The 71,680-nt window shown below is 39.3% G+C and overlaps 3 protein-coding genes across 14 annotated transcripts; 2 read left to right on the forward strand and 1 right to left on the reverse strand.

Moving 5' to 3' along the window:
• The first annotated feature begins 5,196 nt into the window (after positions 1-5,196).
• Positions 5,197-14,317, forward strand: LOC137195364 (T-box transcription factor TBX2b-like). The gene is made up of 7 exons (XM_067607640.1): positions 5,197-7,737; positions 8,221-8,488; positions 8,741-8,887; positions 9,265-9,341; positions 9,423-9,586; positions 11,202-11,746; positions 12,947-14,317. Exons 1-7 carry the CDS (start codon positions 7,382-7,384, stop codon positions 13,364-13,366), a joined length of 1,977 nt encoding a protein of 658 aa, XP_067463741.1. The 5' UTR covers positions 5,197-7,381; the 3' UTR covers positions 13,367-14,317.
• A 6,908-nt stretch (positions 14,318-21,225) lies between these two features.
• On the forward strand, positions 21,226-55,210 carry acaca (acetyl-CoA carboxylase alpha). Of its 12 annotated transcripts, XM_067607642.1 has the most exons (56): positions 21,233-21,420; positions 22,026-22,101; positions 22,560-22,818; positions 24,736-24,868; positions 25,512-25,650; positions 25,940-26,049; positions 26,143-26,224; positions 26,330-26,428; positions 26,651-26,757; positions 26,865-26,975; positions 27,071-27,280; positions 27,418-27,588; positions 28,228-28,389; positions 28,557-28,720; positions 28,884-29,034; positions 29,284-29,387; positions 29,503-29,730; positions 29,970-30,120; positions 30,212-30,346; positions 30,913-31,059; positions 31,153-31,341; positions 32,427-32,527; positions 32,802-32,890; positions 33,112-33,236; positions 33,517-33,630; positions 34,296-34,409; positions 34,492-34,581; positions 34,711-34,829; positions 36,108-36,131; positions 36,627-36,776; positions 37,831-37,974; positions 38,081-38,183; positions 38,279-38,386; positions 38,503-38,559; positions 38,822-38,866; positions 40,418-40,459; positions 41,076-41,291; positions 41,539-41,694; positions 41,819-42,043; positions 43,146-43,301; positions 43,418-43,564; positions 43,978-44,247; positions 44,454-44,551; positions 44,740-44,860; positions 45,059-45,169; positions 47,433-47,576; positions 47,698-47,818; positions 49,075-49,171; positions 49,299-49,395; positions 49,506-49,641; positions 49,719-49,896; positions 49,982-50,094; positions 50,747-50,901; positions 51,687-51,857; positions 53,132-53,268; positions 53,436-55,210. In XM_067607642.1, exons 3-56 carry the CDS (start codon positions 22,589-22,591, stop codon positions 53,560-53,562), a joined length of 7,224 nt encoding a protein of 2,407 aa, XP_067463743.1. In that variant the 5' UTR covers positions 21,233-21,420; positions 22,026-22,101; positions 22,560-22,588; the 3' UTR covers positions 53,563-55,210. The 12 variants fall into 12 exon arrangements, with proteins under 12 accessions (XP_067463753.1, XP_067463743.1, XP_067463742.1 ...); XM_067607641.1 differs by lacking the exon at positions 22,026-22,101; XM_067607644.1 differs by lacking the exon at positions 22,026-22,101 and having other exon boundaries at positions 41,819-42,022.
• Positions 55,211-65,291: 10,081 nt separating this feature from the next.
• LOC137194999 (LIM/homeobox protein Lhx1-like) lies at positions 65,292-70,218 on the reverse strand. The gene is made up of 5 exons (XM_067607080.1): positions 69,555-70,218; positions 68,584-68,804; positions 67,966-68,240; positions 67,033-67,189; positions 65,292-66,807 (listed from the first exon to the last, which is right to left on the reverse strand). The coding sequence occupies exons 1-5, from the start codon at positions 69,722-69,724 to the stop codon at positions 66,431-66,433; spliced, it is 1,200 nt and encodes a 399-aa protein (XP_067463181.1). The 5' UTR covers positions 69,725-70,218; the 3' UTR covers positions 65,292-66,430.
• Between the last annotated feature and the right edge of the window lie 1,462 nt (positions 70,219-71,680).

The following is a 71,680-nucleotide window of genomic DNA, read 5'->3' on the forward strand; positions in this document are numbered from 1 at the left end:
GTTCAACAGTTCAGCTAGTCTAGGAGTAGGACTTCTTCACCAACACGTGTCCCCAAAATGACAATGACATTACATCACATTCAGTTGATAACAAACATTGACTCTTTAGTTTAAAAACATTTGTAGATTTATAAAATGATAACCTACTATTCAATTTTCTTTCACGGTTATTAGTCCTTTTAAATTCATCACAAGTCATTTAACCCACTGTTAATATTACAGTTAAAGGTTTAGGTTTTATCCATGTCTGTAGCAGCCAACATAAAAAAGAGACTTGATAAATTAAACCAGCACTAATGATGCGAGTGACACAACTTCACAGCTGCTGTCTCCACTAATTTATTCACTATCATTTCTAAAATTGCAATTGTTCAAATAATGCTAATTGTGGCAGTCATTTTATGTGTTGAGCAGCCTATACATTACTATTTTTGCATGTCAGCAGTTGTTCACTACTTCCATGACATCCCAGTTTATTACTCGGCAACCATAATAACTCTATTACTTAGTAATTTATATATTGTGTTATTGTATGTACAATCACAAAAAATCATGTAAGTCACCCGAAAGGTTTGAAAGAATGCACAATAGTTACTTGTATTAATTAATGTTGCAAACATGCACAGTATAATCAGAGACTGTAACATTGAAGCTTTTCTCTGTATAGTGAGCTCAAGTGCCAAGCAGTTACACTCAGTGTCATGTAATATTGAGTACTGTGGAGCCCTCTTGTCCTCTCACGTCCCATCCACTACTGTCAGATGCCCTTGGGCATGGAGGCGGGCTTATTTGGCTATGAAAGGTCCCTTCTGCTCTCAGAAAAGAAGCACACAGAAAGTGTTGAAAGTGTTATGCATAGTAGACACTTAGGACCCTAATAGTGCCACTAACAGATGTCTTTTACTGTTGTTTACTCAAAAGTGTTGGGTAAGTTGGATAGAGTAGAGATAAGCTGAAAATCAGCTCCACGAAAGCCTTCTGCTGGTTGTCTCTGATGGGATTTCTGACACTTCTGAAACCCAGAAACTCCACAGGAGTGAGAGGCTTAGAAAGCCAAGGAGTAAATGATTTAACAGCAAATCTAATGCAGCAAAGCAGCCAGAGAGCTGCAGCGCCCTACAGGATAAAGGTTTAAAACTCTGTAACTTATAATGTCCTCAGTCAGACATGACCTGGTTTATTTTTAGTCAAAATTATCAACAACTTTTTGTCCCACTGAGTATCCTAAGTTGTGTCTCCTGGCTCTATTTTAAACAGTATGTTCTCATATATAGTACAAAAAGGTTTGAGTTCAAGGTTTTATCATGATAAGATTAACATTCTATGATAATTACAGTACTTTACATCGAGGCAGGCAAATTACATCTGGTCTCACCTCTAGTGACAAGGCTTTCTTAATTATTTTATGTTTTTTTTATTATTTATTTATTTTTAAGTTCAAAACTAAATTAGGATGTACTGTACTACATTTGCAATTTAAATCGCAAGTGTAGTACAGTACATCCCACAAACAGTACATCAAACACAAAAGTGAGAAAGCCATGTCATCTTCAATGCTACTATGTTAAAAACATTTGTGCTTCAAGTTTAGAGCCACACACATAGTCATCAGATGCTGGTCAGACTGTCATCTTTCTAAAGGTGCTGCTAAATGAATTTGTAGGAAAACACATCTTCCTGTAAAGCCAATGAATCTAAACAAACAAATTCTGTAGTGGTGTGACAGTGTCTCAACAAGGACTCAAGTCTATAAAACATTAGGCCTTTAAACAATTTATTTCCTACATAAGAAGTCTGTCTCCCATGCCAATGAGTCAAATATTTAACTTCTTAGTTCCATTAAGCGAACAAAAGAGGCTTTTTGGAAGGCCATTGGAGGTTTGTTGCCAGTGCCACTTTGCACTATGTGTTCACGAGGCTTTAAGATGGTTAGAATTGACTGGCGTCTCTTACTGTGTGTATTAGGCCTTTATTAAATTTGGGGCTATATATTTATAGTCCTTGCAGCAAGAACAATGACTTGGCCCTCTCTTTAAAATTAGCTGTGTCTCTGCCTCTGTGTCATTAGATTAGGTTGGAATCCCAGACGCTCAGAGTCCATGCTTGAAACACTGCTACAAATGGGTTAATGCAACCTAAAATTGATTACTACAACATTAGGTTTATCTCGTAGACAAAACGTCTCTCTCTCAGAGGTCAGTGGCTACACAAACAAGCCATTCACACCAAATAACACATAAATTCAAATGCTGTAAGAGCCATCCAGCTCTCGCCGTCTTCCTCTGTCTCAACTTTAAGGTTCCAAGCAATATTTTCCTTTTACATCAAAATGATGGAATGTCTGATACTGAAAATACAATTGAACTTTTATCTTTCATGTTGACTTTTTCACATAAACAAATTTGAAGCCAATAAACTAATTTGACCTATGATGGTGCTAGATATAAAGTCAAGGGATTGCCAAAGTTGTTCCAATCTATCCTGAGGGGGACATGAAGGTCTGAACAAATTGCATGGCAATCTATCCAGTAGTTGTTGAAACATTTGACTACAAACCAAAAAATCCAACCTCATGGTGATGCTAGAAGAGAAATTGAAAGATTACCAAAGTCAGTAGGATTGATCCTCTGGGGACCATGAATATCTGTACAAAATTCCATGGAAATCCAATCAATGGGACCAAAGTGGTGGACCAACAGACATTAAGAAAATGAAGAGAGAGCAGAGAAATGGCTGCATTTATTTATGTTAGAGAAGCTTCTAACATGAACATAGGTGCTGATCTTGTGTATTGTGTTGTGTGTATTGTGCTGTTAAAATTGAATGAGTGTAAAAACCCAGCTATGAGTTTTCTTCCCTGAAAGCACAAACGTATTCTCTCCTGGGTCCCTCTCCCTTTCTTTCTAGGAACTTCAATATAATGCACCAATAGAGTGTAAGAACAGACAGAAAACTTCTCTGTAATGCAGCAACACACCGCTATTTCTATACATCCTCCTCTTTCATTCTACCATTGGGATAAATAAGTATGGCAAAAGTGAAGCTTGTAATGATTCAGGTTGAGCAAGAGTAATAACCTCCAACCAGTCTGCTTCTGAGTAAATTACTTCAGACATGGCTGATAATAGTATGCTTCAAGCAGGCTGGTGGCCTTTAGTGCAGAAAAAGGTCATGTATGTACACATATGTATGTATATCTAAACATTGCCCTTCAATATGAATATCAGGCTTTTCAAAAAGACAGCTGTGTTGGGCATTGTTGAAGCCTACATGTTAGTAGGGCCATCAATGCCCTCTTAAGTAAAATTACTTCTATTGAAAAATAATGGATCAGTTACAGTGTGAATGGATAGCTTAACACTATCCTGAAGCACCCATTTTTTACGTCTTGCAGAGGACTTGCAGTGCCATTGACTTGAAGTTTGACTTACAGTTCCATCAAATCTCACAGACCGAGTGTACAGGTGCATTATATTACATGACAATAAAAGCCACCACCATAATGTTTTTCCCCCTACTGGCCTGGAGAACAAATGCTGAATAACACAGCCATCACCAAAAAATGGTTAGGGTTAGGGATTAGGGTTAGGATTAGGGTTAGCAGCAGCCATTTAATATTAACTATCAAGACTTTGTTAAGTCTATATTATCTATTATCTTGTCCAATTCCATTCTGTCATCTTTGATTGGGGAATTATGTAAAAGGGCAACAAGTGCTACTAATATGATGTGGATGTAAACACTCAGGCTTAAAAATCAGCACTTTAACTTCACTGGACTTGTGTTATTCCAAATCCAAAGTGGTGTGATATGTTTTTAATGTCTCTTATATTGGCTGCAAGTCTAATTTACAGAATTGCTCGTTTGTAACAACACATGCATGTGTTATAATGTAGTTATAATGTACATGAACATTTTTTATATTGTAATGACAAATAAAAGGTGAATTACAGAAAAGATACTCATAATTGAAGAAATAAAAGTATTTTTTGTGGTAGTCTCAGTACACTAATCTCAGCATCTAGGTCTTACAGTCAGATCCATGTGTTGTGTCTGTTATGTTATCAGTATGATGTCATGATTAAAACAAGACACTACAGACCGGAGACAACAGTTGAGGTGACCAGTCTTAAAACACTTAAGTTTTCTTCCTCATCCTCCCGTTTGTCATTTAAGACTATTCTCCAACCTTCAGATGTGATATGTACTTTCCTGGCTTGCCCTTTGGATGACTTGCCAGGAACCCTCAGTGGCCTAACATTCTTCTGAATTGATCCCAGGTGTGGACTGTGACCAGAGAGGTGAAATTCATGCACCATCACTCAGATTGATTGCCTCCTTCCTGTTCTGGCGCTTCTCTCATGTGAATGGCTGGGCCTCACCAGAGAAAACTGGTGGCGTATCATAGACCATCCCTCACAGTAGCAGTGAGTGAGGAAAAGCAGACCCAGCCACCGCCACTCCCCTCTTCAACCCCAAACTTATTGTGGTGTTGTTATTACAGGCAACCTCATGCACGCCATTTCTGTGAATATTTACAGAGAGGAATGAAAAAATATTACTTCCCTCCTGTCTTCCTTCAATCATGCTTCTCTGAACTTCTCTTATGGCTTTGATTACAAGTTATTACCTTTCACTATCTAGGGAGCTATTCATCATTTGTGGGACCTGTGAGATCACTTCCTATCCAGAGCTTTTCCTGCCTTGTAACTGTCAAGTAGCACTCCATTTCACCCTGAACTGCTCAGCCCATGGTATGGCACAAAGGAAAAGAACAGACCCCTCTATGACTACATTATTAATAAGTGGGTTGTTATATTCTACTTTTTATGCACTATTGTACAAATATATTTTTGGAAATTTAAATAAAAGCAAAACATTTTAGAATTGGTGAATTGGTCCAAGCAAAGTAAGCTATTTGTATTTATATATGCTAATTCAGTCAGTGTATGCACTGACTTTAAAATCCATAGTTTTCCACTTAAAAGTTTATGAATCAGTCAATTGACCTGAAAGTTGTCACAAGAGGAAATATATCATGGTTAAACAAGATATAAAAATTACAAATATTTAAATGATAGTCTTTAATTTGGTGGCTGAATTAACTTTCCTCATCATCTTGTTATGGGATTAACTATTAAGAGACACATGAAGCACCAGGAGTGATTAGCTTTGTTTATTAGTTTGTTTTGCTGATACTGTTACATAATAATAGTGGTTCTCAAAGTGGGGTCCAGGATCCCCAGGGGTCCTTGAGGGGATTCCGGGGGTCCCCAGCAAAAAGGGGGGTGATTTATTTTCACTATTATTACATCCATAAATAAGACAATGACAGAATGTATGAATATTTTGGTCATGGATTTTATACACTTTCTGTAATAAAACATCTAAGAGCAAAACTCTTATCAGATGGGGTCCGTGGTCTAATTTGTGTCAGTTTAGGGGTCCCTGACGTGAAAAAAGTTTGAGAAACACTGGCATAGTATGAGGGGCTAAAGGCATCTGGGGAAGTCGTGAGGCCTTTCATACACAAACAAGTCTTTAGGAAATCTGGTTTTCCGTAGCCTATAAAATGAGAATAGACACAAAGACATTGCCCAAGCCTCTGCTAACGAAAATCATGATGACCATTTGAAAGGAATATGAAAGGAAAATAAGTTTCATTAAGCTTGTTTCATTATAGCCTATATTGCACGCAAGCCATGAGGACATTTCAACTTTTCAAAAATAGATGGCTAAAAAATGAAGAGATAAAAATACTAATTAAATTAAATATAAAAAACAAACAAAACAACAACAACAACAAAACATTCTCATCCAAACAAATTGTCGCATCAGGAGTCCCTTCTTAAAAGGAAGGTCCTTTGATGTTACCAGTGAACCTGTTGAATCTCCATAATAGACAATATACATTTTTCACCTGTAGTATATACCCATTTTGTGCAGTAATAAATAACAAATAATATCAATGAAATGAAAGATATGGAGGTTTTAATTTAGGTTATTTCATAAAACATTTTCCAAAACGGTTCGCTTATTGGGACTTTATGTGACATTTAGTCCTATATTAAATTAAATCAATTAATTAATTAATAAAAGCAGAACACAATAAGACTTGGACTTCAGGTGAAGACTTTGGCTTTTTTTTTTTTGTTTTTTGTTTTTTTTACGAAACTCTGTAGATTTTACTATTCTAACTGGTGGATGGATTACTGAACACTCCAATGCTTAATCTCAAAGTGGTGTACAGGAACAAGGGAGTTCAACAAACTAAAACTACTTCAGTAAAATGGAGAAACGACATGTGCTGCTTTCATTTTGATCCTTGAATTTAAGTCGTGTTCATTCTTAATTCAGGTTTTTCTCCCTGGTTCACAAAGGCTAAGCACGTGTAGCCTGTAAACGGAAAACTGGAGCAGGGAACTTGAGGATTTGGAGAATTGCCTAAATGTGAAGTGACAGGAGAGAGCTCTTGGCTCTTTGTGGGACGCCAGCAAACCGGCGCCAAGTCCGCCTTAATGAACAGATCCATGCAGTTTCACTTAATCAAAAACCTCAGGTGTTTTCCAAAGCCTGCATTGGAATCAATCAGGTCTATGTGTCACGACAGCAGTTGTCCTGAGGACGTTCAGACACATTTCGACGGTATATTTGAATACGTTATGACTGACAGGAGGAATATTACCTTCTTAGCCCATACACAGACTGAACCTGTGTGTAAAACAAATATATATACATATATATATTATTGTTACTATTATTGTAATTAGTGTTGTTGTTGTGGGGGTTATTATTATTATCATTACTTAACTAATTAACTGAGCTTTTTCTTTTTCTTTCTTTCTTTCTTTCTTTTTTTTTTTAATGAAACCTTACTCAAGTTGTTTATGCATGCTGACCCCATCTAACCCTAACATCCAGCTATGTCCCCAGAATGAGCAGTTGAAACCACGCCCGGTGCTCTGCCATTGGTAGGACAGTGAGGCGCTGTCAAAGAACATTTCGGCTCGTTAGTGTACCATGTGCTAGGCAGCACAGACCTTTGACAATTTTAATTAAAGCAGGATTTCTTCGCTCCTCTCTGCCCTCACTCCTTAGTGTCACAGCAGTTTCTTAGCGAGATCCGAAGAAAGCTTGCCGTATGGTGTCAAAGTGCGCTGTCCTTTCCTTAGTGGATAGGCTACATCCTTGTCTTCGCCCCCATATCTGGAGACCACCGGACATTTGCATTCCCTCTTAGGATCTCTCGGTGTTTTTTTTTTTGTTTTTTTCAAATTTTCCAAAACTGACAAACTCTGGCTGTTTGGATGTGGATATCCGTGCGCCTGCAGCAGGTGTGCTAAGACTTTTTAGTATCGACCTGTTGGGTTCGGATGCCCTGATGAGAGATCCAGTTCACAGAGTAGCTTCCATGGCTTACCATCCTTTTCAAAATAACCGACCAGGTGCCTTGCCCTTGACAGCCTTCCTTGCCTCTGCTCAGCCCTCGTTTTTCCCTGCAGTGGCTTTCCCAGACGTCGCCTCTCTCTCCGAGTCTCTGTCGGAGCAGGTTGCCCCTGACGCGCGGTTGCACGCAGTTCTGGGGCGCCAGCACCAGCCCGTCCACCAGCTCTCCTTGAAGGGCATGCAGCCAGAAGAAGGGCCGGAGGATGACCCGAAAGTCACCCTAGAATCAAAGAATTTGTGGAAAGAATTTCACAAAATGGGGACTGAGATGGTCATCACAAAATCAGGAAGGTAAGTAAATAGGTTGCCAATTCTATCCATCAGTCGTCAGTCAGTCGAGGTGTTTGAAATGACATTACTTTATTTCCCAACATGATAACAATATTTTATATTGTGGTATCAGGCTTCGAGTTCTCTAGAAAAAAGCAACTTTCTGTCACTGTCACTGTCTCTATCACCAAGGACTACTCTAATTTTCGGGTATTTACAGCACCAACAAACACTAATCTTTATGTTCATTGGTTCTAACATTTCAGAGAAGGAAAAGCCTATATCATCTTAATTTATTTGTGATCTTTATGAAGTCAATAAAGCATCCTCATATAGGTCGGATTACAGGGGCCCTTTATATTAGTTCCAGTGATCAGTTGCTTCAAAAAGTTACAATGAAAATGTTATCCATAATAAACTAAAAAGTAGGTAGGATCCTTGAAAAAAGTTACTTAAACTCTCTAATACGCATACATCAACTTTTCAGTAATTGTCCTCTTACAGGAGGATGTTTCCGCCTTTCAAAGTGCGGGTAGAGGGGCTGGACGAAACGGCAAAATATATCCTGCTGATGGACATAGTCGCTGTTGATGACAGTCGCTACAAGTTCCACAACTCCCGCTGGATGGTGGCTGGAAAAGCTGACCCGGAGATGCCAAAGCGCATGTACATCCACCCGGACAGCCCGTCCAAGGGAGAGCACTGGATGAGCAAGCCCGTTGCTTTTCATAAACTCAAACTCACCAATAATATATCAGACAAGCATGGATTTGTACGTATTAATAATTTGAATTTTAATTTAATTGTTGCAATCATATGATTTTTATTTTTTATTTTTATTTATTTTTTGTTTTGTTTACAGCCCATTTCTAAATTGGCTGAAAAATTATTGTCAGTGTTGAGTTTACAGCAACTTTGTTTCATATTTTTAGTCATGTAACTATGTAATTTTAATTATGTCATTAATTACGTTAATTCAAATGAAAACATCAATTTTCGACTTTCTTTGTCTTTAATTTTCCAGACAATTCTGAATTCAATGCATAAATACCAACCCAGATTTCATATCGTGAGAGCCAACGACATAATGAAACTTCCATACAGCACCTTCCGAACGTATGTTTTCCCCGAGACGGAGTTCATCGCTGTCACAGCATATCAGAATGAAAAGGTAGCCCCTCCATCATCACTCACTCATCTTTCCCCATCCTTCCCCCTTCCCCCTTCCCCCATCTATACCCACGAATATACAGGGTAGACCTAATCTAGTTGCGTGAGTGCATGGTGCATGGAATACACCTGACAACAATTTTGCAGTGATGCAGATTTTATTAGATGGAGGAAAACTGAGAAAACGAGTCTGTTGTCTGTTGGGATGGTCTGGGAAATTGAGATTTAAATTTTAGGGTTATAACAATTTTTTTGTTTTTTACTGACCCCTCATCCCACTCATGAGCTTTGTGGATACTGATGTTGCACTTTATACTTGTCACTGTACCTGTATTTTTTCAGTGACTAACTTGCAAACTTTTTCTTCATCTTTATAAGATCACACAGCTAAAAATCGACAACAATCCCTTTGCCAAAGGGTTCAGAGACACAGGAAATGGGAGACGAGAAAAGAGGTAGGCCTATTTTATTTTCCACCAGAATAGATCTGAGGGATGGGCATATATATAGACCTGATCTCAATTCGTGATCCACAGGACTAAGCAGTTACCCATTTCCTCCTCGCATGAGAACCAGAGCAAAGCGGATCGGGAATTTGCGGATTCTGACGACTCATATGAACAGCCCGGCACCAGTGATCCGTTTCATTCCCCTCAGGAGCCAATGAGCAGCCCCCTGATGTCTACGCCAACCTGCCAAGGTGGGTTAACATACAGTAGCCTATATCATGTCATTAAGCGGCCTTCATGGCAGTTTTTCTATTTAACACTGCTCTATTGTTGATCTTAATTATTAAACATTACTGCCAGTGCTCATTTATATTTTTATAAACAACTCAGTAACCCTTTAGCAGCAAATTAATCATGATTTTCAGCAGGCAAGTTGAAGTGTTATATAAGGCCTATGTGTTGAAAATGATTCATGAATATCTAATAATATAAACTAAGGGATCCTTATGTGTGATGTATTCATTGACGATGGAGGAAATTCACTGACGTTAGCCTAATATGGTTATTATATGTGGTTTAAGTGACTATTGTGTTTTCTTTTTTCAATCTTAACTGTTGTATTCAAGAACTCAAAAGTTATCTATAACATAGGTCTACAGGATATTATCCATCCGGCCATCCATTTTCTAAAACCATGCAAACTCTACGCAGTATATCATTTTCACATCAGATTGCAGAAGTTAACAAAACTGACCTTTTTGTCCTTAGGTAAGACATAGGTGTTACTAGCAACATCAGCGATGGCTCTCTTCTATTTAAGTGTCCCAATAAGCCAACGTGCACAACAAAAGGACCCTGAAACTGAAGCAGTTAAATGGAATTCAGCCTCAATCATTATCTTTATTATTTCCACGTGATTTTACTGTCTGTCACCTGTCAAAATGTCTTTTGTGAAAAAGTCCTATGATGTCCCTACTTATATAGTATATGAGATGAGTGTTTCAAATATGTTGAAGCAAAATGAAATTTGACCAACAACAACAAAAAAATCTTAACTCAATATCCACTATAGCTTTTTCGTGAGCTTTCGACCACATCTCATGGTCTTCATCAAGTAGTATGCAAACCTTGAGTTACATTTTTTTTTCAAGATCAAGAATAAACTTTCACACTCTACTAATGAGATGGTCAAAAAATTCACTATCCCCTTAATCATTTTTGCCTTTATGGACCCTTTTCATGGGAAAAGCACAGGTGTAAATAAAAACATTAGTGATTGCTCCATTCCATTAATTGTCACAGTTGTGTCAGTGTGTGAGCATGCACAATACCAAAGTCCTGAAACTGGTTCACCTAAATGGAATTCAGCCATCATTAATGTTATTAATTCCACCTGTGCTTTTCCTGCTTTGACAAGTCAAAATGTCTGCTATGAAAAGAGTCTATTGGAAAATTGACTGGCAGGAAACACAGGGAGAAAGAGAGGGGTATGGCATGAAACAAAGGTCTCCGGCAGGAAGTGAACCAGGGACTTTGCAGTTACATGGTATGAATGATTGAGTCATTCTAACCAGCAATATCAACCACACAGACATGGAGAGGTTGTTCAGAAGTAGATCTCAACCACAATTCACTGTCTGACTCAATTTGACAAATAGTTTGCTTTAATGAACCAACTGTAAGTTTCCGGCACCTTCGGATTAGCCACACTGTCATTCTTTGCTCAAGATGTTTGCACTACATCATCTCTCTGTCTATCACCTCTATCCCCACTCTATACTAGTAGTATACTAACAAGGCCTATATATGCTTTTTACTTTTCACTACAAATACATTTAATGAAAATAATGACTTTTTTTCCCACAGATGAGAACACTGGAAGTGATTCAGATATTGACTTACAAGACGAGGACATTACTGAGACCAGCTACTCAAGGACTGAATATTCATCTACATTGAGTCTGAAGAGCGAGGACATACTGTGGAACAGGTCTGCCGTCAATCAGAGCAACGACAATCAGGACACCGCAAAAGACAAAGCAATATTTAGAACATCAGGTGATAAGTATTCTACGGAGGTGGATTCTTCAAAAAACCACACGAGTGAAGTCAAAGATGGGGTCCTTCCTATGATGATGCAAACAGGGAGCTCGTCATCCCTCAGCGTTGGTCACCTTCAGAACTTGGCTCTCTCGAACAGTCAACAATTTCTTAAGCTTGGATCACCTTGGGTTTTTCATCCTGGACATTTGTCAGTGAAGCCAGACACTTTTCCCACTACAGGGATAGGACATCCGTTTTCCTCTTTGTCAGGAGTAAATGACCTAGAAAATGGGGGCCTTTCATCTCAAAGCATCACCTCCCCATCTCCCTTCATGTTTCACCTGTCACAGAACATGTTGGCATCTCAGGTACGCTTCAGAAGGAGCACTGTACTCCCATATTACACATATTTTAATACTCTAAGGGAATCGATTTTCGTGAGTTGATATTCAAGCCTGTTTGCTCCTTAAAGGGTTAGTTTTCCCAAATTATAAAAAGCACTAAGCACATATTTTCTCACTTGCCACCTTGAGCCACACAGTTACACTTTCCCTCCAGTGAAAACTGTTCACCGTGAAGTCTGTGGATTATCCAGAGTAAAAGTTTTTAATGTTTTGAGCGCCATAAATGGAATTCCATGTATTGGGGTGGTAGCAGATAAAACTGAAATTATATACATGGCTAGCTCCTCTAGGGTAAGTAGAATATGTCTTTTTGTAATTTGGGAAAAATTACAGTTCCCTTTAGATTGTACATTATATTTTCTTCTTCTCTGTGAAGTAATGATAACAGCGTCCAGACAGAGCCATAAGATCATGCTCTTAATGGGTGCAGTGACTGGGCTTTTAGTGCTCATCAATTTGGTATTCCTCCATGTTTTAGCATTAACTGAGTAGAGAAGTGAAATCATTTAGCAGGGAGATGCGAAAAAATTGCATAAGAAGTTACTTTTTAGACCAAAAATGCATGACTCTGCTGCTTGGACTGGGGAACCATAGATGGGGAAGATTCATACTGTGTGTTACTGTAACTCATTGGTTCAAAAAAGGGAGAGTCAGTTGGCCAGTAGTAGCAGGACAGAGAGCACAGTCTGGATTTTGGGGAAAGAAGTTTGGGGAAAGACATGCTGTTGAAGGTTGGGGTTTGGAAGGTGTATTCTCAAGGCTTGGGAATACACCTGGGCATAAAAGCTCAGATAAGGAGCTGGGCTGAACTCCTGGTGAAAAACTAAACTAAACTAAATTTTCCCCAAAGAGTAAAAATTGGTCACTATCTTACAACAGTAAGAATAAATAGAATAAATATATATAACATGAATTCTGCAAGCTTAAAATAAGCCTACATAAAATTGTTATGTACAAGATCTTTAAAGTAGGCAGGTCAGTGTCAATTTAGAGTAAAGCATAAGTGTTAAATACTACTCTTGTTCTGTGATAGGATTAGATGAATTACCCCTATTGATGTAATTTGCTAACACCTTGGGTTTCCACTATAAAATCTGTTTAAACTAAATCAAATCACAGAAGCATGCATGGCATTCTAACTTTTATTATTGTTGTTTCATACAGGGAATCTCATTATCACCCTTGGGAGGACTGTTCTCATATCCATACCACTACATGGCAGCACCAACTGCAATTGCTCCAGCTCTCCCCACGTGTTCTGCCACCTCTACGCTCGCCAGAAACCACTGTTTTCGCAGCTCGCGGCCTTGGTCACGATTCAGCCCTTATCAGATGCCCACCCCTGTCACCTCAAGCCAAAACTTACTCACAACCAGATTGCCTGCCAGTTCAAATTCACAGTCTGAGCTGTACCAATCAGCCAGCAGAGAGTCAAGTCCGGTGTCCGACAATCATGGTTACAAAACCAAGACCAAGCAGAAGACAACTCCACCCAAACCTGATGTTAAGAGTTCCACTGATGAACCGCAACACATGCATGGTTTTGTAAACGGACCTGATAAACCACTTCCCCCACAATTATAGACTCACTAATTGTGAGTTTATAATTAAAGACACATGGGAAACTTTATAAAGTTGCACTGTAACAAATACTGCTAGTATATTGCTGCTATTTCTCATTGATTTGGTGATTTGCAGGTAAAAAAAACACCTACGTCTGTGTTAAAAATATGGCTTAATTACAATTTTCTGCAGTTAAGCACACACAAAATAGATCAAATGATCAGCTTGTCATCAAGCTTTGCAGAAGCCTGATAATGACCAATTCATTTGAATCAGGTGTGTTGGAACAGGGAAACATCTAAAACATGTAGGGCAGGGGTGCCCTAGGACCAGGATTGAAAAACACTCTGACCTAAACTTTTAAAAATTATTCACTTCCATCTAATTTTAACCAAATGTATCCTGGTTCTAACCTCATAAAATACATCACCAAATCAATGCTTACTTGGAAGTCTTATGAAAGTATTATGAAAACAGATGAAGTAAGGACAAAATGAAGGATGCTCACTGGAATTTCTTTGTTGAAAATGAGATATGCAACACTCAAAACCCAGTGTGAAATGCTCTATAGATGGACAATAATGTGCTTTAAATATGAATAATACACAGATTTTTGTTGATTCTTTCTGTACAATTGTGTAAATATGTTGTCTTTGTCATTCCACATACTGTATAAAACATGAATAATCAAAGCCTTTTGAGACTGAACACGTTTCAGATATCTGACCCTGCCAATGAGATATGAGGAAATTGTATACTACCTGCACACAGTTTCACATTTCATTTGTTGATGTACCAAAGCAACACAGAGGACTCAGGTTTCTTTTTTTTCACCAGCACTTAAAAAAAATGTCTTCAGTACAGGTAATCTGGCAGTTTGACTGCCAAATTATTCAGGTATTTTTTGTGTGTGTGTTCACATTTCATCTGGTTGTCTTAATATGTTGAAAATAAACGGATATATTATTGTTAGCATTTAATTGCTCATTAAATGTCCAGGTATACCTGTGCATTTCACTCTAAAAAAGCCTAAAATCTTGCTTACCTATCTGCCATATTCAACACTGTTCTGCAATTGGTAATTGCTTGCTGTTATGTACAGCCTAGACCAAAATAACATTTACAGATTATCAGAGTCTATGCACAGACACATCTTAAGAGTTGAACTTGACTCAAGAGCTAGATTCAATAGAACTAGATTCCGGTACGGATCAGGTGCGGATCAGGATCTGTGAGGACGCTGGGCCTAATCCTTTAAGTTAATATAACTAAAATAACCCTGGTGTTATCTTATGGGTCAGAAATGACCCACCACTATGTGCAGAGAAACCCCCCTAAATGGTCTTTTTTCAATTTGAAATTGGATGACTTTTCATAGATTGACCCCAACATTAGAAAAAGTGAAACATTGCCTTTGTTTGGTAATTTTTGACCCAGCTGTTATAAAAATCATTTACACACCACAAAAACCACAAACACACACACACAATAAGAAATTGAGATTATGTGTGCTACTGATTGAACTCAGACAAAGCTAAAACTTTCTTGTGCATGTGCAGCATCTCCCCTCCATGACCCCAAATGACTCAAGTCCACAGACAAAATAAACATTTCTTGAAAGCGTTGTTTACTAGTGGGGAATGCAGTCAGACGCTATAAAGGTGCTGCAGATGAGAGTACCCCCAGTGCTTGCTGAAGCCATGAGTGCACGTTTCAGTGCCCAACAGGTTGTAGATCTGATTTTTTCAGATGTTCAAGAGGAACAAGCGAACAATGATTTAGAAAAGGAGGAGGAATCTGAAGAATAAGATGGGGAAGAAAACAACCCAGAACATAATGCTTCATCTTCAGATGAATAAGGAATCCTCCAAGGTTTTATCAAAAAACAGCAAAATAATATCCTTGTCACTATATGACAGTTAGGGCAGGATGACTCCAGGGCCCACAAGACCTGCAGTTGCCCATGCCAAGGACAAGGCCTCAACATTCTACATGTTCATCACACCAGCCATTGAAAAAAATCATCCTGGAGATGACAAATGAGGGTTTCTGTAAAATAGACAACTGGAAAAGGATGGATGAGATTGACCTACATAGGGCTGCTAATCTTAGAGGGTGTGTAGAGGTCCTGAGGCGAGGCTATATCTAGTCTCTTGGATGCAGAGGATGGGAGACAAACTGGCGGCCCTAAGAGAGGTCTGGGAAAGTGGGTGTAGCGTCTACCATACCTCTACAACCCTGAGCAGCTGGGAAAGGCGCTTGTAATCCCACACTCTCAAAGAAGGGAGCACCTCTCTTCAGGGGACTGAATCTTGTCCTGATCCACCTGAGACTGCAGCTGGGGCAGGCAAGAGGAGGAGATGCCAATTCTGCCTCCCAAAGGACTGTAAAACAAATACTATGTACTGTACATGTGAGAAGTACATCTGCAAAGTCCATGCACACACACTTGCATACTGTCCTCCTTGATTTATGTTCTTCACGTTTTTGTTTTATTTCTATTATTTTATTCTTATTTATTGTTGTTATTTACTCACCTTGTGGGTGGGGGCAATGATTCAAAAAGAAGACTAGTATTTTGTGGTTGTATTCCTCATTGTAAAGTATATAAGAATATATCAGTATGTTGCCAAAAAAGTTTGACTGTTACTGTTTCCCTTCAATAAAATGCATTCAAAACTACTTTCTGCACATTTCTGCTACTTTCTTGGGCTATACAAGTGCTATCTTGTGCTAAAAAAAATATTGTTTATACCTATGCAGCACCTTTGGTATATTTTAGGCTTTCTGTTTAATTTGTGTACTTTCAAATACTGTTCTGGCAAGATTAACCTTGCGGCTACCTTTTGGCCTGTCCTTGATTTCTCTGTCGTTACCATTAAAGGAGTACCGTGTGACCTTGGCTGTCCTTCTTAACACATCAATCACTCTTGGCATGGTACTCCAAAGGCATTGACTTTCAAGTGCATTGTAAGGCAAAGGCAGCTTTAATAATGATCCTAATGAAGTAATAGTTTCGGACAGCAATCTTAGAATATATTTTGTCACTGTTGCCTTTTCTCTCCAGAAACCCAATGATGACCGTATTCATTATTTTAAATAGGCAAATTAATAAAAGTGACACTACAGCATTTGTTATGTTACATTCTTTAGTTGGCACGAACAGTGATCTGGATTCATTTTATGTTTTCTAGACGTGTGTTGAAGCTTTACCACAGAAAGTGAGTAGTGGTGGTGTGCAACAGCTGCTGCTGCCATGCCCCTGGCCATGGCGATGGCGGCTGAGCAATAAAGGTGAATGAGCAAGTCTGCAGTCCTGTGCACTTCATTCCATATGCATGAGTGCAGCTCACTGCCTGCTAGGGCATTGTCCAATTCCCAAAACATCTCTCCTTGTGACAGCAAAGCTACACTTGAGTTGCTAATTCTTCTGCCCAGTACATCTGAAAATGTTTTTTTGGAAAAGGCTACAAATGGCATATTGATTCACATAGTCAAGGCAGTTCACACATATAAGAGCTGACAGGATATCATTCTTGATTGAGGACAGGGAGTAAAATGAAACACTTCAGCTTCAGCAGGGAAAGCAGCTTCACAGGTGAATGGTGGTATGTTGTGACAAAAGGTTATGTCACTTTTGGACTTTTCCACTCACTAACACATGTAGATAGCTGTACAGTATATGCAAAAGATATGGTTCACACATCTACTCTTAAACAGAAGCCAAAGTTCACCATGGCATATTATCTCAATGTATAGCGCAGACTAAATTCTCTGTGGCCAAAGAAACCATTCCAGCTATCACATACCATCAAGTCATAAAAGGCACCTGGTTTTCCTGATGTTTCCTGATCTGTGTCTGACACCAGCAGGGATGTGGCACCCAGTGTGGAGTCAAAGGGAAAGGCCAGTGTGTGGATGTATCAAAAGGCACACAAGGTCATATATTAATTTTCAACTCATTAAGATTTTGCCATTATTTAAAAAAAAAAAAGAACCTAAAAAAGCTACAGAGATGTGTTACAGAAAAAGTGGGTATTCAGGAGGAGAAAGAACTTTTTTGACTTATGTGAGCAAATGACTTTAGAGAAAAAGTGTGGCCTACCACCAAAATCCACCTCTCCAATCCCAATTCAGGTCATTCAATGTAATCTGATGATGCATGTGTTAAAAATCTTTGCCATTGGAAAGTTGCTTAAAAATAAAAACACAAACTGCTTTCACTGTTTTGTATTGTGCAAAACAGTGCAATGCCCTGATGAATCTTAAATGTGTGCAATTGTAACAATAGCAATATGCAACACTGATTCCCATTGTCACTTGTAAATCTCTTTTACACTGACACATGGCACTACCTTATAAAATAAAATAAAAAAGCTCATATGAATATGTGCAGTTTAACTTCATATTATGGAGACATAGATGCTGAGCTACAGATATTCAGTGCAGTCAATGCAAACAAACTGAACTTCTTAAAAGTTAAATCTACATGAAATATTTTAAATTCAGTTAATCTTTTAAATGGCAAATGGACTGCATTTAAGTGCTTTTCTATCTTAGCAGACACAAATCTTTGAAATTTGCCTTTCATATTTGAAATCTTTTTGAGTTTTTCAGTTACGACAAAATAACCATACTCTTAAGCAAAACTTCATTTTTCACTGTAGCTGTGGGCACTAAGAAGTTAGGTGGTCTCCTAAGAGGAAGATTGATCTGAAAACTCTCCCCTGCATGTGCTGAGCTCCTCTCAAACCTCTGTTGTGTGCCTTTCTCCTTGGCTGAGCATAGCCTCATACTGAGTGGACATGTCCACTGGCTCAGAAATGTGGCAAGGAGGTCAACTGCCAAGTTTAGCAGTCAGCAGGAAACTTCTTACAGTGCTGGAGAGATCTGGGGGTGGCCCTCAGCACCAAGAGGAAAGGAGAGTTCTTCTCCAGGCAACAAAATCCTTCCTCACCCATCCAGGTATTTCTTCTACAGGCATAATTAATGGAAAAGCAATAACACAGAGGTGGACTGAAAGCAGTTATCTCACACTCCAAAGTTCGCAGAATACTCTGATAAGTTCAAAATCTGACCACGTTGCTGTCCTTGTATAATTAACCTAGAATGTTTTAACAGAGGCATAAACTTTATCAAATGTGTTATATTAGGGTAAACCCCTTGAGATGTACTGAGGGGTCCAAACTTTCTCAAGATTGTAAAGCTGCTGATGCTCTCATAACAACAAAGTGCATCTAAATTTCCTCTGAAAGAAAGTGTTGAGATAAAAATGTCAACACAGATGGCTTAAAGAGACTAGACAACTGTAATATACAATATAAATAATTCACTTTACAGGGATATCATCCTGTGTTAGCTTGTGTTATCATGAATAAAGCACTACTTTTATCTGGTGGGGCTTTGTTAAAGTGCATATACAGGGAGGCGTGCAGATGCTGCTGTCAAGGTCTCCTATGAATCCATTAGTCAAACATTAAAAAACTCTATGAGAGGGACAGATAGATGATTTTGTGTAAAATATGACATGAACACACAAAAGGGGAAAATAACTTGTTTCACTTTTACTGGTGACTATATTGAGCATGTGAATATCCTGTCAATTCATACTTTCTCATCAGTAAATCGCTTTCCAGTTCATTCTTGTAAAGGGAAGGTGAACACAAATGGTTGCTTGCCTCAGCAAGAACATCTTACCTTCTGTTATTGCTAATTAATTTTGATAGGAGATTTCTAACACCCTATAACTATTTATTAGGCTCTCAGTACCAAGGACAGCAGCCAGTCTTCTAGTGCAACTAAACCTGCAGAGGATACTGGCAGATACTGTGCAGTATGTCCCTATGACTCGATTTCCATGAGAATCTTGACATGGTTGTACTGCTTTCTTTACTTTCACTGAGGTCTTTAAATAGAGGGAACTGTAGAAATCACAGTGTGTCTTGGTTTGTATAGCAACAGAGACACACACTGCTGATGCTGAACAAAAAGTAGTGTCAGGCCGCAAATGCCATTTAAGTAGAGCTGGTATGGGAAGATGTTATTGTAAGTTGCTGTACATTTGTTAAGAGGATAAGGACATTTCACAAGTTGCTGAAAGAAACAGTGCATACAAAATAAAACAGGTTTCAACAAAAAGAGAAAAAAAAAAGATTTTAATCTCTACCACTTTCTGTCCATTGACCCAAAGAGATGGCAAACTAATGGCCTCTGAGGCCATCTAGTGGATCAGAATTGCATTGCATTTAGGGCCTATCAGTTTTCATAAACAGTAGTAGTTTAAGTGGAGTACTCCAAATGTTGTGATTGGATATTCCAATATTGGGAGGTTATTTCACTAAATATAACTCTTCACTCTTTATGACATGGATCTGGTTTAATGGTTTATTGATGTCTTACTTCTGCGACTGAAAATGAACCACAAACCTGAAGTATCCTCTGAATTACATGTTTAGTCAGGAAAATGAGCTGGGGTAAATGTGAAATTCAGTATTGATTACATATATTACTTTAACATAACAGGCTGGTAACTTCAAGCAATCTAATATTATTTTTTAAAAATTAAAGTGTACCATTTCCCTAATTTTTAAATGTTTTTTTCTCTCTTTTGGAATTTAGTTTTTGGATCTTTAACCAGATGAAGAGAAGCTCTGAAATGAAACAGACAGAGACAGCAGCAAAAATAAATAAATAAATAAATAAAATGCCTCAAAGGGCTTTAATATGACACCTACAATATATTGTTTTCAGCAACATAGCGTGCAGTAATAATAAAGTAATTATTAGTAACTATTATTTCACATATTTTTGAAACGCTCATAAACGTGATTTACAGGGGGGAAAGTCGCCCTGTTGCTGTGTTGCAGAAATAATTGCATGATAAAAAAGTGATTTTGCAAAGGCAGTCTAGCCGTTATATATTGTGTAAGCTAAGTTTGTTCACAATTTCAGCATGACTGATCCACTTGGATAACAAAGACTTTAACCTGTATAGTTTTCTCTCACTGGACTCGGCTGTGATCCAGACGTCTGCACCGCCGTGTCGCAAAAAAAGCACATGCTGTACAGTACATGAAGAGGGACCGCCTCTTCCGGGACCCGCCCCCTACAATTCTACCAAACCCGCCCACAAAAATCCCCTGGAATCTGATTGGTTCTCTGCGAGTGAGACCTTCCTAGATCTATATAAAATAGATAAACTGTTCAAACGAAAATAAATTGAACCAAACTAAAACTAGGACCACACTGAATATATAAAATGACAGTGTCTAGTAATATACTGTATCTTAGCAGTGCAAGTCTAGTATATTGTTATTGGTGTGGAAAAGTGCTTAATTTGAACTGCATTGATTAAACTACATTATCATCATTACCACTTACTATTTCTTTTTTCTTATTTTCTTTTCTAAACTCTATTTCATTTTCAGTGTGTTTTAATGTTTTTCAGTTAGTTATTCAAGTTCTACTTCTTCACAATAATAACGCAACAATTAAGTAATAACACTAATAAAGTCTTGTCTCATAGTTTAATTTAGAAACAGGTAAGAGGAAATGTTTTCATAAGCGTATTGGAATCTTTACGATTTAGATTGGTTAAATAATTTATATTAATACCACAATTTCAGGAAACATTAAATCGTCTATGAGCATTTTAATTTAGCTGAAGAGAAAGCTGTAGTTATTTTCATCTCCACTTTCTGTACTGAAATTCTTACACTTTTATTTTGTTTTACTTACTCCCTATATACTCTTCGCTGCAGCCAGGATCTCTTGATTTCAGGCGTAAATTACCATCCATGGTACCATCTCGGGTGTGAAGTATTTTCTATCTAATCTGTTTCTATAACGGAAGCTGAGGTCAGAGGTCAATGTCCAGGAGTAACCTGCTCGCGCATCATCGCATCACCCCACTCTCTGCTGTTAAAGCGTCTGTTGTATGGTTGGAGCTATAGTGACCTCATCATGATGTGATTTTTTTCATCATCTCTGGAAACAGGGATGTCTGATAGACTCAATTAACTTATCGATCTTTTGGACTCAACTTTTCAGGATTACGTGTCGGTTTATCTCCACCGGTGAGTTGCTATCTTTTATGATTATGACCATTCTGTTTATCGTTAGTTGCGTTCAGAAAGGTGTGGACCACGCTGCAGTACAGTACACCGGCCGGCAGTGCAGCCAGCTACTGTATTAGTGATATTACTGTGGCATTAAAATTGTATAAGCTAGCTACTGCCAGTAAAGTAGCTAACTCCCAGCTTATCTGTTGGTGCCGGTGAGTTAGGAAGCTAGCGTTAGCTTTGATTTGACAGGTAACGTTAACATAGCAGACAAAACCAGAAAAATGGTTAAAATGTCCACTCAGCCGTCTACTGCTATTAAATTAATATGGTTTTAGTCAGAAGTTTCGGGCTGTTTCCAGGCTACATTCTCGGTATCATTTTGTGATGTTCCCCTGGCTCACGTTTGCAGCGTGTCTGGCAGGAGTGCTCGGCTTGTTTTTCTGGTCTCGCAAGCAGCTTTCGATAGGTAAGGTGTGCCTTACTTACCTTGGATTCTACTCTTTACTCTTGCACAAGCAGGTGGAAAAAATTAAGTTGTAGCAACGAAGCTAAAGGAAGAAAGGCAGGTTTGACAGCATCGTGGCAGTTAACTAGATGACATGTTATTGTTTCCACAGCGTGCATAGGACATTGTCCTTGGTAACCTAGCTTTCCTATTGAAAGAAGCAGTGAGGGGAGAAGTCTATTACTAGAGTAAGTGATGTGAGTCCTTTCAGTAAACTGCTCTAAAATCAATGTGTGCAACCTGCAATTCAATTGTAGTCATGCACTTATCTCACATGACAGCAGGACTTCTAATTGTTGATAAATGTAAAAGGGAGCCACTGTTTGCTTCTGGCTGTATGGTTACTGGTAAAAACATCACTGCAGATGTCAGCATTTTATCTTTCTTGGATTCTGATGTACAACTGATATGTTTGATGATGGCACATCTTCAGAACCTGCACATGATGTTCTGATGCTCCCCATGTGGGTCCAGGTGTTGCAACATCTGTTGTATTATCAAGATACTTAAGTTTATGTAACCCACTTTTGCAATATGACAAACAGCATCACGTGCTAGCCAATGCAATATAGTGTCACACTGTACCCTGATGTTTGGACTCTATGTCATTTATAACTGTTGCTGCCTCTGCTCTCTTCCTTGTCAGTATTTGCAGCCTGTTCGTGTCGGCCAGCCATGGCACAGCAGGATGGTGCTGCCAAGAAGAACCCCGCTGTTGCGGCGCTGCACTCTCACTTCATTGTGGGATCAGTGTCGGAGGAGAACTCAGAGGATGAAATCCAAGGCAAGGCAGACCTGCAGCTGGAGGAGAAGGAGGGACGCTCCTTGTCACCGTCATCCGGTAGCTCAGACAGCACCTATGAAATGGGCTTCGACCACATCGATGGACCCATGCACAATCTAAGGTTAGACGAATCCAGACCTGCTCTGTCTGCATCACCATCTAGTCTGTCAGCGTTCATTTACAATTTGTCTGCACAGTACTGCTAAAATAGTACATTGCATTTCCTGCAGTATACTTTTATGATTATGATATTAGTTATCTTATATACGGATACAGATTTTTCTGTAATTATTTGTTTAGATATTCTAAAACAGTTTATTTTTTAGGGAAATTTAGGGAAAACCTGGGTACTCACGCTCAGTTTTAGTCAAGTGTCATCTCTTTTTCTCAGACATGCAGACTAGTTTGTATTGAGAATGTACCGTGTCTAGAAATCTGCTTCAAACATTTCCCTAACTTGGAAAATATTAGTGCTTTGTTAGAGTTTTACATTATTGTTTCCCATAGGGATGCATTACATCAACAAATTATGCCTTACATTTCTACACTATGAGCACATCACATTTACAGCCTAGAATTACAGTATTTCCATATAAAGGATGCAAATGTGAGATACATATAGTAACCTGCAACTTAAAGAAAAACTGTCTTTATAAGACTAGTCAATCAGGGCAGGCCTGTGGTCCAAAATGACCTATAGTACACTCTGTTCAGACTCGTCTGTCGCTGGGTAGCCCCTTTTAACAGCACATGTGAAAAATATGGTTTCGCTAGCTGTACGCTACTGAAGGCTTTCTCTGTGTTGTGAGTCAGTGAGGTTGGCCTGGAAAGTGGGCATAGACTTCAGAATGTTGGCTTGGGAAAACAGAAATTCCTAATCCAACAGCCGAAAGGAGCTATTCAGTACTAACAGAAGTTTGTATAAAGCATGCAGTCTTGATGATGTAGGTAACTGCTGAGGGAATATCATACTCTTAATGCCATGCTTCTCCCTTCCCCTCAAAAAAAATGATCTGCAAATTTGATTTAAACATGATTATAGTATGCAGCCAAACTTGTTGCCATTGTTGTTTATTCCCCTGCTGACTTTGTTTACTTGTCAGGAAAGCTAGATTTTCTTTGCAACTGAGTTTCAGAACCCCATTATCATTATAAGACACTGGGAACTCCTAGATCTCACTGATTCCTTTGTACAGTCTGGTTTTGTATAATCAGTTTCACAAGGACAGAGGATGAGGGAAGTTGGGGGTTAACTGAAAGAAGTTGGGACAGCGGTTTTAAAACTTGAAGTACCGGATAGGGGTGCCTGCCTACCCCCGCCCCCGTAATTTTCTCTCTCACAGAACAGAACAAAGTGTTGCAGCTCCACAGCTGGATTCAAATTAGAGCCTCCATTCAGTGGGAGCTTATTTGCCTCGTGCCAGTAACGTCTACAGTGTTGCAATAATGCAGTATCAGGCCACAGACGCCAGCCAGCCAAACGAGCTCAGGCACTGCCACACCCTCCAGCTGATAGTAATATCCCTCCCCCTGCACTACCCTCTCCCCTGAATGGTTCCCTTTGGGGTGGAGCTTGAGTGAAAGAGCTCTGCAAATCCTGTTGTTAAGATACTTGCCCAAGCTTGTATGTGAGGACGGGAAAGTGTCCCGTCCTATTGTTCACAATATGCTCTACTCTGTCAGTGGATATACTATAAGCGGACTGTTTTCCTCTCAAGGATATTATTGATGACCCTTCACTTTTGCTGTTCAAGATAAGAGACAGTAGCCAAATCCTGTGTTTCTAAGACCAATAGGTCTCTTATCAATATGAGGTGATATCAGTGTCTTCTTATCTTCTGGGCTGAAAAAAATGAACTGTTTTTAAAGCACGGTCGCTGTTGAAAGACTCACATCTTTCTAAATTCTTGACTTTGTAAGATGCAGATTATTAAATGTTTTGCACTGTCAAAATGAGAGCTAATACATTTTCTGCTTGTTATCAGCATGGCTACCATTTTAAGGCCATTTTATGCATTCTTCATATTTCTTAAAACAGGCCGAGCATGTCAGGGCTGCACCTGGTGAAGCAGGGCAGAGATCGCCGGCGTATTGATCTGCAGAGGGACTTCACTGTGGCTTCTCCTGCTGAGTTTGTCACCCGCTTTGGTGGCAACAAGGTCATCGAGAAGGTAACTGTTTTTTATCTACCATGTTCCTGAAAGCATGTTAAAAGTGCTAATTATAAACCAATCATGCTATATTCAGAAATGAATCATTTACAGCGTATTTCATGATGAAAACAAACCAGTGAAGAATTCTGAAAGAAAGGGAACTGTGTTTTTTTGTGGTTTTGCATTACACAGTGATGTATTAAGTCTTTATGCATATAGACACAGCAAATTCTGTCTATTTTTTTAGGAGAACTAGAGAAAATGTCCTACTTTGGGATTTGCCAAATCCCGTTTCACTGACTTTCCATGTCTCACAGTTGTAGTAAAATTATTAGAAAGTTATTAGAATTTGTGCCACAGCTTCTGCTACTACGGAAATCAAAAGATATTTTTTGCAGGAAATATTTTAAATTATTCCCTTTTTGAAGAAGTCAGTAATGTATCCATACAATTCTCAACAAAATTTATAAGACTATGTGCATGATATTATTTTTTCATGTAGTCTTTTATTTGCTTGTGCCACTCAGCAACTGAAGACAGTTGATGCTAAATTCATGTTCAATGACCTTTCACGCTGTAACATGATTAGCCACTTATTGATGCTTTTTATTAATGTGAATGTGAACAAATCAACATTGACTCAACTACTTTGTTTCTCCAGGTGCTTATTGCCAACAATGGCATTGCAGCAGTCAAATGCATGCGGTCCATCCGCCGCTGGGCTTATGAGATGTTTCGCAATGAAAGGGCAATCCGCTTTGTTGTAATGGTGACCCCAGAGGACCTGAAGGCCAACGCAGGTAAACTTTGCCATGACATCTCTGAACAACCATAACATCTGAATAAATGCACCAACTTTGCAACTGTTGTGTCAGTGACATGACAAAACACCAGATTCAGCTAAGGCCTGCAAGACTGACACTGAATTACTGAAAGGTTTATGTGCTTCAGCTGTTTTGCAGTGCATCCAAACCCTTCAAGTAATTAAGAAGACAATACAACGGAATCCAGTGAGGAATGTTGTAGATGTGACTGCAGCAAGATGATTTAGGATAAAAATGAAGTTTTCCATGGTTCTGTGTTTCACAGAGTACATCAAAATGGCAGATCATTACGTGCCTGTGCCAGGAGGGACTAATAACAACAACTATGCCAATGTCGAGCTCATTCTGGACATTGCTAAACGCATACCTGTTCAGGTACCACCACACACCTATCCATAGTTATCCCACCGTACCTAATAACTTTTATCATTTATTGAGTGCTCATTGTGATTCTATTGTTCCTTACAGGCTGTATGGGCTGGGTGGGGTCATGCCTCAGAGAACCCCAAACTCCCAGAGCTGCTTCAAAAGAATGGCATTGCTTTCATGGGTAAGATAAGTTTCTTGTTTTACTTATCACTTAGTTGGCCCTTTAGTTTACCTACGTAATATCAGTTTACTGAGCAATTTTTTTTATCACTTACTCCTTACTCAGGTCCTCCAAGTCAGGCTATGTGGGCTCTGGGAGATAAGATTGCCTCCTCTATTGTGGCTCAGACTGCTGGCATTCCAACCCTGCCCTGGAGTGGAACAGGTAGGTCACAGTTTGTGTGGAGTCCCCATATATGTTGTTTAGGATCAGCTTCTGTTTTGTGTCCAAGCTTTGAAAAAAATAAAGGGTGTTTCTGGATTCCAATAAAAAAACAGTCAATGCTCTGGTGTCTGCTTTCTGAGATACAAAAAAATATTAATACTGTATTACACAATGTCATGGAAAAATATAAATGCTGAAATGTTAGCTGTTTGTCTTTCTCAGCCCTGACAGTAGAATGGACAGAGAGCAACCAAAAGAAGAGAATCATCAATGTTCCGTCTGACGTGTACGAGCTTGGCTGTATACAGGATGTAGAGGATGGCCTGAAAGTAAGCATCTAAGGAAAACTTCATTACGCCTAATGAATGTCACATGTGCTTTAGTATCCTTTGCCCATCTGCGTGTATGATAGAAAGTTGTATGTTTCCATTGCCAGGCTTCTGAGAAGGTCGGCTACCCTGTAATGGTGAAGGCCTCCGAGGGAGGTGGAGGAAAAGGCATCCGTAAGGTCAATTGTGCTGATGATTTCCCGAACCTCTTCAGACAGGTGAGGAGAAACTAAATCTAGTATTTGATTTAAACCATTATGCAGGACTTGATGCAATGAGGAATTGAATTTTTTTTTTCTCTCTGGTTCTCCAGGTCCAGGCAGAGGTTCCAGGATCCCCTATTTTCGTCATGCAGCTAGCTAAGCATGCCCGTCACTTGGAGGTCCAGATCTTGGCTGATCAATATGGCAATGCCATTTCCCTGTTTGGGAGAGACTGTTCTGTGCAGCGGAGGCACCAGAAAATTATAGAGGAGGCTCCTGCTACCATTGCCACTTCTGATGTGTTTGAGGATATGGAAAGGGTACAGTTCATCTAGCATTGTTTGTACTTATATATAGCTCATAAATGGAGATTTAAGACCGGCTAAGTAAATTGAGATTAACTGAAGCTTCAACACATTTGAATCTTGATATGAATACAACTGTTTTCTCTTCTCAGTGTGCAGTGAAGCTGGCAAAGATGGTAGGGTACGTCAGTGCAGGTACAGTGGAGTACCTCTACAGCCAAGACGGCAGCTTCTACTTCCTGGAGCTCAACCCTCGTCTGCAGGTGGAACACCCCTGTACTGAGATGGTGGCTGACGTCAACTTGCCTGCTGCCCAACTGCAGGTCAGTCTCACACACGCCTGTGTTGGTAGAATAAGCACACTCCATGTTACATCACGTACAATGCGTTTGAGTCTGTGACTGTCCAGCAGCCTACAAAGTTAGCATGCTTCACCGACTTCACCGCTCTGCATTAGACGGGCCCCCTTGTCTCCATGGCAACCAACTGCAAAAGAAAGGGGCGATAAGCAGTAACGTTGTAGTAGATCTGTTGGTTGTAGCTGCAATTGGTCACGTGGTCTGTTCTGCAGTGTTTAGGATTGTGTGTATGTAGGTCAGTGGCAGTCAAGCTGAAGGGCAGTGTTGCTGGGAAAGCTGTGTATTCAAAGCTGATTGGGTGTTATTGTGGGACTGACGCTCTCTCTGGCAAAGAGGAAGTCACCCACCCACAGTCTTATTCCTAGCAACTCAGTCTCTGTCAGCAAGATATCGTTAATCAGTTGTATATAAAACTGAAAATGTCATGTTGACAACAGTCAGACAAGCAAGGTGGAGAGAACATATGTTTCATTCAAAGCATTTGTAATCCATATATGTGCTTTAATGTGTTCTTAGCCACGTTTGTTCAGTGCATGTGAGCCAGTTCCATGTCAGTTCAAAAACATAAACTTGTGTTGTGCTTATTCCATTATCCGCTGTTAGATTGCTATGGGTATTCCTCTTCACCGGATCAAAGACATCAGGATGCTTTATGGGGTTCAGCCTTGGGGAGACTCTCCGATTGACTTTGAGGGTCTGTCGACAGCTCCCTCCCCACGGGGACATGTCATTGCAGCACGTATCACCAGTGAAAACCCTGATGAGGTAAGTTTCACTCTCTCCTGGTCCACAAAATGTTTGCAGCGAAAGTCTATGATTTCTGTTGTGGTTCAGTTTGTTTTGTCAATTTTCACTTTGTAATTCTGTTGTGCCATAAATAAAGGCCATTATTATTTTGTTTTATGAGAAAATAAAATATGGTCTGATTGCAGGGTTTCAAGCCAAGCTCCGGAACGGTGCAAGAGCTGAATTTCCGCAGCAATAAGAACGTGTGGGGCTACTTCAGTGTTGCAGCAGCTGGTGGACTGCACGAGTTTGCTGACTCCCAGTTTGGACATTGTTTCTCTTGGGGAGAAAATCGTGAAGAAGCCATCTCGTGAGCACACTCTTTTTAAAGCATTGCCGTATTAGAAAGATTAACTGAAAGAAACATTTATTTATTGCTAATGGTAATACATATTTACAATGTTCAATGTTTATCATACAGTTTTTTTTCTTTTTATAGCTGATACATGTGGTTATGTCTTAATCTTTTCTAGCAACATGGTGGTGGCTTTGAAGGAGTTGTCTATCAGAGGAGACTTCAGGACCACAGTGGAATACCTCATTAAGCTGCTGGAGACTGAAAGCTTTCAGCACAACAGCATCGACACAGGCTGGTTGGACAGGCTTATCTCAGAGAAGATGCAGGTATGCAGAGATATTCTGGCTGTGGTAGTTCCACACTCTTCTATAAGCTATAATAAGAGAAGATATGTTTGACATGTTGACCCACATTATAATGCCAGTACTGTAAGCCACAATATATTTTGAGATAATAGTGGCTCATCCTTCTGGCACCATGCAGTTCGAATCTAAACTTGACTCAAGAGTAGAAACCAATTTAATTCCAGGTTTCTTGTATTTCTGGCTAAAAAGTAATGAGTATGTTGCATGCAGGCTGAGCGTCCTGATACCATGCTGGGAATTGTGAGTGGGGCTCTTCATGTGGCAGATGTAAATCTAAGGAACAGTGTCTCCAACTTCCTACATTCTCTGGAAAGGTATAAATGTGCCCTGTCGTTCATTTCAAATGAATTCATTTCATATAGTAGCTAGAGGAAACAAAAAAACAGTGTTTGAATGTAAAACATGAGACGATCTCTGCTGTCTGACTAGGGGCCAGGTACTGCCAGCACACACACTACTAAACACTGTGGATGTGGAGCTGATCTATGAAGGTACTAAGTACGTCCTGACGGTGACACGCCAGTCTCCTAACTCCTATGTGGTTATCATGAACAACTCCTCAGCTGAAGTGGACGTCCATCGGCTCAGTGATGGAGGTCTGTTGCTGTCCTATGATGGCAGCAGCTACACTACCTACATGAAGGAGGAAGTTGACAGGTAAGAGAAAACTAAGATTAAGAATGAATATCATTAGAGATCCAAATGGAAAAATGTGGCTGCACTGAAGAATAGAATAAGGATTCACTGGAAAAAGAGAAAGAGAATTTAAGAAAAGTATTAATTTTGCTAACTCATTGTCTAGAAAAAGCATTGTCCTTTTTTGATGGACATAATTATAGTCTTCTGATTCTGGCTCTGATGTTTTACATAGACTAAGTCATTTTTTTTCTCTACAGGTATCGCATCACAATTGGAAACAAGACATGTGTTTTTGAAAAGGAGAACGATCCCTCGCTGCTGCGATCTCCTTCAGCGGGAAAAATCATCCAGTACACAGTGGAGGATGGTGGGCATGTGTTTTCTGGCCAATGCTATGCTGAGATAGAGGTACAGAATGTTAATCAGTGATCAGTATAAATGTACTTCACTTTTGTTGAATGGATTGTGTAGATGTTAACTCGACGCTTTTAAATTCCAGGTGATGAAGATGGTAATGACCCTCACAGCAGCAGAGTCTGGTTGTATTCACTATGTGAAGAGGGCTGGAGCAGCACTGGAGCCTGGCTGTGTCATTGCCAAACTGCAACTGGATGACCCAAGCAGAGTGCAACAGGTACTGTGTGTTTGACTAATGCTATCTACACAGGTAGATGCTGTTTGCCAAGTAGGATTTTCCATATGCTACCAAATGACCTATGACATGTAATTTCTCATTTAAATCCACAATATAAATTTAAATCCCAAATTAAGACCTACAATCCCTCTATTCAAAGTAACAAAAGCAACAGGCAGACTTTAATACATGAGAGCAGCACTTGCTCAACAAGCCTTTTAACGGATCTGTGTTGATGACAAGGAAACTGAGCCTGCCAACAAAGATAAAGGCTCAATTATCCGAGGGGAACTGGTGTGTGTGAGTCAGCATAAATGTCTGACCCAATGTAATGTCAGAAAGTCAGGGGAGGCAAAAGGACCAGCTGAGCATTGTGATGGAGAGGGAGCCCGCTTCTGGTAAATTTGTCAGTACTGGTTAGATAACCATGTCCAAAGTGAAGAAGAAAGTGTAGCCTACAAATTTTAGACTACTTTCTTGAACATACATTATTCTGGGTGACGACAAATTTCTTCAGCTACATGGTTATGAAATATGCTTAAGAAATATTTGTGTTTGTCTTGTAGGCAGAGCTGCACACAGGGGCCTTGCCTTCTATCCAGGCAGTAGCCCTGAGAGGGGAGAAGCTACACAGAGTCTTCCACAACACACTGGATCACCTTGTTCACATCATGAATGGCTACTGTCTTCCTGAGCCGTTCTTCAGCGCAAAGGCAAGAAATCATACACACCTGGGTACACACAACATCAGCTCTTCCAACCGTAAGCAGGTCCTTTCAAAGATATACTCCTTGTGTCTTTCTCAGTTGAAAGAGTGGGTGGAAAGGCTGATGAAAACCATGCGTGATCCCTCTTTGCCACTGCTGGAGCTTCAAGACATCATGACTAGTGTGTCGGGTCGCATCCCCCCTGCTGTGGAGAAGGCCATTAAGAAGGAGATGGCTCAGTATGCCAGCAACATCACTTCTGTGCTCTGCCAGTTCCCAAGCCAGCAGGTGCCCAGCAACACATGCACACACCTCGCTAACAACACCCTCATTCCTCTTAAATGTACCCTGTCGATTACAGTGAAACTCTTGTCAAGCACCTCACTGTTACTGTTTTTTTATTTGACATTCTTGTGGCTGCAAAATATGTGAGGATTCATGTTTTTAGGGACATCAGGCAGCGAAAAGGCTGCTGTTTCTAAAGGATATTATATTAAAATCATGCAGTGATTTTCCTCCATAGAGAATTTTAAGGCCTTGGTCAGATTTAGATGTAGTTTGCACAAATGATGAGCATGTCAGCAATAATAAAATTGTCAGTGTAACCCCAATTCTCTGAGAAGAGAGTGATGAATGTAGCACATTTTTTACCCAGTCACATTAGATAACCTACGAAACAACATTAAAATCCGTTAAAATAGTAATAACAGGTTGTATTGTTTTCCAGTGATTACAGTATTTTAAAGGTTTTCTCAGTTTGGCAATGGGATTTCTCAACTGTAGTGTCCAGTTGCACTCCACTTCCCCATTGGCTCAAAAAATACTGTGTCTACCTCCTCTTGACTTTTTTTTTTTTTTTTTTTTTTACAGTTTCTTGTGCAAACAGATTATTTCAAAATATATATCCAAATGACTAGATCTTTGTCCAAGAAAAAGTAGGCAGAAAGTTAGTACTGTCTGTCTGTGTATCTGTCTGAGTTTTGTGTGTGTGTGCTTCTGTGTGATTATTCAGATTGTCAGTCTACATTGAGAAAAGATGTGTGTCCAACAAGACTTTGCTGGATTATTTAAACAACACACTGGGTTTGATATGCTTTGATATTTATGCATATTTTAGGAATATGGTATTTATGCATAGTTTATGAAGAGCAGAGCAAGAGTATTATCATACACCTTAAATGATATTTAGCTCTAGATGTAATTACAAATGTCACGCCCAGTTAGGATCTCACATTCTCTGCTGGTTCCTGTACACAGTTTAATTATATAACAAGTTAACGGAGGGGTCCTCAGTGCCACTGGGATTAAATGCTTATGAGTTTCCACTGCTGTTGGGATTAAATACTTATATTGTTGATCTCCTTTGTTTCCAGATTGCAAACATCCTGGACAGCCATGCTGCTACTCTTAACAAGAAGTCAGAGAGAGAAGTCTTCTTTATGAACACACAAAGCATTGTTCAGCTGGTGCAGAAGTGAGTACTATAGTCTATATCTAAGTATAATGAAAAACTCCACACAATGAGTCATAGAACATGCTATGACTGGAATGCATAGACGAGCTGCTTGAACATCATAGATCTGCAACAACTTTTTGTAATCCTGATTTGCTGTATATTTTTTGTTTTCCTAGTCACTAGATCCTTCGGTCCACAGAGTGATGGATCTTCTATTTGTCCATGTGCCTACTTACAATACAATAGCTGCATTCTTCTTTGTGTCAGACAAGACTGTTTTTGTCTCCAACAGGTATCGCAGTGGCATCCGAGGTCACATGAAGGCGGTGGTGATGGACTTGCTCAGGCAGTACCTGAAAGTAGAGATTCAGTTTCAGAATGGTGAGGAACAGCAGCTACACACTGTTTTAGTGGTTTCATGGGTTCATTGTTGTGACATATCACAATATGCAAGAGCAACGTGGTTTGAGCTTTCCTCTTGTCCTCCATGTTTTTCAGGAGAGATGCAGTTACTTATCTTCTCCATTGGGTGGAGCTCTTTCATAATAAACGTTCCTCTGAGCAGCATTAACTAAAGCTCTTTTGTGTTGGCTTGTTAACAGGACACTATGACAAGTGTGTGTTTGCACTGCGTGAGGAAAACAAAGGCGACATGGCCAATGTGCTCAACTATATCTTCTCCCATGCCCAAGTCACCAAGAAGAACCTGCTGGTTACAATGCTGATTGTAAGTGTGCCTCCTTACTGTGTGATAAAGACAGATTTCCCTTTCAAGACCTCTCCTTTTGTATGAGATATTGACTCGTTCACCATATCTATATTCATATTTCAGTCAATTAACAGAAAGGTCTAATTTAGGGTACACTGGCATTTCATTGAGGCACTGCTCATGTTTATTGACACATGGATATGTAATTACATGTAGGTTTGTGTGTACTAGCAATGTGTGTGACATTATGTTATGTTATCCTATATGTTGTGTTAATGTTTTCTTATCCTGTCTCTAGGACCAGTTGTGCGGCCGTGATCCCACACTGACAGATGAACTGATGGCCATCTTGACTGAACTCACCCAACTTAGCAAGACAACCAATGCCAAAGTGGCACTGCGTGCTCGGCAGGTCAGATGTTCATTCCTTATTCTGGATGACAAATGTATTTTATGTTCCATTGACTCCATGTTCAACATTAAGTAACAACTAAGAAGTATGCTACATGGCAAAAGTGTATTGTCAACAAAAAGGATATGGACTTATGCTTGCTTAAACTGGAGGGTTGAAAAAAATCTGCTGAAGTGGATAGCTGCTTTGCTTTATGTAGGATTTTCTGTAGGATGTAAAAATACCATCACAAGCTTATATAATAAAGTGAGATTAGAGAGTCAGAAGTAGGGTTAGAGTTATAACCATGTTCGGGTAAGGTCAAATCTAGAATTTAAAATGTGGATTAGCCCAGGCTAAATGTTACCATACTGTGCAAAGATGCATCAGATAGGGAAGTTATTGACCATCTATTTCTCAACATTGGACTTAAGTTCTTTATCCAGTATCCATGGTGACAATTTCACCACCAGATGTCACTATCCACTCTGACAGAAAGTAGATAGTGATATTCATTTGTATGGGGGAAAACAAAACAATAGAAAAATGTACCTAAACATTTTAAAATGTCTGTAACTGAAACTGTAAAAAGATAGACACTGTTAGAAAATGTGAAGGAAAAAAAGAAGCATTGTATGCTAACTCATACCTAATGATTAAATAATAAATCAATCCTCTTTACCCAGGTATTGATAGCTTCCCACCTCCCCTCTTATGAGCTCCGACACAACCAGGTGGAGTCCATCTTCCTCTCTGCCATTGATATGTATGGACACCAATTCTGCATCGAGAACCTCCAGGTAGGCCCGAAAGTTAGGACTAGCAGTTGTGACTTTATTAAAGAGAACAAGTGTTAAAGATGGCTCCTTTTTTTTTTTCTAGAAACTGATCCTTTCAGAAACATCCATCTTTGATGTTCTGCCCAACTTCTTCTACCACAGTAATCAGGTAGTACGGATGGCTGCCCTTGAGGTGAGAGGAATAACAATCTCAGTCCACAAATCACTTTACTTTTACTTCATTTTAATGGATGTTAAAATGCAGGAAATTCACATATCTAACTAATATAATTTTCTGTGGCTTTATCTTGAATACCCACAGGTGTACGTTCGCAGAGCATACATTGCCTATGAACTCAACAGCGTTCAGCATCGGCAGCTGAGGGACAACACATGTATAGTAGAGTTCCAGTTCATGCTTCCCACCTCACACCCCAACAGGTATCACACACGCAAAATCCCTGCTCACATGCTGTGCATCACCTTTCCTGCTGCCCCTCCTCCCCCCTTCTAATGGCACCTGTAGACAGGAATCAGCATTTATAATAGACATGCATATCAAATTTTCCACTGGTGGCAGTGATGCTGGCAAGTTGGCAGCACCACCATATATATGGTCACAGTTTTATGTCAACCTATACCTTCAAGGATTTTCTGTTGTTCCTACTCACTGCCTTACTTTTTGTGACCTGTCCACATATCTGTAATCAGATGAATATCAAGTAGTGATGTTACATAAGTATGTTTTAAAATAAGTGCAGCAGTGAAAACCTGGAGCTGGAAGTCCTGTGCTTCACAATCTTACATCATCCATGGTGCCCTGAGTCCTTTAAACCCCCTCCCACCTTCCCATGCTATGTGTCATTGTTCATTGTAAATGCTCCTCATGTGCAAAAGAAGGTATTTTGCAAGACTGAAAATACTTTTCTTTGGTTTGTCAAAAGCGTGTGAGAGCCATGAGCGGCAAAGCCCCCCAGCCTCAGGAGTCTCATGTCAGTTACTCTTCCTTGTGAGTCCTGGAAAAACATAGGTGGTGCTCTTATGCCCTATAAATCTGGAGCATCAGAGAGAAACCAGAGACAAACTTGGGATTTGTATTGTACATGCTCAGCATTTGAAAAAGCTTGTAACAGACACAGTTCTGTGGCATTTCTGTTGCACTTGTGTTCCGCATCCTACCTGCGTGATTGTGTTCAGTTTGTCTGTGTTCGAATGTGTGTATGTGTATTTGCTTGCTCGCTTTGCATCGCTAATAAGTGTCTTAGCTGTTTTGGTTTCAGCTTGTTTACACAGTTAGTCATAGAAATCTTTTATATGCCATCACATACTCATTTTATTGCATGCTTGTGATTTCATGTATCTGGATTAACCCTCACGTGTGGCTCATCACTGTGAACTAAAGACAGCATGAGAGTGTGAAATGATCCTGTCTTTGTTGGGAATATGCCTCAACAAAAGGAGGCCTCAGGATCTCCTGATGCATGTTGTAAAGGGAGCAGTCAGGAAGTGAAATGTGTGTCGGAATGACTAGAAAGATATTTTCACAATTTATCTTCCATCTTTAGATTAAGTGCATTCATTTAGATATCAATCAAGACGTAATAAATTCATTACTGTTAAACATCGCACACAAACACACACACATTACTACACCTTGACTGTCTTCCTCTCCTGATATATGCCACTAACCACTTAGTAATCAATGTTGTTTGATTGCAGAGGGAACATCCCCACTCTAAACAGGTATTGTAAACATTCTCTTCATTGCGTAGACTACTAGTGACCGTAGACTAGCTAGGTGCATGGTCAAAATAGTAATTCACCCTCTGATAATTAAGTGTTTGTTTAATTGTTGCTTTTGATGCTTTTGAATCTCCAAAAAAATGAAACTGATTTAGCAGCTCGGGTATAGTCTGGTTGATGAGCACAATGTTTCTGAATTTTACTGACAACAGCATGGCCCTTGACATTCAGCCTCGGTGTCAAACATTTTAACATTTTTTTTATAAATTTGTGTGTATGTATGTGTGTGTGTGTGTGTGTGTGTGTGTGTGTGTGTGTGTCTATGTGAAAGAGTGTTACATTCCTGACTATTGTGTGTATGTCCTTCAATATAGTGGAGATATGGAATAACTTGGGATGCAACGTGGTGTAAGATAATTAAAAATACATTTGAGGAAATGTTTTACACTAGTGCAGATCCCCTGAACTGAGACTTAGCTGTGACTGTCCTACCAGGAAAATGTCTGCTCCAATCCCGGACATTGTAAAAGCCACGGACACTAAATTAAAGGAAACTAAACCCCAGGACCTTAAAGCACCAGATAGTAAATCAAAGGATGATAATGCTGAGAAGACAAATGCCTCAGATTTGGAATCTATCGACAGGTTTGACACATAAAACCTCTAGAGTACTTTCAGTGGGTGTAACCTCTGGGACAGCTTCTGTCAATCAAAGGACTAACACCCAACATGAATACTTAAAGGGGTCTTTCTGGTGGTTTTATGTTTCCTTTTTCTTGTGAAGTAAATATTTTCTTTGTTGAAATTTGACTAACGTGGTCTGTCAAAAATCCCTCACATACTGTACAGCTGCTTTCACTCTGTTCAGTTATTATAAAAGTGGAATTTTATTACTACTTACTTTTTATAATTTGAATCTCATTCATTTTTACATTCTCTATACTAAATAATCTCCTACAATTGCATTTCATTCATATGAATGGGACACCAGAATGCTTAATAATCCAATATTGGATTATGCTGATGTTGTATATCAGGCTGCATCCAAAACTAATCTCCTTCCCCTCAATATAGTTTATAATAGACTATACAGATTTGTTCCTGGCTGTCCTTTCATAACTCAACATTGTACAATGTATGAAACTCTTAATTGGCCCTCTCCCATCATAAGAAGACAGCGACATTGGCTATTTATTTTTAAATGTATACATTTCAATTACCCTCACTATCTATAAAAGTTTATGTTACCTTTGTCCTCTAATTATCAATTGAGACATTCTATACAGCTCTTTTTTTCTGTCAATAGTCAATAGTTAAGAAAGCTTTTATGTTTAAAGCTCCCTCTGATTGGAATAAGTGTAAATATTCAATCCATATCATCCTTTCACTTGTTCAAAAATGCCCTGTCTTCTTATTATAGGATCAGTTGTACATTTTGTTTTTGTTAAATGTTTTGTCTAATTGTGCTTATTATGTATTATTGTCATTGAGGCCCCCCCCCCCCTTGAAAACGAGATGGTACATCTCAAGGGGTTATACCTAATATAGAATTTCCAAGCAACTCAAACTTGATACTGCTGAAAATCTGAGGGATCAAAACTATTTTGAGGTTCTTAAAGGTGGATGGGGGACGTCTTCACAGAGCCAGTCTAGTGGTATGGCAGATTCTCATTGTAAACGCTCTCTGTCAACACCCTAGGATGTCATTCTCATCCAACCTAAACCACTATGGCATGGTGCACGTGGCCAGTGTGAGTGATGTTTTGCTTGACACATCTTTTACACCACCTTGTCAGCGCATGGGAGCCATGGTCGCTTTCCGCTCCTTCCAGGAGTTCACCAGGTCAGTCCTTGAATGGAATAATTCTAAACTTCGATGTTTTTCATCAGTAGGTGAAGATGATTTTGCAGGTGCGATTAATGCCATGTATGATTTTTCTCATCTACAGGAACATAGCGGATGTGTTGAGCTGCTTCTCTGACTCTCCTCCCCCAAGTCCAACCTTCCCAGAGGGAGGTAATCCTGTCCTGTACGGTGAAGAGGACAACAAGGTGACAAAAACAGACTTGTATACTGATACAGGCTGGTCATTGACCTGTATGGATGTGTATCTTTGAATGAAATGTGAATTTGTTTTGTAATCCAGAGTGTTCAGGAGGAACCCATCCATATCCTGAATGTGGCTATAAAGACTGACAGCGACATTGATGACGATGGCCTGGCAGCCATGTTCAGGGAGTTCACTCAGTCAAAGGTCTACAACAAAGCCTTTGTTTGTTTTATTTAAAATTCCAGCAGAGAAAGTTAAATTTTGGAAATAGCTCAGAAGGATCTTTTTATCCTGACATTTTCCCTTTTTGTCAATCTCAGAAATCTCTGCTGTTTGAACATGGCATCCGTAGGCTGACTTTCCTTGTGGCTCAGAAGGTGAGAGTCTTTAGTCATGTTTACCAAGTCAATCTGTTTTGTCACAATCTGCCGCCTTGCATGTCACCAATTCAATTGTTTTTGAGTAGCATGCATCAAAAATAATATAATATACTAATATTTTATTAATGACCTATATGTGAATGAAATGAATGTTTTAATTGTAATAATTTGAGGTAATTTGCATTTGAAATTTAGCTTAATACCTCTTTGTCTGTATCTCCTTCTGCATGCCTTGCTTTTGCTGCATTTATGATGACAGGATTTCAGGAAGCAAGTCAACTGTGAGGTGGACCAAAGGTTTCATGTAAGTAGAGGAAGACAAAGGAATTGAGGACAGGTGCCTCCTTGATTTTAATTATTGGACAAGTCTTGTTGCATCTGGTAAAAACAAGTCAGTAATAGAATAATAGACTCCTGGGACTTATTCACGTCTCTGTCCCAGGTGATCTCACAATTACAAAAGGCCCTACCAGGAAGGTGCACATTAAATATTGAGACAGCTAGCTGCAACATATTATTAGGTGTGCTGACACCAGCACACCTGAAACCTTTTCCAGATTGTTTCATAGTTGACAACCCACTAGAAGTAGATAAATGAGTGAAGATAGTATACTGATTCTTCATAGGTTTCATCAAGCAGCGACTGGTTCATCGTTTCGTTAGAAGCTGTGGAAAGAGGATGCTTATTCAACTCTGTTGTGCCAGCATGAATAAATGAAACACAACCCACCGTTGTGTTGAATCAATAAAGGCTTGGGTTAACAACTGTTTGTTTTTTGAGCAACAGCTTCAAGACTTCATTAAAGCCCCTGTACCAATTCATTGCTTAGATTTTGTCACCTTGAAATCACAATTGTTAGTGCCCTGCAGTAATGTGTGCACACATTTTTAGCATGATAAGCCAAGTAGGAATTGAACCTACAATCATGGCAATTTTGTGACAATCCCTGCCGATTGTATTGTAGTACACTGGACCACATTTATCTTTCCAGATTTGACCCATTATCAACACCTTAGTAGCATTCAGATGATGGCGATAATGACAGGGATTTGGGAAAGGATTACATTTTGAGAAAAGCCCTGATCTTTTGCCTCTGGTGTTATTTGGACAATGGGCTTTGATTTTTCTTTTGATGGGACCACAGTCTCTGATGAGAACTTATTATGCTAGCTAGTGTGACTGTCATTATGTGGCCCTTGTTACATGGAGGGTTTTGTTTTAGTAGTTTGCACCATTCTGCAAGCTCACCCTAAAATGTTTTTCTCATTTCACTACATTGTAGAGGTGGTGAATATGATGTGTAATCACAGTGTCAAATCATGGCTGTGGAGGTTTTCAGTGTGTTGCTCTGTCGTTATTATGAAGGCTGTGAGCTGATGAGAGCATCTCCAATCGGTTTGGCATTGTTTTGGCAAGTGGGACACCTTATCTAATAACGTCCAACAGGGCTAGCAGGCATTATTCAGAGAATCAAATGTCTCTGAAAAAAGGAAATGTTTTATTCATTAGTGTAGTGAGTGGTGCTATATATGTAGCCTATTACCATGACTGTGTGAGCTTGTCGTCAGAGTGAATACACAGTGTTTCCCTGATAGATAAATTACCGTAGTAAAGGTGCACGGGGCCCACAGCATATACAACAAGGAACTGATGATCACTGCATAATACTCCATATATACTGGTGTAGCAATTTAAGACATGCCCAGAATAGCTTATCTTCACCTGTGATTAGATTTATAGTTGGTGCATGTCTAACTAATTTGGTATTTGTTGTTTTGGTTTACAACCAAGGTTTTTGTTATGAAGACATGTTGATGTTTTTTTTCCATCTCTATCTCACTATCTTCCACACAGAGAGAATTTCCCAAATTTTTCACATTCCGTGCCAGAGACAAGGTAAGTGTCAAATCATCACTCCTACTGTCACTAAAAATTTTTGATGGCCAAATTGGTGTTGGCCCATGTGGAAAAGACCAAGTCTATTAAAAAATATGTGTTTATTAAGTCTATTAACAAAACATTTGCCAGATTATTATGGCATTGAAAATTTCAATGTGGACACATTTTTCATTTAGCCAGGAGACCATTCAAAACTATGTTGTGGTTATAAGAAACAACTTTTCAACCCTTTGGCTGTGTTGAATTTCACTCTATCACAGTTAGTGATGGCTCTTCCTCTCCGTTACCCCTGATAGTTTCACTACAATGACACCACCAAAACTCATTAAAGTAATGAACTCTTTAATTATGTCTCCCATTTAAGAGAAATGACACCCATTAGCAGCTTTCTGAGATTGAGATTGCCCCTGATTTCATTTACTTAATACAGTGTGTGGCTCACAGGCATCTTTCTGTTGTATGAAGTCAGTGTTCCTGAAATTGTCAATTTGAGCTATTTTTGTTAATTGAAGAGATGATGGCAGGGAAAACTAATTGTAAAGAAAAAGTTCCTTTGGAAAGTCTTGTGTAGTGTATTGCTGTTTGTGATTGTGTCCTGCCTGTGTCTCCATAGTTCGAAGAGGACAGGATCTATCGTCACTTGGAGCCGGCACTAGCTTTCCAATTGGAGCTCAACCGCATGCGTAATTTCGCCCTGACTGCCATTCCATGTGCCAACCATAAGATGCACCTGTACCTGGGTGCAGCCCGTGTGGAGGTGGGGACAGAGGTTACAGACTACCGTTTCTTCGTGCGAGCCATTATCCGCCACTCTGATCTAGTCACAAAGGTGAGAACACAGAAGAACAAAAAGGAACTTTTGTATTAGTGTGGTTAACATTTAGTTTGCCATTCTTGATGATTTTTTATCATATTCAAATAACAAATTAACATAATTTTATCATATCGTTTTTTTTGTTCTTTTCAGACGTTTTGGATGCTCCCACACAGTTGTTTGTGTCCTTTAATTTTGATTCCACAAATTAATCACGCCTGCTCCTAACTGACGGTTTTGTTTCTATCTGTTCATTCACTAGGAGGCCTCTTTTGAGTACCTTCACAATGAAGCAGAGCGTCTGCTGCTGGAGGCCATGGATGAGCTGGAGGTGGCTTTCAACAACACAACTGTACGAACAGACTGTAACCATATCTTCCTCAATTTTGTCCCCACAGTCATCATGGACCCATCAAAGGTTTGTGAAACAGTCACACACACTCACGCACATCTCTGATTCACTGTTGGACCACAGCTCACATTGTTAATAATGAGTCGAACATCTGCTTCTCACTGATCTTTCTCTACAAACTTATGTTCAGATCGAGGAGTCTGTGCGCTCCATGGTGATGCGTTACGGTAGCCGCCTGTGGAAGCTGCGTGTCCTGCAGGCCGAACTGAAAATTAACATCCGCCTGACTCCAACAGGAAAGCAAATTCCCATCCGCCTCTTCCTCACCAACGAATCAGGCTACTACCTGGACATCAGCCTGTACAAGGAGGTCACTGATTCCCGAACGGGACAGGTGGGGCCCAAAGACCGACAGGTGGGGCACTCATACATTTTCCATCTCATCTGCTCACTATCCAGTCACTGGCAAAGGGCTTCTGCTCCATCCTGGAACCCTCAGCTCCCAGAATGCAATTTACTAGCCTCTCTTGTAAAGTTAAAGATGACGTTTGTCATTTTTATGCAGTAGAATATAGAATTTCTGATTTTTTAAAACTGAGTTGGATTAGAGATCCAGTATGGTGTCTTGCCCTTAGCCTGGTGGACTTTCTTTTAGTAATATGTTTCTCCTCGCAGCTGATCTGGTAAGTTACACTTCATCCATCCAGCCATCCCTCCATCCATCCATCCATCATCACATCCATCATCACATCCATCATTACATCCATCCACTCAGTTGTAAGTCAGTGTTGAATAACTGTAATAGGCTTTGGTAAATTCTACATGAGGCAAAAGACAAAAAATCCCATTATCTTGGTACATATTTCACCTGTTGTTTTTCTGTCTGTCTTTGTTAATTTTGCTGGGTGGTCACTTTAGTTTCATAATAGTGAATGTGAGAGAATTAAGTTTCCATTTAAAGATTCTAGACATGGTTGGGAATGAACTGGTAGCATTTCTTGCATTGAATTTGAAGAAAATGAGTAATGTTGGGAGTTTAGAATAAGCCAAAGTCTAGTTACAAGATAATGTGGATGTTTCTAGTGTGAAGTGCAATGCTGTTGGGACAAAACAACATACTGTTGAACGAGGTGTTGTGGGCCTATAACAGTCAGTGATTGGAAGAGCCTGCTTATAAGAGGTGGCAAGTGAATGGCTCTGTCTGTCTGATAGCCCTGAAAATGTATGATGCTGTAGCTTGATGTCCTCTTAAGGCTGTCACCACTCCCTGTGTACATTGTTAACATCTGAGTTGTGCTTCTGTGTGAACATGTGCACTAGTGTATAGTACAAGCGATTGCTACATAGGCCACTTTGTACTGGTTAATCTTGTAGCAGTGGGTATAATAGATGTGCTTTATCATCAACATCATCATTCTCACAATCATGATTTTTTTTTTTTTTGTTACCTTAATGCCAAGGTTGTTAAAGAAGTCAATACATCTGTAAAGTGACTCCCTGCCTCCTTTCTTGTCCAGATCATGTTCCAAGCATATGGAGACAAGCAGGGTCCTTTGCATGGCATGCTCATCAACACACCCTATGTCACCAAGGACCTGCTGCAGTCTAAGCGCTTCCAGGCGCAGTCTCTGGGCACCACCTATGTCTACGACTTTCCAGAAATGTTCAGACAGGTAAAGTAAAAAGCACTATTAACTTAGATCTTGACTATTGTGTATAGCTTATGCTATAAATGACAATTTAGTTTGATGAAATAAATTGATTCTGACTATTGCATCTCTTTATCCAGGCTCTGAAAAAGCTGTGGCACTCTAGCCAAGCCTATGCCAACTTGCCCAAATGCCCTCTTCCCTCTGAGCTGCTCACCTTCACAGAGCTGGTTCTGGACGCCCAGGGTCAGCTGGTGCAGATGAATCGACTGCCAGGAGGCAACGAGGTTTGTTTTTTTCAAGTTTGATACATGAACAATAAAAATAAGAAGACGTTTATTTTGACATGACCTTTTTCTTCATCTGTCCACTTCCTATGTCATGTGCAATTTCCCTTTTACTGTCAGTGTGACTCCATTTCTTCGGCTCTGTTGTTGCGTGATTAATACCGTTATCACATGGTAAAACTTCATGCATCATTGAAAGTTTATTGAGAAATAAAACCTAATTCTGCGTATACTATATAAAATAAAATAGAATGCCTGGGTCTGAATTCCAGCTCGAAAACCGTGTAGAATTTCAGACTTAATCTCCGTCCAAATTACACAACATAATTAATGTCTAACCTATAAACTAATGATTTATAGATTGATCAGTACCGTGTCTATAGTAAGTAAGATCTTCTGTTCTGTCTGTCCAGATTGGTATGGTGGCATGGCGGATGACCCTGCGCACGCCAGAATATCCAGCTGGACGTGAGATCATCGTCATAAGTAATGACATCACACACAAGATAGGGTCATTTGGGCCCCAGGAGGACATGTTGTTCCTGCGAGCCTCAGAGATGGCACGAGAGAGCGGCATCCCTCGAATCTACATCGCAGCCAACAGCGGTGCCCGCATTGGCCTGGCAGAGGAGATCAGACACATGTTCCATGTGGCCTGGCAAGATCCAGTTGACCCCTATAAGGTCAGCCAGCAAAGTCTCAGTCACGTACCATTGCATTTGTGGGCTTCCTTTACTGAATTTGATATAACCATTTTAGATTTTGTTATCCAAAATTCCCCAACTTAGTCTTTTCTTTTCTTGCCTTAAAAAATATTTATCGGCCTTTTTTCTTTTGCATCTACATCACTGTCTATTATAACTAAGCTGATTGTTATATTCCCCCACAGGGTTTCAAGTATCTCTACCTTACACCTCAGGATTATAAGAAGGTTTCAGCCCTGAACTCCGTGCATTGCGAGCATGTGGAGGATGAGGGAGAATCCAGGTACATCTGTCTTATTACATATCAGGACACTTAATTTTGTGAGGACATGATTGTGCAAACTGGCGTTGTATCAGTGTGCATGACAGGTTGATTTGAAGCCCACGAGATTACAACCAAGGTGACAGTGGGAGGGAAAGCTATTAGACGGTCACGTCTAGCTGTGAGTGAATATATGTGTTGTCATGCAGGTACAAGATCACTGACATCATAGGAAAGGATGAGGGGCTGGGTGTGGAGAATCTGAAAGGGTCTGGGATGATTGCTGGAGAATCCTCTCTGGCTTATGAGGAGATCATCACCATGAACCTGGTAAGACTGAAGAGGGCACACTTGTGTACAAAAAAACACATCCATGCATACAAGTAGTCTCCTCCTTAGCCTTGAGCCGTAAGCTTGTGTGATATCAATGACTGACGTGTTCCATACAAAGAGTTCATTTGCTCGCGAGCTTGCATCCAGTATCTTTACACTTATTAAAAGCCTTAACGTGATTGTCTTGCCCTAAAGGTCACATGCCGAGCCATAGGGATCGGGGCCTATCTGGTGAGGCTTGGACAGCGAACCATTCAAGTGGACAACTCTCACATCATCCTCACTGGAGCTGGAGCACTCAACAAGGTAAAATTTCCAATATAAATGTGTATTTCAGTCCATTATAGAGACAGTTTTTTTTCCGAGTGTTTTTAATTGAAAATACGATGCTGGTGTGTGTGTCTGCACTGTGTTTCTCCTGTGACACCGAATGAGCACCAAATGAGTTATCTCTAAATTCAGACAATTAATCGACTGCATTTTAATGAGGAATTCACTATAAATATTCATTAGTTGGCTATTAAAATTTTCCGCTATATGAGAGGAAGGAAAGGAGCCGTGTGCGCATGTGTAAACAATTTTTTGCGACTGATGGCCTGTTTTTATTTTTTACAATAAATATATGGAGAAGAAACAGGAATTCCAGATTGTGAACCAGGACATGACGGGGTCGAATGAAGAAATTGGAAAAGTGTACTATGATTTCGGTGCTTGTTCCAACTCGGCGATCAGGCCTCCTTCTGCCTCGTTATGTTCTACTAGGATTCCCTTTCAATCCCAACCACAGGCCTGCCTGCCACTCATAGTGGAATAATTGAAAACGAAGCATGAAGTTGTATTTGCATAGAAATAGACTGACATGCCTGAGGCTGCAGCGCAGGACACCCATATCATTTGTTTTTAATCAAAATGAAAAGTTTTGCTGAGGCAGATTGTTTCCTGCATGCAGTTGATCTATGTGTGTGTGTGTGTGCGCGTGTGTGCATGCCTACATGCTTCACTACCTCCTCTTGTCTTGCTTTCCATTCTCTGTCCTTGTCAGTGCATTAAGATGACTCCATTTCAAATTAGATGACAGATAGCAACATGACAAATCATGCAAATGGCCCAATGATGGCATACCTATTTGCTGAAAGCTGAATTGTTTTTAGATGTCCCCACTGTTTAGCTTCATTTGTGAAAATACACAATGTGGAATGTATTGCAATATATTCTTTGTTTACAACTGATTGTCTTAATTCTAAAATGGTGATTTTATTGGCAACACAAAGGTTTTTTTTGTTTTTGTTTTTTTCTCATTCATCATCATGTGGTTTCCTGGCTATTAACTGAAACTTAATGGAGAGCAGGAGGCTGCCACCCAGAGATCATCATTTCATTAGCTGCTGGAAAGCTCTCATATTTTCATGGGGACTGGATAGTAACTACTAGCACAAATACCCCAGTGAGCTGTTACATCCAGTTGGCCTCTCTTTTCTTCCCCCCAGTCATCTCCCTCTGTCCCTGCTCCTATATCCCCTTCTCTTCTCTCTGCTGTGAAATCTTAATGAAGCCAGCGATGGCCGGAGGCACAGGGGCTTTGTGTATGTCAAGGTGACTGCAATGTTTCTTGGGGCCGCAGGCTTTCCTGACAGCTTTAGGAGAGTGCCCTAGATTTGTAGGCAGATACATAACCATTAATGGTAATAAAGAAAGTAAATGATGGCTGAAAAGGTGAGAGCGGAGGGTAGGGATTGAGCTCCTCTCTGATTTTTATGGAGCCATGTCAGGGCCCTGCCACCTGTTCTTGCCTGCTTATGAAAATAGGGTGGGCTGGGAGTGAGATTTTATGGCTTCAGGTTGGCACAGGGGCACTTTCGAGGGCAAAAGTAGTTTGGTGGCTTCTATCTCACCATGATACAATAGCCTCATATCATCACAGAATTCTGAATAAACACAGCAACCAAAAAGGAATGTGAGCCACTTGCAAGCATGTGAATGAATGAAGTCCTTTGGAGAAAGGGCACGTGTTAATTCACACCGTCTGTTAGAAAATCCCCTAGAAAGAGTGGCAGGTGCTGCCACCCACCTGTAACTGCTGTGATAGAGATTTCTGGCTGCTGATCACCTGTACTGACGAGGCAGTGGGGCAATGTAATGCAGGGTCCCTGCTGTTACCTGGCATGTCTGTGTGCGATCACATTGATCCACAGTTCCCCAGACCAGAAGCCTGGTGACACCTTCCATTCTGAGCCAAGGTTGCACAACATGAGCAGTGGATTAACTCTGTTTCCTCCATTGGAGGGCAGAAAGAGGAGACTTTTAAAGGGTAAATCCACACCAAATTAAACTGGGCAGAAAACTGCTGCTCCGATTTTCAAGTATTTCTCACTAGAAGAGCTGCAGCAATTTTCTGCTGCATATGACTCAGTGTGATTTACCCTCAAAAGCCTTAGTTTTTAGGCATATACCCTGTCAATGGTGTATGCCTAAAAAGCCAGAGTCAAATGTCTGAAAGTCTGAGATTTCAAGAAAGAAAAATATTATCATTAAATATGAAATTCACACCTTTGTATTTCCCCTATGCTAGGTGCTGGGCAGAGAAGTGTACACATCGAATAACCAGCTTGGTGGAATTCAAATCATGCACAACAATGGTGTGACCCACAGTACTGTTTGTGATGACTTTGAAGGAGTCTTCACTCTCCTGCAGTGGCTGTCCTACATGCCCAAGGTAATATTTAGCTGTGGTGTTGAATAAGATGCTTTCAGTGTGATAAATGTACAGTTCACTTATCCCCATGTTTAGAGCTGTGTGGTTTTTATTGTAAAATATGGACATTTCTTTTCTTCAGTGTAAATCTAGTCCGGTACCCATACTCAACTCCAAGGATCCCATCGATCGGCCAGTGGAGTTTGTCCCTACAAAGGCTCCCTATGACCCTCGCTGGATGTTAGCAGGACGTCCCAGCCAGAGTGAGTGCCTTGTCTGAGTGTCCAGAGAAAAATTATTTAATGGAAAATTTTTTGGAACGTGTTGTGATTATATCATAATGTATTACTATTGGTTACGTAAATATTAGTAAGTAGGAATTTTTCTTTAAACTCTTTTGGGGGGTTTTCTTGGATCCCATTTAACAAAACATTACCCATCTGATGTCATCAGGTGTCAAATTCAGTTAATTAAATCATTTAACTCATTTATCAATTCATCATTTATGGAGCAAAATATCAAACATTTACAGTCAATGATCAAGCTCTCAGGTGTGAGGATTTCCTGCTTTTCTTTGTTTTTAAATTATTGTAAATTAAATATTTTTAAGTTTTGGATTATTACTAGTATGTTAGACAAAACATGCAATTTTGAGATGTCAACTGAACATGTGATGGTTACATTTTATATGTATTTTATATACCAAATGTTCAATGTTAATGACCAAATACTCAAACAACTGTTAGTTGCAGCCCTACATTCAGGACATCCTCTGCTCCAGTTGTGCTAAAGCTTGTATTGCCTTATATAGCATCCTGGCTAAAGCTATGATGACAATGACTCATACACTTTCACTTTTGCTCATTTCCTCTACTGTCCTCTCCATCCAAAATGCTTTATCAGCAATTGTAAGCCTGGATTTTTCTCTTTTTTTGTTGTTGTTTAAAGTAAATATAAAGATTTATCATGTCAGCCTGATATTTCCTGGTTTAAAGGTTGAAATAATTCATTACTAGAGAGAAGCTGTTAAGAAAGTAAGAGAGAAACGGTGAAGCTTAATATCATGCTGCTAAAGGCAAGATCAAGATAGCACCAAAATGGATGCAGTGTGTTTTACACTGCAGGTCAGGACTGAGCAGGTTCCATATCAGTGTAATTACAGCAAGGAACAGCAAAGAGATTGGAGGGGGGAACTGTGTGGGAAGCCAGTCAACGTCTCTGGTAGTGATGAGTGGCGAGGCTTAATTGAATGGTAACCTCATAGACTGGGCATGTTTCTCAGGGTATGCAGGCAGAAAAATAGCTGAGCAAACCTCCTTATACAGTCATCCATCATGGTTGCTGACAAGATTACACATTCTGAGTTTAAATAAAATACACAACTTTGGACTCTATGAGAAAGAAAGCTATGGATTATACAAATAGAAGAAAAAAGTTTTGCAATAATTAACTCTGCTTTCTTTCTTGTTTCACCCTTTTTTTTACCATTATGCAATCTCTGTCCTCTCTGTATACAAAGGTCCAAAGGGTTCCTGGCAGAGCGGTTTCTTTGACCATGGCTCCTTCATAGAGATGATGCAGCCATGGGCTCAGAGTGTGGTGGTAGGCAGAGCCAGGTAAGTGCCCAAACAAAACTCTAAACCCACATGGCATATTGCCAAAAAATGAATCAGTTCACACCATAGAGAAACATATTAGCTTTCAAAAATGTAGACATCAGCGCTGAGTGGCCTCTCTTCACAGACTGGGTGGTATACCTACTGGAGTGGTTGCTGTTGAAACCAGGTCAGTGGAGCTGTCAATCCCAGCCGATCCAGCCAATTTGGACTCAGAGGCTAAGGTAAGGGGGGGTCACCCAGTGCATATACTCAAGAGTGAACAGACACCAAACTATTTAGACATTTAAATATGCCCAGGTAGTGATGCTGACTTTGTGATTTGTATATTTAGATCATCCAGCAGGCAGGACAGGTGTGGTTCCCAGATTCTGCTTTCAAAACCGCTCAGGCCATTAAGGACCTGAACCGAGAGGGCCTTCCACTTATAGTGTTTGCCAACTGGAGGGGCTTTTCCGGAGGAATGAAAGGTACTTCTGCTTTCATGGTAATCGGTCAATGTGGGATTAAACCTGTTCAGTATCTCATATGAAATTCTCCTTCTTAGATATGTACGACCAGGTGTTGAAGTTTGGGGCCTACATTGTGGACGGGCTGAGAGAGTACAAGCAGCCAGTTCTGGTTTATATTCCACCCCAGGCTGAGCTGAGGGGAGGCTCCTGGGTGGTTATAGATCCCACCATCAACCCTCGTCACATGGAGATGTACGCTGACAAGGACAGTCGGTGAGTTTGACGGAAAAGAGGGTTAAGGTTAAGTTGTAATCTTTATCAAACCACCTTTGTCCACTCAAACCATTCTTGTCTCCAGAGGTGGAGTGTTGGAGCCTGAAGGAACAGTGGAGATCAAGTTTAGGAGAAAGGACCTGGTGAAGACCATGAGAAGAGTTGATCCAGTCTACACTGGCTTGGCTGAAAGACTGGGTGAGTCCCTCGGTTCAATTCTAATTATAGCTCTTTACCAGCGTCTTTGTCCACTATAGCCTTGTCCTCATTTGTAGTGTCGTTCTCCCCTACTGTTTTAGTAAGAAGTAATATATCAGGTGGGAGCATGTGTGTGTTCACTGTTGTTCTTTATTTGGTGTTGATTGTATCATCTTCTCTGCACTCCCTTGGGAGATGTGTCAATCACAGCCTGCTTGGATCAATCACCAGCTCTGCTGTGCAACTTATTGATTTTCATTGGGGCTCAGAGAAACTGTGGTCCAATGCTGTGTGGGTTTAGCGCTTTGGGCGAACTAGTGAAATAGAGGGTTTGAGAGCTTACAGATTGGAATTGACAGAAATCAATCTTTGGTGACAGCAGCAAGGGGTTTGGGGGAGCGCTAAAACAAAATGCTGTTAGCAAGAGTTACTTCACAGCTGCATACTCATGTAGAACCTGATTTGATGGTAATGGGACTATAAGTGAAGGTCAAACATGTGAAGATAGAATTTTTGGCTTTAGCACCTAAACCCAATCCCTGTCATACCAATTAGCATTAACTGCAAATTCTTATCCATATACTCATCCATATAGCGTTTAGTATTATTATTTTAAAACCCCTTGTACTTTGCTGTTCACTGTCTCCAACAGGAACCCCAGAGCTGAGCCCTCCTGATCGTAAAGAGCTGGAGACCAAGCTGAAGGAGCGCGAAGAGTTTCTGCTGCCCATCTACCACCAGGTGGCTGTGCAGTTTGCAGACCTCCATGACACCCCGGGTCGTATGCAAGAGAAGGGCGTAATCACGGTGAGCACTTTTCTTTTTTATGCTGTCTTGTGTGCATGTGTTGCTACAGTATGAATGTGCAGTATGTGAATAACTTGAAAAGCCCACAGGGGGAGTATCAGTCTAACTGCTGCTGCTGCACCTGCCCAGTGAATAATGTTTCATCTCACCAGGCTGTGAGGCTCGTCTTCATAATTATCTTCTGATGACCCTGGTCAATCACCTTAGAAAGCACAGAGCAGCCTCAGGCACCATCTTAGTCTGTGCCTTCCCAGTCCCATTGTTCACATACAAACACACACACACACACACTTTGCTCACATGACCAGAGGTGTGTTAAAGGGTGGATGGCAGTCAGGGTATTTCCACACTATGGACTGTAAATACTCAATAACTGTACTGGTCTGCATCTTCTAATCAAGTATATCAGTTTTATAAGTGCTGTATTTAAATCACTAAATCCACATCAATAGTGAAATTAATATTATAACCAGACTTCTCATAGACCTGAATTTAACTTTAAATTGTTTGTGGTTTGAGTTAAATCAGACGGTTTGTTTTATGAATCCACACATATTAATATGGCCTACGGTTGTGTAATCAGTGGATTTGTTGACAGTATCTGTCAGGAATTTTCACATCAAATGTACCTTTTTATGTGGTCCAGCAGTTTTACGCTAGGAAAAGTATCCATATCTATGTTTAAATTGTCATAAGGAATGAAACGCATTTTCTCATGTGATGATATTAAATGAGATGTTAAATGTGGGTGATAATAGCAGCTCTTTGTCTTGTGCCTCTCACAGGATATCCTGGAATGGCAAACCTGCCGTCAGTTCTTCTACTGGCGTCTGCGGCGTCTGCTCCTGGAGGACACAGTAAAGAGGAAGATCCAAGCTGCCAACAGCGAGCTGACAGACGGCCAGATCCAGGCAATGCTGCGCCGCTGGTTTGTGGAGGCCGAGGGGGCTGTCAAGGTAACACTCACCCAACACTTTTAGGTTTTATTAGGCTTAATATTCAGTGACTTTGAGCGGGAAAAAGTAGAAAACATTAAATAATAGCTCAAAGGCCTTGCCAGTTTGTGGACTGAAGGTTAATTTTAAGAATTTTAAGGACTAAAAATTTAACTAAGAGTTACATTTAAAATGTTTCAAAGCAGCATTATTGAGTATGTTATTATATTGTTGTTATGTTTAACATCAGAACAGTAGATTGTGCATGTCACTAGTCCTTTATCACAAACTTGTCATGTTTGCTCATGTATTTATAGATTTCATAATTTGTTATCTACTCATAATAAAAGTCATTCAGTCTCCTGTGATGAATGATTGAGTGAGTCACTGACAGATAACTGTGTTTTCGGCATATAATGCCAGTATTAAATAGGTGATAGTGAACTCTAAATTAGTTTATTTCTTTCCAGGGAAGTTTGTAGATGCACTCAAGTAAACACCTTCCTAGCTGTTGGGAATAATTACAGAAGGTGTTATTTTTATCCTGAAATTCCATTTCCTTGTTTACAAGGTGTGCCAGATAAAGAAGTAGTTGGCATTCCTATTAAATCTTCGTGATTAAATACAGATGGAGTGATAACTGGTAATAAATGAAAATAAACATCCCTCAGAGAAGCAGAAATGTTGTTCCTTCCAACCCAGTCTCGGGGCTCAGAGGACCAGCCAGGGGGGTGACAGGAGCCGGCCCAGCATTAGAGATCTCCTAAGAAGTGGCCTTCTTGTTAGCTAATATATTATCCCAATCAGGACTGGCTGTCTTAAGCCACAATTAATCACGGCCCTGGCACGTGCAGATAGGAGAGCAACACGCTGTTTCTTAATTAAAAGCAAACAGATTAAAAATGATTAATAAGGGCATTAAATGTTCTTGTGGACCTCAAGCAGGACTGTTCATAAAAAGGCAAGAGCCCATTAAACTCCTCCACCCTTAAATCTTTGCTAAGCCCTCCAGCCTGGCTTTGTTTGGGATCAGAGATGCCAGCACTCATGAATACTAATTACCTTATCAGGTCCAGTCAACAAGACATCAGACCCCCACTTTGTGCCTGTCCATCTCTTTTGTTGCTGTTGATATTTATTTTATGTGTGATATTCAATATATTTTATCATATATTATCTATAAGTCTCAAGATTGTTTACTCTGAACTTTTTTTAGTTCACACTCAATCCATGAGAGTAAATGTGATTTCTAGGCTGTATTAACCCATAAATACTTTGAATCTCGCTCATAACAGGCCTATCTGTGGGATAACAATGAAGAGGTGGTGGGATGGCTAGAGAGACAACTAGCTGAAGAAGAGGGCGCAAGGTCTGTCATCGACGAGAACATCAAGTACATCCGCCGAGATCACATCCTCAAGCAGATTCGCAGGTGATGCTTCTAATCAATGCTTCTTCAAAGCGGTGAAGAGTTATACAGTGCAACTCATTTTCACCTGTCATTACCCCCATCCGCCAACCTAACAAACATGTGAAATCCAGCTTTCCTTGCATGATTATGACGTTGTTTTCTTCTGTTTCCCCACTTCTCATTTTCAGCCTTGTTCAAGCCAATCCCGAGGTTGCCATGGATTCTATTGTGCACATGACCCAGCACATCTCACCCACACAGAGAGCTGAGGTGGTCCGTATCCTGTCCACTATGGAGACGTCAGCCTCCTCCTAGTGTGAGCCCAGCCTCTCCTCCCTTCCTCCCTCCCTGCCTGGCTGGCTGGCTGAAGCACAGCTCAGGCCACAACCACAGCTAAAGGAGCCTGGCTCCTGACGGGGACCTGGACTGGAAACTGAGGCTGGATGAGCCAACGTGATGGCCCTTGGCAGTTGCCAGGTTACTGATGAATCGTTGGCAATGATTCTCACTAAGCTCGCTAAGAGTGCAGACGACTGACATCAATTATAACATTTTGTAAATGTCTTACACGTATGCTAGTGAGTAGATCAGTTTGTGTATTTTGTAATTAAGTGCAATTGAAAAATGACTAAAGAAATATCTAGTTACTAATATGTAATAATATGTTTGGAGTTTACACATTTGACCCAAGTGGATGTTTTCTGCTTCCATGATAATCAGTGGCCTCCATTCTTTTGAACTGGAGTGTACACAACAGTCCATTTAGACTGTTGTTGTCATATGAAAATGCACCTTGGTTTTTGACATATGCTTGTTCAGATTTGCAAGTGTTTTGATGACCAACAATGACAACACATTGCTGGAGGCATTAGCAAGAAAAGGGGTTTTACACCTTTAAGTAGGGAGCACTTAGTTACTTAACAGAGATGGGGGGACACTACAACAGATTTGGACAGGAGAGCCCAGCAGGGAGCAGAGACAAGGTCCCTTTTAGACCCTGGCTGTTTCACAGTTACCCTGCAGTGAGCAATGGGCAGCTCGGCTCACAACAATATAACAGCTGTCCCTTCTGTTCTCACTCTCACACATGCTGCTTCAGATGCACTTTACTGCTTACTGTTCTCTCACATTGCATCCAGAACCAAACCTGCACAGTTTCCACTGTTCTGGTATACATCTAGTGTACAAACATACACCCACATACACGCACAAAGTGATGCAAACAATAATACACTCAGAGGTGGTCATAATTTAAATGAGAATTGATAACACACAGAGTGGATAATAGCATGCTTGTTTAGAAAAATACTCTGTTCTCCCTTGGGTTATTATCATTATTTTTTCTTTTTTTTGGACAACTATTGTGTTACTCCCAAAAACCAATCATTGGATGTTGAAGGGTTTTTATTTGTTTGTTTTTTTTAAACTAAAGAACTATTTTTGAATTTACAATTAGATGGCTAAATCATTAAATGTGTGTTTGTGAAAGAACAAAGGCCACTGTTCACTGGACTTACATGTTACATGTCACATATGACATCTAATTTTAACTGTAATCCACATTAACTGTTTATTTAAAGTTTGTACTTTATGTATATGAAATGTCACTTATTTTTAATATTTTTTGAAAAATAATGCTTAAATCACATATTACTTCTCTACTTGAGTTTGTTACCAATAGCCAGACAACTGTATCATAAAAGGAAGAGTACATAATATGAAAACAGCAACATAATGTTGAATCCAGTTATGTAGTTCACTGTGTCATATGCTCTGCTTTAAAAGCAACATTAGCAATGTGAAATGGCTTCATGGTCAGTGCTGTGCCTTTTATGTGCCTGTATTGACACGTAGTCCAGTTGCTTTATAAGTGACTGTTTTTTTCCTATTCAAGAATGGAGAATGAATTAACAGTGATGATCTCTATATGTGTTTGCAAATTTAATAAAGCTTACCCAACTTAGTTTGAAGTGTGTTTGTGCAAAGTATTTAAAAGCCATATTTTTGTTACATTAAAAAAAAGTAAGAATGTGGTTTTAAAAAAAACAACTCAAGTTTCCAAGAATTTGCACTAATTTAATTTGTCAATTATTTGAATATATTGATGATCCTCAGGACAGATAATCACATCACTGGAAGCCTCATTAATTTTAGCAGTTGGAACAAAGTCTATTACTCTGGAGAGACATTTTCTGATTACTCGAAAATGATAGTCTTCCCATTCCTCAACCCACAGATGATTAAAGTGGCATTTTTTTCCCCTGGCTTTTAAACTTCAACAGTCTTAAGGAGGATGAAGCAGATCAAACAAATATTGAGGGATCTATCTCATCCTTTTTTTTTTATTATTGTGTCTCGTTCTTTCATATTATCCCCTTGGCTCTGTCAACTCTATTACCATCCTACCAACAAATATGTAAGACAAATTGAGTTGCATGCACCCAATACCCACCACAATTATAGGAGGCCCAATAAGAAAATGAGTCATTTGGCGGTATAATTGGAAATGTGCCTTGCTTGGTCTCTCTGGTCTCCCAGAGGGTTTTGCTCATTTGTGGTGGCATGCTAGGCTGGCTAATTCTTCTTTTAATCACTGACAAACTGCAGAATCAGTTTCCTTCCTAAACCACTGGAGTGGAGGGAGGAGGACTGTTTAGTGAAACTTAATGTTGTCCTTTCTCTGGTTTACAATTTTGGCCAGAAGTGTTGATTTACAATCAGATACATTTAGTTACATCAGTCTTGAAAGGCGGTGTTGGCCTTCCGTTATTCGATTAAAATAGCTACTTTTAAGTTAAAATAATAGAACCAAGCTAAGACATGTTTAAGCATCAAATCTCTGATGTCCCTACAGAAGGTTTGGTAAGCTAAATGGTAAATGATAAATCCATGTGCCTGAGCACACAACAATCTTGAAATGCATCAAAATGGTTGGCCATAGCAGTCAAGCTCAGGTCACAACTCAACCCAAGGCCTATTATAAACTTATCTATTATCCATTTATTTTTACAGGACTTATATTTTTTACTCTCTGATTACCAAGCCCCAAAGGCTGCTTGTTCCAGGCAGAACTGTGACAAAAAGGGAGGAGGAAACAGCAAGAAATATTCATGTAAAAAAAAAGGAGAAAATCAGTGTCTGTGATGAGATTGAAATGGAGGCATTAAGATAGCGCAGAGGGGAGACTCAATCATGCATCCGAGGGAACCATAATTCCACATTCACGCGTCTCAATGACTTGACAGCACTTGAGAGACAATGCCTATGACCCAGTTGCAGGATTCCAATTAGCGGGGTGTATGCAACAGTTGAGATGAAAAGCGTACAGGGTCTTTACAGAGCCCTAGGGTTGTCTGATTACTGCCTGAAAACAAAAGTCTTCTGCCCGTGACAAAGAGTAGACCGACACAGAGGGAGTGCGAGGCTCCAGCTGTTCTAGTTCTCTTCAGGCTTAGGATTCTGAAGAGCTCATCTCATCTCCGCCTGCCTGCCTGCCTTTTTACATTTCAACCATATTGCAAAGTGTACAGCAGCCCAGTCACACTAAGACGCTTTTCAGATGTCTTATGAGTTGAGTAACTGTTGGTAGATTTTTCCAGCCAGTCTAGGATAGAAACAGATGACCTCTGAGTCATAAGCCTGCATATCCTACCAACAACCTCATTACTTTGCAGAACACCTGTTTTTTTTACACAAGCACATTTGTGCCCCTATAATTTCCTCCATATTATTTTCAATCTCTAACTGAACAAAACTGACAAATTGCACAACATACTGCAAATCAGAAATGAACTAGTGGTAAGAATAGGTAAACAGAAGCATTTATGCTAATATAATTGATGTAGGCAGTAAATACCACTTGCTTTTCAACCAGAATGCATGTAAATCAACATGTTAATGCATATGTATTAGTCGCATCTTACTCAACATGGTGAAGTAAAGGGTATGGGTTATAAATGCAGTCCATTTCCATTAAATTTAGTACCCACAACAATGCTGCCGTACAGTGCAGCTGAGTTTAATCTGAATCTCTAATAGCATGAAGTAAAACACTGTTGTCACATTGTTTGATTTGTTTGCATATTGTTTTATGATGGTTGTCCTTTTGAGTGAGATTTCTTCATGCATTTCAAGGCTCTCATGATTGAAAATGTTTTGATAGACTCAAATTATGAGGCACAAACTTAAGTTCTGAAAAGCAATTTCCATCTATAGATCAAAAATTAAACGATGTTTTGTATCTTTAATGTAGGATGGTGTCAGGCAGTGAATCTCTTGGGAGAAGGCTGCATGAGAGGCTTAATCTCCGATCCCCCCTGTTTGAAACGTGCCAGGGGGGTCAAAGATTACAACACCCTGTGATCATCACCACATAATGCAGGAAGACACCAGGAAGACGGAGAGGAGGGCTAATTCAGGAACACACTAACCTGCTGCAGGTGGAGGAGGAAGAAGGTGTTAGAACAAGACAGAGGTCTGGAGTTTTCGATCTTTACTTCATTGAAAATCACAGTTTTTATGGTTTCATAAAACAGATCCACCAGCATCCTGTTCATCTTCAAGAAGAAATCAATATCATGCTGTAGCTGAGTAAACAATAAACTAGCTTGCTATGTGTCCTAATACTGCTGCTCATACACCTGACTGTAGATTTATCAGTGATATTAACATTAGAAAAATAGCTTAGCTGGTGTGAACAAGAATATGCAAAAAGTCCTTATAGCTGTACATTGCAGACTAGTGCTTCTCCCTGTACCATGCAGCCATCCCTCCCTCCCCTCTGCTCCCTCCCACCGTCCCGACATTAACATTCATGGAGCCACTGGACTGTGGCGAACCGTGTACATCAAGCCAACAACGAGATGCAGGGATGAGGGGGGAGAGGGAGGATGGAGGCCCTGAATAAGGTTGGTGGAGGTGTGGGGCATGGTGCGAAGGTTGCCCAGTATGAGATTGTGGGAAAGGTCAGCAACCATGGTGCTACATCCTCAGCCATAGATCACAATTATTACTGTAGGTCATTGACTGGTATGGAAATGATAGGAGTAGTGACAGATCCACATGGCAAGTGGGAAAGTGGGCAAGGCCAGGCCAGCAAGAAATCACTGACAACTGTATCTCTCAGTAAATATCAGTACATAGTTTTTAGGCGTGTGGCTTGGGTCAAGAGATGGCAATGTTGGCCACTTTGGTCCAGACTGAAATATCTCAACAACTATTGGACAGAAGTTTTGCACAGGTATTTATGGCTCCCAAACGATGAATCCTGGTAACTCTGGTGATCCTTTGACTTTTCTGCTAGTGCTACCATTTTTGTTTTTTATTGATTGTCAACTATTGATTGGATCGCCCTGAAATTTAGTACAAGCATTCATGGTCCCCAGAGGTTGAATTGTAATATTGTATTGTAATATCCCTGACCTTTCATATAGCGCCACCATCAGGTCAAAATTTCAGTTTGTGTGGCTTCTTTGGTTTATGACCAAATGCATACAAATGTAATGGCATTCCCATCAGCCTCAGTTGCGTTTATAGTGCTAGTTAGCAAATGTTGGCATGCTAGCATGCTAAAGTAAGATGGCGAGCATGGTAAACATTATGTACTTTTATGAATCAACTTGCTAGCATTGTCATTGTGAAATGTAGAAATGTTTAGATGTTCATTAATTGGACCATACTGCATTTACTAGTATATGAAGGCTAGTATGGACCATATTCATGTTCATCATCTTCTCCTCACATTGAACAGGGGTATTGAACTCTGCACTGTTGCCAGTTTAAGTTTTAAATATAGCAAGTAAATCTGTTAAGTCTAACCTGCACATACACCACACTGGCGGGTGGTCTTGCACTATTGTGGTGCAAAGTTTCATGTCCTTACCATGTACTGTAGGATACCAACATAAAACAATTCTCATTGATTGATGGCTTCAAAAGAAGCTTGCACCTGTACTTAAGAACATGCAGTCTGCTACACATGCATGCACTGTATACTCATTATGAGTTATAGTATGCACAGAGTTGCTGACTAAAAGAGTTTAGGTGAATGCAAACATCGGGCCAGCAGTGGCCCGTTTTGAGAGGTGAGCGACATTAAAATGCATGCATTACAGGCATATCAGTGGAGCGTGCAAAGCCAACTCCCTATGGAAATTTTGGTTTACTGCTTCTCACAAGGCTTGTGGAATGGTTGGATTTGTGACCAGTGTCCTCTGCCTCTGAAGGACAAAGGCAACCAACCAGGGAAATCATTGTTCTCGACAACATTGCATATAGCGTAGTGTCATCTAACAGTGTTGGTGTCCTGCATTCAAATCAGACTGATAATGATGTTAATGAGCTCTCAAGAAGCTGTCCCACCTCCATCAGTGAGGTGGAGAAAGTAAAGACTTGAACGAACCTTTTCTCTCCAGAAGAAGACTCTAGATTCAGATAAATGACAATTTGCACAAGGAAAGCCATGATTGTAATTTAATACTGCTGCAAAACTGCTTCATCTGTGTCTGACCTGTGAATTATGTGTCTTTGCTTTGGCTGCAAGAAAGACTTACATTTTAGGTTAATATACTTGATGAATGAATCTCATATACCTGTTTAGACAAAGGCATTTCCTTCACTCAATGTCGTAGAAGTTTATTGCCGATTGCTAAAACTAGTGACACGGAAAAAGACAACTTCCACTTCCTAGACTTATTATTTTGCCGGAAAGATCATTGGATCAAAATTAGGTGTATTTATACTGGTGGCTTGGAAACAATTATCAAAATTGTCCCCCTCCCTCCCCCATATGATATCTAACAACACCTCCACCATGCTTCTCCACCTCATTACACACATACATTTTGCAGAGGAGACTTTTTTTTACACTCAAACATTATGTGCTTGATTGCAAATGAGAGAAGCTTCAACCTTCTGTGTCTCATGTCTTTGTCTCTGTCTCACTATAAACTACAATTGCAACACACACTGCGTAAAACCATTCAGTGTCCAAATATGGTATGATATTTCAGAATTTATGTCACATGTTGTCTTTTTGGATCCTTTTTATTTTCTATGTAAAGCACTGTGCGGCAACATCTTTTGCTGAAGAAAGATCATAAATTGTTGATTTCACAGAATGGTAGTGATACAGCTATACAGCTTATAATCATGTTATCAGGTTATCAAGACCAGAACTGGCAGCTGTTTGTCAATTTACATTACAGGTGTATAATGTTACTGTCTAAGTCAATCATGCTAAGCTTTCCAAAAGTTGATCCTAGAATAACTGAAAATGTTACATTTAGATTCATTATATTGTCATTATACTCTCTAAAAATTAACCGCAAGTGAAACACTGATTAAAATCTTAACAAGCATATCTGCCTTGCCTTTTGTGAGTAAATGACTTGTCAACATCTATAACATGCTGAAATCTTCTCCACACTTGGCCTTACAGATTAAGCACCATGCGGGAAGAGAAAGTAGGTGGAGAACACTCATGATTCTGTCCTCTTCAACTTTAATCAGAAGTACACTGACGTGCTGCAGCCCCCTCCCTCTCTTTCATAATAATGGGCCGCTAAAAATTCAGGAGGCAGGCTCCACATCAATCACTCGCCAGATTTGAGTCCAATGCAATAAATATGTAAATGAGGAGAAGCCAATGTCTCGTAGCTTTGAGATCAGCACAAGGAGGGAAAAAAGGGAAAAACTGTATTAATTGCCCGTGGCCAGAGGAATCTGTGGGCATTGGTTATAAAACTGTATGTGTGAATGATTTTCATGCAGAAAATGGACTACCAAGCCTAGAGCAAAAAGTGAAGAAAGAGTCAAATTAGCAAATTGGGCCAGATTGTCCAAGAGACTAAAAAGAAACAGCAACGACAAAAAGGCCAAATCTAAGTTCAAATAAGATTTAGATCATAAAATAAAAAGGATTTCTAACTCAAATTACAATTAAGTATTATACAGCCGTAACATTTCTACAATTGTAATGTTCAACTGTACATTCAAGATCGAGCTCATAAGGCAGTTACACAACTATAGGAGAATGGGTCACAGGCTACCATCCTCTTTTTTTCAAAGGCAAAGTATGCATTAATTTTTCTGTGTCCAAATGGTGAATGTAAATCCAATGTTCACTCTCCTTTTAGCTTTGTTTTGGTCTCCACCACATGGCATACAATGTTTAGATACACTCATCAGAGCTTGTTTGCTGATAACAGCTGCCTGTGCATGAAAGTGATAAGAGCACTGAGAGTGGACCAAAAAAGTAAAGTTTCAGGCCGCAAAAACCAAAACAATAGACTGAAAGAAACTGAAACTCTGAGGGGAACTATAGGGTCTCAACACTACAAGCAACTCCTTTGACATCACACATAGTCATTTGATCCATTGATAATATAGCCATAAAATAGAAATACAAAATAGAAATAGAATAGAATAAACATTGATTATAGCAACTTAAAGAAACAACCCATACTATTAAATCACAAAATCCAGAATTTGCTTAGCAGTATATTGGTCCAGTGCAAACACTGCCCATATATAAACTTCAACAATATATCAAACAAAAAATATGTTGAGGGAAAGAGGTTTCATTATGTTCACTGTTACAAACTAATTGAGCAAAATGACATTTAGACCTGACAAAAACAGACTCTACCTAAGAACAATGTCCTGTTTTGAGGAGCTGTTTTTTTGCATCCACAACAAAAAAGATAATAGCTGCAGGCATCTAACCATGTACAGTACCAGTCAAAAGTTTGGACACACCTTCCCATTTCCTTGAATGAGAAAGTGTGTCCAAACATTTGACTGTAGCTGTCAGCCAATTCAAGCGTCAGTCCACAATAGTACTCAAAAAGTGGCCATCCAGCCGACTGGATACAAATATTGTCATTATTTGTCATTATACTGTATATTCACATTCCATGGTGATTATGGCTGCAGCTAATTAGGCTTTACTCCTGATATATTGCAATATTATATTACTGTGAATTTAACCTCTTCCTGTGAGGCCTTTACTGTGATATTAATACCTCTGTAGGGTTGTAACCTGTATTCTCCTTTTGAGATACAGTACATTATATATACAGTATATTGCACATATTGCACTATAATAAATTTAATGGTTATTAGGATAAACCTTGGAAGGTACCCTCATATTCCAGTATTGTCTGAGTATGCTTCTGACTGTTCAGTTAAAAGAATGAACAATTTCTCCTATTATTCATTTTTGAATTATATTTAATAACATTAATATTGTGTTATAACATTATATTATGATTACTTTTGGCCTTATTTTATGTAAGATTAAAAAGATGTTATTTAAAGAGAATGTAAGTTTGAATGATTTGCTATATTGGCCAGTATTTCTAGATTTCGGAAACAGTTAAATGAGTTCTGTAGTAAAACAAAGCTGTATACAAATCACTCCTCAGAGGATAAATAACCTTTATTGTGCAAATAATCAGCACATGGTCTAACAGTCGCCATAATCACTGTCAGCTAGATTTAAATTGATTTGCTGGCCTCATGTTTGACTTGCAAATCTCTCTCTTAATCAAGGCATTTTGCTCAGATAAACAGGGATTAGTTTGATTAACAGCATAACATTATCTCCTAACAGAGAGGGGAACATTTAAACATGGAGGCTTTAGACATATAGCCTTAAATTCACAGAATATGACACAATTTAAAATATTAGATGCATTTTTGTCGTTATATAAATATCCTATTTCAAATTCTATACTTGTTCATTTTTCATTGTAATATATTTAATCACCATTCTGACTCAAATGACTGTGACTGCTCCTACCAAACTTTGTGCTATTTTCTCTTTTCCATGCACATTCAATTATGTGGACAAATATGTGACAACGAAGGAGTTTCATAAGTGAGAATACATCAACTATTCACCACAGCTGGCAACAGAAAGAACAATGCACAGAACCAAATTAAAAAGCAGTGACAATGCCTCCACATATTGGGTTTGCTCTAACCACCCAGGGCACGGTTGCTGCTTGATTTAACATTTTTAATGTAAAGTCATGATAAGAAGTGACGGTTACTTTAGGATGTTAACTAACTATTGTACAGCCTTCATATGTACTTACATCGTCTAACATAACCAGTAAAACAAAACCATGGAGGAAATCTTCAACATGACTTCCAGATACTGACTTCCAGTTAGTGTGACTTTACATTTACATGAGAAACAGATATCTCAAATTTGATTTCATTGTTATTTTATGATATTTTGTGATTAAAAACATCCTTTCAGAGACTTATGTGAGGAATTACAGATCCAAACCCGCATTTTTCTGGAGTTTATAGTTTGTGACCCTTTAGGCTCCTTTTTTTTCCTGCCCTTCCCCCAAACAGCTCTACTGATCTGCTCCTTCAGCATCCTGCTTCACTGCTCAGTGGTTCAATATTCAGCGTTTGTCGTGTCCTGTCTTTGTGCTGCTCTCACCTTTCCCTGACTCTAAAATATTCACCTTGCCATCAGCCTCTTGGCTATGGCTTAGCTGTCATTTCAGACAAGCTTATTATTTGCCCCTGCAGAAGCACTTCCTAAATTGTCCACAAAATACCCAGCAAATGACAACTCCCAAATGGACGATGAAGCCAGATGTATAGTTAAATACACATACAGTATATGCATTGATAATTCTTCATTTACGCAATTTGTTTCTCTGAAATGTTGTTTTTTTAATAGACTTTGCTTGTTTTTGTTTGCTCTTAGTATTTGAAGAACATTACACTGAATTGATTTGGATAAGCCAAGAAGGAAAAAAAGGTAAGAAATTTTGAGTCTAGACTACATCAAGTACAACTGAAATTTGGGTTTTTAGCTTCTTGTCTTGCTGTATGTTTCCTCACAGTACTGAGTAGACATCAGCCATGCAGTGCCGCTTTATAAACTCAACAGTACACTAACACTTTACATAGAATGCTGACCAATTGCTCCTGGATTTGAAAGTTCATTGATTGCTGGCTAGATGTCTCGTCTTAATCAGCCAATACTGTAGGTATCCCTCCATGTAATTTCATTTAAAAGTCATCATGATGTCTGCAATATTAGTTCTGGATGAAGGGCTATCATCTAGCAATCTGTAATAATAGAATTATTACAGATTGACAAAAAAGTCTTAATTTTGTATGTCAGTTGTGCTGAAGAGTTTAGCATTTTCAACCCAGAAATACAGCATCAAAATATTTTTCTGAGTATGAAATTCTCTCTTGTCTGAAACAATCAAAAACTCCATACAACAGTATTTTCATAACGATTAATCTGTTGATTATTTTCTCAATTAAGCAAACAATTGTTTGGTCTATAATTTCGTACAATAGTGAAAAAGACCCATCAGAATTTCCTAAAGCCCAAGATGATGTCTTCAAATTGCTTGTTTTGTAGTCTAAAACCCCAAAATATTAAGTTTTCAGTCACACATAGCAAAGAAAACCAGCCAATGCCCATGTTTGAAAAACCAGAATTGGAGAATTATCAGAATAGTTTTCTGTTGATCAACTAATTGATTAACACTCTACACAATAAATTATGGGGAATACATTTTTCAAGTAATGATAAGCCGCTGTCAGTTTTATCAGCATACGTGTGAAAATGAAGCAGATATTTGACAGTGTGTCTTATCAGGCAAAAACAGCAGGTGCAAATCATTCTATATGGTTCTTTGTAAGATATGTATGTGAGGTTTAGCCTAATTATACGTAAATATATATATATATATATATATATATATATTTCTTAATGAAGTAAGCCACTTTTAAGCTTCAAGAGCAGGATGACGGATAAGGTTGTTCATGAAAGTTACAACACTATCAAATAGTGTACTGATCTGGATATACAGTACGTATTTCGTCTTACATAATCATTTTGGTCTGTTTAGAAAATTATGTCAAAAGATTAAAGGTACTTTAACAAATCACCGTCCATTTTATATGTTTTTTATGAAAAAGTTATGTTTTTTCCCAAAGTGATACACAAATAACAATGATCAATATGTGTTTTATTATACAGTGGATGGTCGTAAACATTGGTCTTGAATAGAACAATCAAGTGTATGTCATGAAACATTGCTGCTGCTGGCAGTATATGAGACCATCAATGTAAATTATTTGACATTTTGATGCATAAAAGGCAAAACCAGTTTGTGTCTTGGCTGTTCAGGTTTTTACTCTCAGAGAATTAGAACAAGAACACTTGCTGTGTCCCACAACTGAGCACTAGCTGGAGTTTTGCTGTTTATTCATTTGGCAACAGTTTATTAGAATTTTTCTGTCTTTTTTTAATGAGGACATAATACAAACTAGCACAGTGAGCGACCACATAGATAGAACAACTACAAAAGTTTGGTTTGTTTGCATTTAAATGGTCTGAATCAAGAAGTTTATATACAATGCTGATATTCAAACCCCTGAATACTGGAGCTTCAAGTAAACAGTTGACTGTTCTGTACAATTGTCCATTATTCTATATATATATATATATATATGAGGTCAAATCAATTTCTATTACATATAAAATTTTCAGATTTATAAAGATATCCTTTAGAAGGCAAACCTGTGTCGGCAATCAAATAATTAAGGACATGCCTAACAAATAGAAATAAACAAAAACAATGCTTCCACAGTCCTGAGAGAGGTTTTTGGTCAAATGTATTGAACGTCACAATCATAATCTGTTATAAGATGTCAGAATCTTGAGGGTGTTGTTTGTCAGTGTGTGTAAAATACTGAAAGGTGACAAAAAAAAAAAAAAACGCTAGCATGACACCTCGCATTAACCTTTTAAACACAATTATGTCAAATAAATATGTGACAGAAAAGGGTTTTTTTTGTATGCACTAGAAAACACTTTCTGCAGCCCACACGTGTAAATGTTTATTGCTTGATCAATGAGGCCCAGCATTGAGAATGTATTAATGAGTCAAATTCACATGGATTATTTAAAACAATCTATTGATTGGCAAGACAATAAACAATTATACCGACATACTGTACAAATATAGAGATTTATAAATAGTTAAATAGAGCTTAACAGAAAAGCAAATAAATATATAAATAGATAAATAAATAAATAAATAAGTGTACATTTAAAAAACAAACAAAAAAAAGCATTGATTTGCCTTCAAAATCCAAGTGTGCCTTGTACTGTAGTTCAGTGTCAGCTGCGTTACCACACAGTGCCTTCGCTCATGTCTGAGGAGGGTTGTGACAGCTGGTTGGTGTATCCATTGTCACTGAGAGACAAAGTAGTGAAGGGTGTGCTGGGACCACACATCTCACTGGAGATGCTGTGCATTGAGCCTGGTCCATTAGGCTCTGGACTAGGTGAGTCTGCAGGATGGTGAGATACTGTGTCAGAGAAACACTGCACCTCTCCAGGACAGTGGTGCCCTGGATGGTGGTGGTCCAGGGCTCCTAATGGGGTACCAGCGGGGACAGAGGAGGGCACAAAGCCCAAGTCTGCTGGTGTCTGAGCCTGGGATGAAGGTGGGCCTTGGAAGTATTCATAATTCCCTCCTGAGCCATAGTATTCACCAGGATAATCTGTGTTTGTTAAAATAAAAATGAAAATCTGGGTTAGTGAAAGATACAGAATATCAGAAAATTAGCAAAATATATTAACAAAAAAATACATGAATGATAGTGAACAAATCAACCTTAATATTATATATAATATTATTATATTAATATTCTAATCTGTTCATTAAAGGACCATCAAGAGTAAATATCAAGAAAGTTATCAATCCTAAATCCCAGCACATAGCTCACCTCCATAATAAGAGAAGTGGCCAATCTCTCCTGTCTCTACTCTCTCTCCCAGCGCTCTCATCCTCCTCGGGCTGCGGAAGAACACGTGTCTCCGGGCGCTCAGCGCGCTCAGCTGCTTCATGCGTCTCTCTTTAGACCTCCGATTTTGAAACCAAACCTTAAGGACAAAATGAGAAAAAAAAACAAAGTCAACAAAAGGAGCAGCATGGATGACACAAAGAAGAAACGCCATCCTGTTAATATATGTCTATGCCTCGCAAGGCCATTAAAGTATCACGGCAAGCTGGCCTATTTGACAATATTTAGATTACTTTAAGATCAAAATGATGATATTTAGATTTCTTGAAGATAAAAATGCGATGAACTATACAATCACTGTAAATTCTGCCACAATGGAAATGGTTCAGGTCAAAAATATTAATAAGCTGTTTGGAATAAAGATTTTGTAAATGCGTAAAATCAATTCTTTGGCACGTGAAATGGTGTTTGTTTAGCCCCGTGAAACACAATTCGCTTGCAAAACATTTTTAAGTCAAAAACAATGCATCCACCCCCCCTCTTCGCCCCCAAGGGAAAGGAAAAAGGGAGCTTTTTAAAATGTACATGGACATCAGTGCCAAGTGAGTCCTGCTTTTAAGGGGTTTAGGAGCGCGATGGGAGTACAGATTAAGAAAACAAACCCCAGAAATTGGTTTGGAAAGCCTATCTGGAAGGAAAATCTGCAAAACATTAAGGACAAACTCCTTGAGGAAAAAATGATAAGAGCCAAGAGCCACAATTGCTTTCACTTATGTTCAGGCGTTTTGGCAGCGATTACGCTCTCAGTTTATTTCCTTTTTTGTGCGTTCTTGTGAAACTGTGTAACCTGTTTGACTGAAGTCATCGTGGTGGTGTCCTATAATGAATATAGGGCCTATTTGCCTTCCACAGTACCTGGATGACTCTCATGCTGAGGCCGGTCTCCCGTGAAAGCTGCTCTCGGATGTGTCTGGTGGGTTTCGGTGTGGCCGTGAAAGCCGCTTTCAGGGTCTCCAGCTGTTTGGCTTTTATGGTGGTCCGAGGCCCGCGTCTCTTCCCGACGGCGCTCTGCTCGTCATTCTCGTTGTTGCACACGTCTTTGTCAGACAAATGTCCAGTTTCAGAGTCCTTCCCGTCGTCCTGCGGGTCTTGGGAGTCTGGAGACAGACTGGGGTCGCTGCATGTAGTGACTGAGAGAAAGATATGCTGTATGTTAGCACAACATATATTTACGCTTCAGCATCTGAGAATCTCAATCATACCTGCAAAACCCACATGAAAAAACAAATATATGAGTTATAAATACAGCAGTAGATTTATGTCTGTACAATTAATTTTCTAAACGCTAAAAGAATTTTAAACTATTATATGGACTATAAAAACATGCCTGTTAGGGAATTATTAAAACTAAAAATAAAAAAATAATAATTACTAATAAATAATTTGAATAGAAAATCTAAAGAGCATATTTCCCCCTTTTTGACACTGAACACATGTCCATTGTCTTCATGGTCTCTGTTAAAATGAAATCACCTGAAAGCAGGATGGTGTCCTTCCCGTTGTTGTTTTGATAGTCCTCTTTACAAACGAACTTGAATTCATCCAGGATGTACAGTTCCTCTCCGGTGGACAGCTGCTTGTTGCACATCACACAGGTGAAACAGTTCAGGTGAAACACTTTGCTCTTGGCTCTGCGGACGAGATCACTGGGTAAAATCCCCTGGGCGCAACCTCCACACTTGGTCCCAAATCTCCTGTTCAAGAAGGAGAAGCAACAGTCAGAATAAAAATAATAATTCCCCATATATTTTTGGACTTATGTTTAGTGAATGGCTGTAATACAAATACAACCCAGCAGAACTATTTAACATATGAAACCAGGAACTGCTATTACCCGTTATTATAACTCTAGTTCAACTTTCATGATCAAACTAAACGTTAGTAGGCTAGATAATCTATAGCCCTGCTTTAATTACAATGTAATTACATAGAACATGAAAAAACAATATAATATACAATATAAATAGTGTAATTTAATCTCATTATGAGTGCAAACCCAGCATATCTATCACACGTGCAATTAGGGTTAATCCTAGTAGTGTAGCTGCAGCTGCTTTATTGTAATATAAAAAACGACGTATTTGCTTATACCATGCTTTCATGTTGTTTTTTGAACAGATTGTAAATAAACTTTGTCACATTTTTCAGATTTTCTTTTGATTCTCGAAAAAAAAAAGAAACTACATTCGCACATATGCAGCATAGCAGAAGTCCAGCAGTTTTAATATAGTCCCCATCAAAGTTTGGTGGAACCACAATCCATATTTTTTAACATTCACATTTGTTTTTCTGTTTTTCTACCTCACCTTGGATTTTCAAACTCCATATTTTCCATCCTCTGCTTTTTATTGGCTCAATAAATATTTCATTGCGACAACATTTGTATTTTCCTCTTTTACCCCCTTCTAAATTAATACCAAACTGCAAACACGTTGGATGCTTACCGAAAGAAGTCATTCTTACAGTACAGTTTCCCTTCTCGTGAAAAACACTTGTCTGTCAAACTGCATTTACATTCGCAGCACTGGACACATTTGATGTGCCATGGTCTGTCCAAAACTTTGAGCAAGAACCTATCAAGAATAGGCTTTTCGCAGCTGGCACACTGAAGCATTGTCTGGAGTTATTCCCAGCCCAGTGAGAGGAATATACAGTATAGCTACTCTGTTTGTTTTTCCCTCCAATGTCCCGGTCACCTCGGTGTTGACTTGCTCGAATGTTCTTGTATGATCCAGGAAATCAAATGTATCCAAAAGAACCTGAATAATTATAACATCATCCGTGAGATTAAATGCAGCTCTTCTGTTCCAGAGGACAACAATCCACATCTGGCCAACAGCTCCGAACAACAGGTCAACTGTTGAAAGAAATTGGCAGACAGCATTTCTGAAACAAAATTATTGACTGGAGAACCTAACGGGCCCATCAAGATGATCCGATATGCGCGATTTTATGGGTAAGCTCAGAAAATAATACCCATTAGTGACTATTACACCAACTCACTGCTGCCCGATATATCCTGAGCGGTGTCTAAAGTAGAGAAAAAATAACGACGAAATGCTGTCGGCGCGCTCAACCTTGTCATTAGTGTCCCATTTTTTCCTCTGATGTGATCTCAGGCTGAGAGAAGCGTTGTAATGATCGCACCTCTTAAAGCGCAGCCAATTGCCTATTAAGAAATCTGTGACGTCAGCTCCAGGAAAAAACCTATGAGCAGCCTTTTTCATTTCACTCCACCACATGCACCTCAGCATTGTGCAAAGGAAAGCAAAAAATATCAGGATTATAAAATTAAATAAAACGCATAAGTGCCATGAATTAAAACTGAGCTGGACTCACATAAAGTTTTCAACCTCAAAATTAAAAAAAAAAAAACCTGTCTGTGAAGGACGTTGTAAAAAGAGAAAGGAGAACTTTGCATAAAGAGACATTAATGCAAATTTTAGTTAAATTAGATAATTTAAAAAAATAAACCAAGGGAAGTTTGAGAAAGTTTGAGAAACTATTAAATATAATTAATCTTCCACCCTCTAACATCATTACAATTTTCTTTTTTTTTTTTTCTTTATGCCGGATCAGCTTGCCAGTATCAAGGATAAACTACTGAGGGCCGATGATGACATCATATGAATAAATCATCATATATATTTGCGAAAAAAGCTGGGTTTTCTGAGAGAATAGAGTGGCAGATGACAAATGTCAGTACAGGCCTAACCCTGCAGTATGGAGAGGAAGAGGACCCGTGGACGTGTTGAAGCCTTCTACACAGATTAATGTTGTGTCCCAGCATTATTCTTCATTTTGTTTGAAAGGACAAGGATCACTAATGGTTATAATCTCTAGCGATAGGCTGTCTCTCTTATAGATGTTATCTCACTCTGCTGGTGCACTGGTGACGGAGATAGCGCGTTTCCCATACAGGCTCCCAGCTCTGTGAGTCCCTGATATCGAAGCTTCCGACACTATAAAATTGAACTTGAGGGAAGGAGTTGCATTTTTTTTTGTTTGTTTGTTTGTTTTATTATGGGTTTAGCTAATAGTATTCAGCTTAGAAATGTATTGTCAATTTATTTATTTGACAGCTGATTTTTAGGGTATATAAAAAAAGAATGGGAGAAATAAAAAGAGTAAAAGGTGTTGGTTGCCCATGTGTCTCCATGTCTCTGCCTATCTCTTTCTAATGTTTATTTATAGCAGTTTATATTAAGCAGTTACCAAAACAAATCAACCACTTAATTAAAATCAATCAGTCAAACAAATAAAAATATGGAAAAGGGTAATCTATCTAAACGTGATCCTAAATCTCAGAAATGAATATTGAATATTCAAATATATATATAAAAAAGATTTATTTCCCTTCTGAAAGGAAACATGATAATCAGTTTTTGTTTCAGTTGTTCAGTTTGTTTGTTAACAGGAGAAAATTGCAAAACTGAGGATACTGCAATCAAAGACCCAAGCATACGGTTTTTATTAAAGTAAAACCCATAACCCAAACTCATAACAATTTTAAGATCATTGTATTAGATAAAAATGAGCTCTTCTAAACTCTAAATTGCCAGTGGGCTCA

Source organism: Thunnus thynnus, chromosome 13 (assembly GCF_963924715.1).
Source record: "Thunnus thynnus chromosome 13, fThuThy2.1, whole genome shotgun sequence".
Lineage (NCBI taxonomy): Eukaryota > Metazoa > Chordata > Actinopteri > Scombriformes > Scombridae > Thunnus > Thunnus thynnus.

Excerpts from the sequence above, each read along its gene's own strand:
- LOC137194999 (XM_067607080.1), bottom strand. The coding sequence starts at position 69,724 with ATGCTTCAGTGTGCCAGCTGCGAAAAGCCTATTCTTGATAGGTTCTTG. Across the intron at positions 68,805-69,554 it reads TGTAAGAATGACTTCTTTCG|GAGATTTGGGACCAAGTGTG; the intron begins GTAAGCATCCAA and ends CTTCTTGAACAG. Across the intron at positions 66,808-67,032 it reads CCACTTCTCTTATTATGGAG|ATTATCCTGGTGAATACTAT; the intron begins GTGAGCTATGTG and ends TAACAAACACAG.
- acaca (XM_067607642.1), top strand. The coding sequence starts at position 22,589 with ATGGCACAGCAGGATGGTGCTGCCAAGAAGAACCCCGCTGTTGCGGCG. Across the intron at positions 49,897-49,981 it reads TACGCTGACAAGGACAGTCG|AGGTGGAGTGTTGGAGCCTG; the intron begins GTGAGTTTGACG and ends TCTTGTCTCCAG. Across the intron at positions 50,902-51,686 it reads AAGAGAAGGGCGTAATCACG|GATATCCTGGAATGGCAAAC; the intron begins GTGAGCACTTTT and ends TGCCTCTCACAG.
- LOC137195364 (XM_067607640.1), top strand. The coding sequence starts at position 7,382 with ATGAGAGATCCAGTTCACAGAGTAGCTTCCATGGCTTACCATCCTTTT. Across the intron at positions 9,587-11,201 it reads GTCTACGCCAACCTGCCAAG|ATGAGAACACTGGAAGTGAT; the intron begins GTGGGTTAACAT and ends TTTTTCCCACAG. Across the intron at positions 11,747-12,946 it reads AGAACATGTTGGCATCTCAG|GGAATCTCATTATCACCCTT; the intron begins GTACGCTTCAGA and ends TGTTTCATACAG.